Here is a 72,089-nt window from a genome sequence, read left to right on the forward strand (position 1 = left end):
AAGTTAGATGTAACTACAGAGGCAAAACGGTAACTTGGCCTAGTTATACTTACGAACAATTTTTTAAGGGTCGTAATACTGTGCATTGGTTATATCCAATAGACACAGAAATATATTTGTAGTGTGAAGAGAGCAGCTATCGGTCTTTAGTGGAATGCTCGACAGTTAACAGATGGTGAATAATTTAATTCAAGAGTTCAATTAATTATTCATAAACTGTTGGAGCTTTAAGCTACAGGTCCATGAGGTCCCCTCGGTAGCTCATTGAATTTTATGAGAATCAAGTTTTGGATTAATTTGAGTTTTTCAAATTAAATGAAGGAATTAATTATATATGATATAATTAAATTTATGTAATTATATAAGATATAATTACTATAATTATTTGATACATTATAATATAAAGAATTTATGAGAGGAATTAAATATTTGAATATGATTCAAATGTTAACTATTTGAATTATATTCATATACTTAAAATTTAATATAAATATGATTTATATTAAATACCATAAGAAAGAAAAAAGAAATTATAGGTTATATATTGTATATGATACAATTTTAAACTGGATATTATATGTTATATATGATATAACATATCATTGCATAATATATAATAAGTTGGTTATGATATATATTTTTTATAATTTTAATTGTGAATTAAAATTATTTATCAATGATTTTATTATTAAATAATTTTTTAATTATTTAATTTTAAAGTAATTAAGGGGAGGGAATTACAATCCCTCCCTATATTTTTCTCTCCACCACTCATGTAAGAAGTGATGGAGGTCTCTCTTTCTTATATCTACAAAAGAAAAAAAAAAAAAAAAGATAAAAGAAGGTTGCTCACTGTAAAAGTTTTTTTTTTTTAACCCCTGTGGAACGGGGGAGAACTCCTACGATCAGCTCAGTCACCTGCTTTCGGATCTCCAAAGTGGTAGCCACCGCTTCGGATCCTGCTCCTCTTCAATTTCTGGCCCTTTTTTTTTTTTTTTTTTTTTTTTTTTTGCTTCCCAGAGTTTCTCTCTCAAAATTCTTCCTTCTCCCTCGATCCCAAAACACTCTAGAGCCCACACCTCCTAGATTCTCACAACAGAATAGTGAAGACTCTCTTCGTGGTAGTGTTCAAGGGATTCGATTGAAGAACGTCTTCAAAGTAAGTTTTCCTAAACCTTTTTTGTTTAATTCTTTTTTTTTTTTTTTTGTGCATGCTTTATGATTTAATTTTTCCCAAATGCATGTGTTGTAAAACTTTTTTAAAAAACGATTGGGAATTGGGATGATCCACTTCAGTTGCGGTCCCCTTCACAGGGGTTCCTTTACCTTGGATGCGTCAATGGCTCCCTTATGCATCTAACCCTTCTCTTTTTAGGGTTTCTTCTCTTATGGTGCCTCATGTTCTTCAACACTTAGCCAATTTTCCTCCTTCTAAAAGCTTATTTGTTCATCAACCTCTTCTATGCATCCATAAGGGTACCTATGCTCCCATGTTGGTCACTACGTGCCCATCTTAGCATAGCTCACTCATCTCCCCTCATAAAATAGCTTCCTTCTTACCTTAGCCATCCAAGATTGTCCAAAACTCCCATAATAATGCTTTTATGCGTCCAAGTCTCTTATTTTTCCCTTATGCTATGGACTCAACTCCCATCCTCATAGCATAGCTTGGACACTTAGCCAAATTCATGGGTTCTTAACTTACTATGCTTCCAACATTTAGAAAATTTTCTTATTTAAAGCATAGTTGAGAGACTTAGCAAAACTTCTCCTCCCACGACTTACATTCCAAGCTGCTTTCTTCCTTTTAAGGAAACCTGTATGGGTGACGGTGTCACATGTTTAATATTCTCCATTATGAGTGTTAAAATGTTGGTTTGCAAAATTGGATGTTTTCGATTTGGCCTTAGATTACTTTTTATTTTGATCTTGTAAGGGCTCGTTGTATTTTTGTGCAATTTAATTCTTGCTTTGAGTCTGTAAGTCTAGCTCGATCGATTGAGCAATGGCTATTGAAGAGATCGAGAAGAAACGGAAGTGTTCGAGGTAAGTTCGGAGCTGAAATCAAGGAAGAATAGCAGCATTCTGCCACACAGCATTGCGATGTTGCTATCGCAGCGTTGCAACGTTGCAAGGCAGACACAACGCTTCAAGTCGTAGTGTTGCAACGCTTCAAGTCGTTGCGTTGCAACGCTTCAAAAATGGACGAAGGAAAGATGACATGCGTAAGACAAGTTCGACTGTTGTGTTTTTAAACTAAATTTCTTTTATGTATTTTATTTTTTATTAATTAATTATATTTATATAATTGTTATATTCATTTAATCAAATCATTTTATTTTTAGGGTGTCAAAATGGGTCCAATTTTTGTTGTTTAATTTAATTATGCATTGGATGTATGTTTTAAATGATTTATTTCCTAAATTCATATTACATATTGTATGTCATATAGATTCAAAAATATCCACCTTAGGATAAACATGTACATGCATCATAATTAAATATAAAGGGTTATATTTTATAGATACATGATTTAAATTAACATGCTCATTTATCATAATATTAGAGTTATGTTAGTGATATATGATTAACCTAAACATGTCCATGCATCATACTATATATTAAAATTATTCTAATAAATAGTGGAATGATGTATGTGAATGCTTGTTGTGTTTATAGATTTATTACTTCATTAGTTTATAAAAAGTCATATAATTAATGAAATAGATTAAATTCTATAATCTAGATTGCATGCAAACATAGGTCCAACAATTTTAAATGGTTTTAAATTGACTTATGTTATTTCTATCAGGAATAGGAATAAGTTAATCTTTTTTAATTTGTTTTAATAGGATTGAAATGAATTTCAATAAAAGATTAAATTTATAAAATAATTGCCCACTAGGGACCTTTGTCTAAGGAAGGTTCTATCTAGGAAGGGGTATTTAAGCTGACGGAAACGGAACATCTCTACTTGGGAACCGACTTGGAAGGTGAATTTAGCAAATATTTTATAAACATGCAATAAATGATTGATCTCATTAAAATAGTTTAATAAATGAAATTAAATATTGTCAACTATTTGATAGAAATGTTATATTGAGCAAATTTAAAGGACTTAGATAAATTCTTTAGTTGGGGTTTTAACTAAGTATAATAAAATCCTAATAAAATATTAGAATACTTTAGTTGGAGGAAGTTGGTATATATGATATATCAAAATTCAGCACTAACGTCCCTAAGATTTTACACTATGAGATTCATGGTCGACTTCATGTTGCCTGGGTGCGGCCTCCCTTCAGAAAGTGTTTGCATGGGTCAATAACAAGGTGAATGGGGAAAGTATTTATAGTAAGTGGGAGAGGGACACGTGTCAATGTGTCCCACGATCTCTTCCATTAGGTTGCACCATGAGATTCCTATGGTCTACCTACGTGTCATCCTAGTGCGACCATCCCTTTGGAGGGCCTCATCATAAGGGTCAGAACAATGCAAACTCTAGCAATGGATAGGATTTCTTAGGTTACTCTTCAGCAGTTGTCTTTCCCTTCAGTAGCCTATTGAAGCGTACCTCTAAGATCCGAAAATGGGAGGGTCAACCTCTCTGGAGGAATAAGTCATTTAATGAATCCTTGACTAAAACAATGGTAGCTACAAACTATAGGAATAAGAGTTATTTTGGTATTAGTGACTGTCTGAGATTGTCTCAATTGAAGGAGGAGTAGCTGATCACCCTTTTGCGGTTGTTTCTCTAAACCTCTGAAGTATCGTTGCAAAAACTGAAATCAATAGTTTGATTAGGGTTCTTTGATTAAATGTGTTTTTGCTAAATAGATTGGATAATTAAGTAATGGGTTATAACAAATATAACTAATAGGGTTAATTAATTTTTGTATGTTTCAGGATGAATTCCACAATCATATCTTTGCTTAAAAATGAGAAATTAACCGGTGAAAACTATGCGACGTGGAAATCTAACCTGAATGTCCTCCAGTCCTCGCTCAAAATGCATCTCAAGCGTTGAAGCATGCTTATAACTGTTGGACAAAGGCCAATGAGAAGGCCCAAGTCTACATCTTGGCAAGTCTGTCTGACATTCTTACTAACAAGTATGAGACCATGATGACTGCACGTCAGATCATAGAGTCCCTCTAGGATATGATTGGACAACCATCCGTTAAGATCCGGAATGAGGCCCTCAAGTACATTACAATATGCACATGAAAAAGAGTCAATTAGTGAGAGAACATATTCTTGATCTTATGGTCCATTTCAATGTCACTGAAAAGAACAGTGCAGTCATAGATGAGCAGAGTCAGGTGTCCTTTATTTCAGAATCTCTTCCAAAGAGTCTTCTTCAGTTCTGCAGCAATGCGGTAATGAACAAAATATAGTACAATCTGACTACCCTTTTGAACGAGTTACAGACTTTTATATCCCATATGAAAGGTAAGGGACTAGTAAAAAGAGAGGCAAATGTTGTCCATTCCAGAAAATTTCATAAGGGTTCATCCTTTTGAACTAAGTCTGTTCCTTCAACTTCTGGTACCAAGAGGATCTAGAAAAAGAAAGGAGAGACGGGGAAGACTCCCACGCTGACAAAGGTAAGGGCAAATGCTTCTACTGTAATATGGATTCTCACTTGAAATTCAATTTCCCCAAGTACCTTGTTGAGAAGAAGAAGAATAAGGAAGGTAAATATGATTTACTAGTCCTGGAAGCTTGTTTTGTGGGAAATGACCATGATATTGGATACTTGATTCATAATCCACTAATCACGTTCGCTCTTCTTTACAAGGAATTTGTTCCTTCCAGCAGCTAGACAAGGGTGAAATGACGCTCAAAGTTGGAATGGGAGAGGCCATTTCAGCTCGTATGGTGAGAGCTATTAAGTTGTCTTTTGAAAATAGATTTTTGTCTTTAGAAAACTTATACATTGTTCCTAAGATGAAGAGGAACCTTGTTTCAATTTATTTTTTAATTGTACAATCATACTCTGTCTCTTTTAATTCAAATGAAGCATTCATTATGAAAAATGGAGTGGTTATTTGTTCACCTAAACTAGAAGACAACTTATATTTGTTAAGACCAACTGAATCTAAAGCACTTTTAAGTCATGAGATGTTTAAAACTGCTAATAATCAAACTAAAAGGCGTAGATTTCTCCAAGTAACAATGATACGTACCTTTGGCATTTGAGATTAGGCCACATAAATCTCAATAGGATCGGAAGATTGGTAAATAATGGACTTCTAAGAAAGTTAGAAGATGATTCATTACCTCCATGGGAATTTTATCTCGAAAGAAAAATGACTAAAAGACCTTTTAGTGGAAAAGGTTATAGAGCCAATTAGAACTCATACATGCAGATTTTTGTGGTCCAATGAATGTAAAGGCTAGAGGAGGTTATGAATACTTCATCTCTTTATAATGATTATTCAAGATATGGTTATTTATACCTAATGGAACATAAGTTTGAAGCCTTTGAAAAGCTCAAAGAGTATAAGGATGAAGTTAAAAACCTATTAGGTAAAACAATTAAACACTACTACAAAAACAATGTTTTTTGATGTTTTTTAAATGTCAAGAATGACTTTTCTTGATGTTTTTAAAAACGTCAAGGAAGCTAATGTCAAGAATTTTGCTTTTCTTGACATTTTCAAAATGTCAAGAAAAGTGACACTTGACATTTAAAAAAGTCAAGAAACATAGACACTTGTTTGAAATATTAAGAATATTCGCATTCTTGAAAAGGAAAAAAGTCAAGAAATTTTGTGAACTTGACATTTAAAAAACGTTAAGAAACACAAACACTTGACATTTTTTAAATGTCAAGAATATGAGCATTCTTGACAAGTAAAAAACGTCAACAAATTTTGTGAACTCATTTAAAAAACATCAAGAAATTTGCTTGTGATTTTTTTAGAAAAATCTACAATGTTGACGTTTTACCTATAATTGCTCCTGTATTTTGATCCAACTACCATATTTGGTATATATATGGCGTACATTCATCAATCAAATAAACAATATACACACATTGACAACTTATATATGAACAAAAAACTACCGATATCTCTTTATAAAAACTTAACTTCTTTAACATTGTCAACATATACAATCTAAGCAAAAATGAACAACCACGATCACATGTAGCAACCTAAAAATTCAGCCGACTCTATCCGCACCTCCTTTAACTTGATTTATGAGTACGGTTTCCTTGTATCAATCTATATACATAAAAGCCAAATATTATAATGGATTCTATTTTCCTCTATGCTATTTGAAATATCGAAATAACGATAATATACTAAATCTGAGATGACAATGCTTCTTTTGGTCACAATATCCCTCATATACCTCATGACGTAGTATCTACATTCTGTGCTCCCAACTTATAGAGGACACATGCGTATTACTTTATACATAACCCACACTTAGTACTCTTTAACATTTTGGTCTTCTAGGGAGTGACCGCTACTTGTGGGAAAAGACATTTAAACCGAGTGAGCTAGAAGCCCAGTGAGTGACTAACCTTTGAAACGTAAAAGACATATATATCAATCATGCTTAATAAAGAGATTGTGAACTGAAAAGCATAGCTGAAAACTGAGGAATTAGTCAAGCAATGAATTATATAAAACTTCTCTACTAAAATTTAAACGTAACATAGGCATCATAGATATCAGCACTGGGAGGCCCTTAGGCCTCAACTTCCACATTAAATATCTTTATAAGAGAGAGACTCCCCTGGTCTGCTCTTGAGCCTAACCTTACTAAACCAAAGCTTGGTTGGGGGAAGGACCCTTCGACCCAACTTCCACTATAACCTTAATCGAGGTGTGTCACTTCTGACCATTTCTTATGTTTCACTATAGCTCATTGAATAACTTCATAACACTTGAAGCATAAAATATAATAACGTTCTGTGAATACTTCCTAGATCTTGCTTGAGAACGAGCATTCATCGCTCAAGTTCCCAATGTCTGTATCATGCCATGAGACCCATACTTCGTCCTCGGTCACTGACATATGGCTTAGGAGACCCGTACTTCGGCTTCCCAAATATGGCCTAAGAGACCCATACTTCGGCCTCTTCTTAAGAACTTTCTGCGTGCACGTAGGGTTACTAAGTATCTTCAACACCTTAGGTACTTCCTGGACACCTTCCATACTTTCAGTATCTGACTTAATAAAACATATTATGCTTTAACATCATTCATATTATGAATCTTTTAGAACATAGCTTTAAGCTGAGCATTTGTGGAAACTTAGCTATAGTCTTTACAACGCGTGCTTCAACATAGAATGCTTTATATGAAATAACGTTATCATACTACTTTGACATACGATCAAACAAGTACATACTTGAGGAAAATGCTAAGAAATCTCATGAGGCTTCATTGCATTGAAAACCATATAAACTTATCACTATTATCATTGGTATCACATAGGTTATCATTCTTCATAGTTCTTGCTAATGCGAAACCAACTCTTACTAAAACTTGAATTCATCTCTTGGGATGTGGATCCTCTGTCCATCACCTTCTCAATCATACTGACCCTACGTGTATGTAGCTAGGATCCTATCATCAACCGTCTCTAAGCTTGCTTACCACTTCGAGGTATTGAGCTAAACATACTTTACTAGGAGTCCTTCACATAAACCTCAGACTTAACTTGTCATATAGACCTAGCTTTCCCTAGTAGCATACGCTAACCATTCAGGTTTTGTCTAGGGCAACATACTTCATAAGCATTAGACATTAATTACTTAAGAACATCAAGCCTGGACTATAAGTATCCATACTCTATAAGCTATTAATCTATCAAGCATTCATAAACATCAATAGACTAAATAGCTAGGTTACGTTGAAGTTGGCTATCAATAAGTAACTTTCATTAAAGCATGACTTGTTAACTCATTCATAAACATCTGTAAACATTAGAGACACTCACAGTTTTGGGAACTCCTTTTTAGATTAATGAGCTTCTCCTACTAATGTCAAAATACTTCAGTTACTAGCCATGATTTCCCTTTTAGATTCGCTTTCAAAATTAAGCTCACAATTATTCTTTTCACTTTCAATTCCTCGTAACTTACCTTAGGGTGTCTTAGGGTGTCGAGTACTTAGTCAAATTTAAAAGGGCTTAAATTTCAGCTGGACCCTCCTTTCTGACGCCCATACCGAGCACTTAGTAGGGTTTTTAGGGTGCCAAGCCCACGTTTAGCAAGTAGTTGCCTGTTTGTCCAACAAATTCCATATTCAGTTTCTAAGGTCAATAACTCGACATCCAGAGCTCATTTTAAAAAAATTCCTTCTTCAAACATGCTCGGAAATTTGTCAATAGTGTTACCTCAAAATTTCAGCATAAAAATATTCGTGGATTGATTTGGAGCTTATAATCTTCCCCAATGACCCTAGATAGCAAGGCTGCCTGCTTACTCAACACTTTCTTGGTTTAGCTTCCAAAATATGTAACTCAAACCTCAAACCTTATCTTGCAAAATTTCCTTCTACAAACTTACTTATAAGGGTGATAACAATATTACCTTAAATTTTCAGCTTGAAATTTCATGTGGTTTGGTCTAGATCAATGTTTCTTTGTTGAGTGCTCGGAAATGCCCGAAAATGGACCTTCGACTCCTCCTTCCTTCTTCAGCCTTTTTTCCTATGAGAACTCCCTTCCAAAGGCTCGATTTCAGAAAATAGACTCGAAGAGCTTTCCAATGATACCAAGTTCGTCAGGTTTGCTCAAGTAGAACGTCCAAAATGAGCCCTTGAATTTCTGTTTCTTTTTATACTACTATCCAACCCTTTACCTAAAATCTCCTTAAGCCACCTCACCCACTAATGGAGATCAAGTGCCAAGATTAAGCCATTTGTCCAGGTAGCTAAAAGAAAAGTTTAAAAACTTAGCATTTTGTGCAACTCGATCCTCGCTGGGAAAACTCGATGGAGAGAAGTCCTTACTCGATGGAAAATTTCAAGACTCTCTATTAAACTCGATGGAAGGGCTCGCTACTCGATGGGGAAACTCGACGCTGGGAGCTCGCTTGATGCACACTCCTGACTCGATGCCCGAACTCGACACACGACCCTTCCTTGCTAACCCTCAATGCTCGTCCCCTTTCCTCGCTCACTTATACACGACACTCGGCAACATTTACTCGATGTCGGTCTTCCTTGATTACTTATACTCGACGCTAGACAGCATTTACTTGATGCTCGCCCTTCCTTGATTATTTATACTCAAAGCTCAGAGCATTTACTCGATGCTCACTTGGCGCTCACTCGATGCTCAAGCCTCCATCAGATTAACATGTATTGAGAGCTAAGTTTCCTTACTTAACCATTTTTCCTTCTTCCAACTCATCCTTTACCTCGGGATGCACAAATCCAATCTAACTTTGATATTTAACCCCACATTTTGCTACTTAACAATAAACATAATAAAAAAGGGAAAGTAAGGTGCGAGTTTTACAATCATCGTATGCATTTATAGCAAGTAGTGCCCAATGACCATTAGTTAATAAAATATAATCAGTATTTTTATTGCGATAAAAACAAAACGTGTTTTAACTCACCCAGGATTAAAAGGAGCAAGAACTAATTGGTTTGAACTAGACATATCTCTTGTTTCACTTCATAAAAAGATATATCTCTAATGATGGATTTTTATCTTTTGAACTAGACACTTGCATCGTTTTTGTAATTAAACTAACTCTACTCTTTTGTACACTTCGATCCTTATCATAAGACTTTGTGTGATAGCGACATCCATTAATTACGTAACTACTATACATAATCACAAAAAGATGAGGACCATGAGCAATCCACCTCAAGTTATCTGAAACTTCAGTATTTCCCATTTCAAGCTATGTTGCAACCGACCATCATAATTTCCATTCCAACTCAGGCATTAAAAATTATATGTAAAATAATAGGTTGAACACTTTACCTCTTCTCATCGCCAAGATATAAAAGTCTGATTATGCTCCTCTTGAATCCATTTCTGATTTTTGGACTTATTTCGATGTTGCAATTGCAAAGCCATCATATGTTTTCTTTGAAGTCAACATTGAAACATTGTATAGTTAGATTTATATCATAAAACTAAATGAAAAAATAAAACCAAAATCATTAAAAAAAAACTTACTCTAAATATGGTTGCACATCAATTATATTTTCCAAAACATACCGATGAGCTTGATATAAAACTTCTTGTTCAGGTTTCAAAGAAACTCCTTTGGACAAGAGTCTACCAATATTTGAATTGTTTAAACATTCTTGTGAATTATGAATGCCAACCCCAATAGGATCTACTCCAGACAAGAAATCAGAACAAAGATCAATGGCTTGTTTTACTATATAACTTTCAGTAATACAACCTTCTGGACGATATCTATTTCTCACGGAGTTTTTAATGACTTTCATGAATTGCTGCACATCCATCGTAGATATATAGATCCACAAAGTTTGACTTCCTTAACTATGTGTACTGTGAGATGCATCATAACTGTGAAAAATGAAGGAGGAAAATACTTATCCTATAAACATAATATAACCACAATATCTTCTTCCAACTTTTCTAATTATTGCACATCAAGACCTTGTTACATATCAAATGGAAAAATATACACAATTGGGTTATGGCATACCGAACATGTTGTGGTACCACTATTCTTATCGTAATAGGAATAATTGTTGTAAGAGCACATGACAATCGTGAGATTTTAAACTATTAAGCTTTAAATCCATCATCGACACAAGGTTTTTAACATTCGAAGAGTAACCTTTAGGAACCTTTATTCTGAAATATCTTTAAAACACAACGCTTTTCTTCCTTTGTAAGAGTATAATACATGGGAGGAATGACGATTTTTTTGTCACCACCAACAAGTGCAAGCTTTGGTCGAATTTTTAAATGAACTGAAACACGTCTAGCATTAAATCCATCCTTACTTTTCCCTAGAATATCAAGTAGCATACCTGATAAAACGAATTTTTTTTTGTGCCAATACGGATGATTTCATGCAAGAAATCTTCGATGTCCAAGGTATGCCATTTTTCCCCACATTTCAATCTTATAGAAGATGTATTGTCTCCAAAAATTAGACACGCCTCATACCCTTTCACACATCATCCACTTAGGTTACCATATGTAGGAAAAACGTTGATTGTCCACAACAAAACTGAACGTAAGTTGAATAGTTCTTCTCGATAAGCATCATAACATTCAACACAACTTTCCCATAAAAGTTTTAAATCTTCAATTAGTGGTGCTAAGTATGTGTCAATGTCGTCCCCTGGTTGTTTTGGACCCGAAATCAACATTGATAGCATCATGTACATTTTTTCATACACAACCATGGTGGAAGATTATAAATAACCATCACTACAAGCCAACAACTATATTTAGAACTCATTTCACCATGTGGATTTACTCCATCGGCTGATAATGTTAAACAAGGATTCCTAGGTTCAAAACTGAAGTTTAGCCATTTAGAGTCTACTAACTTCTAAGCCAGAGAGTTTGCTAGATATCGTAACTTACCATCTATAATTCTTTCATCAACGTGTCAAGTCCAGTTTTTAGCACAATCAATACTTCTAAAAAGCCTTTTGAATCATGGAATTTGTAGAAAGTACCATATAACTTTTGAAGGTAATTGTTTTTTCCCACATTTTATATCTTTCCTATTTCTCCACCTTGATTCACCACATTCAGTACATTCAATTGCATCTGCATATTCTTTTCAATACAAACAACAATCATTAGGGAATGCATGAATCTTCTCATATTCCGTTCCTCGTGCACCTAAAGTTTTCTTTGCTTCATACATTGAATTTGGGAGCTCATTGCTAGTGGGAAAAATTTCCTTTAAGGTTTCGAGTAGTTCTGAAAAACTAGTATCACTCCATCCATATCTAACTTTTAAATTTTACAAATTTACTAATGTAGACAACTTAGTATATTTTTTCCACCCTTCGTATAATGGTTTTTCAGCATCATTATGCAATTTCTCAAATCCATTCAAATCTCTTGAATATTCCTCGTGAGAAACTTCAACCATTTCTTTTAAACTTCCAACATCAGTCTCTTCATACATATAGGTGTCAAACTTTGAAGATTCTCCACAAAATCATGAGTTAGGAAGTTTTTCCCCATGCCAAAACCAAATTTTATAACCTTCATCAATCCCATTGACATATAAATGATCTCTAATATCATTGCTACTATGCTTTTCACAATTTCCACATTTCAAACAAGGACAACGAATATAGGATCTATTTGTATTAGAAAATCCAAATTTTATGACGTTTTCCACACCCAATTCATAATCTTTGGATAACCTACTCTTGTGCATCCATGATTAATCCATGATTGTAAATCTAGTAAGAAAAGATGATAAACAATGATCAACATCAAAAAAACTAGTTGTGGAAAACAAACGTTCCTAAACATACAACTTGTTATTTCTAGCTCTACAACATTCCAACCTCAAGAAAGCCCTAACGTTGGATTGTATTAGCATGCAGCGGAATCGATAAGGATCGATAAGCACTCTAATTCATTATTTTGGCAGAAACGAAAGCATGCTTTAGCAGAAATTAATGGGTTTTAAGTCATACCTTTTAAGAACCTTTGAAATCTGATTTCCAGTTGCAAAACTCTCCAAATCTTTGTGCAGACCACCACAAGATCTTCCCTACTATTCTCTTAGGGCTCTAGATTGAATTGTGGGTCTCAAAATAAGCTGGAATCAAAGGGAACTTGGAGAATGCTCACAGCAGCAACCCAAAGGAAGAACACCTTCTTCACACGAATTTTCAACTAAAATTCTATAGGTTGCCTTACCTCAAAATCACTCAAATCTCTTCGATATATTGCAGATCATCATGCAAAGAGAATGACTGTATGGGATACAACTCATGCTTGGAGTAATTAAAGCTTGAAGATGGTGGGTTATTAGTGAGCTACTTGAAGATGGAGTTGGAAAAACCCATTTTTCCATTTGTGTAATTTTCTATTTCCAAAATCCAAAATTTGATTTTAAAATCACATTTAATTTCTAAAATCAAAATTTATTAATTTTACAAATTAATTTCAAAATTAATTTTCTAATAAAATAAATAATTATTTAAACAATTTAAATAATTCTAATTAATTTAATATCCAATATTAAATTAATTTTACACAAATCCATCTTCATATATTTAAATCATATTTTAATATAAATTCTTCAATTTTGTTTTATTCTAATTTGAACATTTCAAATTAACGTATCACACAAACCATTTCCAAGCTAGTATGGGGACCTCGTGGACCTTCAGATCATGGGCTCCAACGATCCGAGATTAATTGGTTAAACTCATTAAACTGATCTAACCCTCATTTCTTAACTAATGGGTCACTCCACTAAAGCCCATAGTTGAACTCCCCTCACTGTAGATATATTATGTCCACTTGATATAACCATGATTAGCAAGTCAACGCTTCACAGGTTGTTCATAATAACGGTTGGGTCGAATCTCTGTTTTACCCCTGAAATTGCCTCTTGTTCCTTAAGTCCCACTGATTCCCTAATGAATAATTGTTTTGTGATCCAATAAAAAAACTGTGTCCCTCTTGGGCCAGTAAGAAGGTGGGGCCCCTTGTTCAAGACCCAGAATCAACACTTAAGAGAACAACCTCTCTACTATCCCTAAAAGTGGGTAGGAGTGAATTCCATCTTGCATCCTATGCCCCCAACTATCTATCCGGTCTTACCCCTGAAATGGGAGATTATTGAACCGGCGTTGTTGAGTCAACCCTCACCTATGAAAATCTAAGGATAATTCCAAATAAACAGAAGTTCATAATTAGCTCAGGATTAAGGTCAAGTTATCTAGGTCATAGCTTTGAAATAGTCAGTCTTAAACAGTAAACAACGTTATAAAGTAAGAGTGACGGATTCGTGGTTCGATCTTATACAAACCCTTTTGCACAAGGATACCCCCACTCCTCATGTACTAACACGAACGAATTTGGATCACTTCGTTTGTAGCACTTTAATACTTTTTATAACAACTACAGACCAGGCCTCATCGAATAGTGTTACCATAACAAGGTACCCATCCTTATTCATATACTATAGATCATTTTGACTATTTACTCGAACCTGATCCACCTTTATGTCTCCACTTAAAGTTCAATAACTCATCCAATAGTCAAGGGACTTTTAGGTTTATTGAATTTCTCATAAGCAATACATCTATTCAATAACACCTTATTGAATTTTCATAATAAGTTTCATTGTTTACAAACCATGAGTTTTAGGACATAAATCCCAACAAACTCCCACTTGGACTACAACTCCAGTGGTAACTTATATATCCAATATATAATACTGAGTTTCTAAGTTTTACAGAGAAATACAATAAACTAAGGCATCTCATACCCATGGTTTACTATTCGGTATCCCATACCCGATATTTCTCCTACTTACCCTAGTTAATCTGGTATTCCTAGTCTTACTAGGTGATTCTCAAACACTTTAGCCGAGAGAATCATTGTAAACATGTTAGTATACAATAGGCTTTTAATTAAACTATATGAGGATGCATCTTATTCTCAATAATGACCAGGAAGCACACTTTCCTCCCACTATATTGAGGTACTCTCAACTCTTTGAGTAAGACGCATCTGACCTATCTTAATAACTCTTGTTAACAGTCAGATCTAGAAATCTTTAAACTTTCTATACTTTGATCTAGCCATTTAAATATCTGAATATTTTCAAATGGCTTTTTAACATTTTGATTCTTAACAGACATTGCTATGAGATAAAACAAACATAATTGTCTGAAAATGAACATTTCATTTATCACAAAAATATATACAATTTGTCATTTACAAGATGTAGAAAAGTAGTAAGATCAAGTAGCAACTTCTCCCACTAGATTAGTTGAGAAAGTGGTCCCCAGGAACTAGTTAGTCTGTTTACCTTTCTCTGCTCTTTTCTCAGTAAGATACTGAGGGCAGTTTCTCCTCAGGTGCCCTTCTTTGTTGCAGTGGAAACATTTCCCTTTATCTGTAGCGTTCTCCTTGCCTTTCTTTCCAGCAAGTTTCTTCTTCCCTTTCCAATTGCCCTTCTTCACAGAAATACTCTTACACGAAGAAGAGGCAACATTAGGCTTGGAGGACGTTCCTCTCTTTTTAGCAGTAGTAACATTTACTTTTGATTCCAAACCTTTTGTTCTCAACATTGTCTGGTAAGCCTGTAGCTCATTCAGCAGAGTAGTCAAGATGTATTCAATTTTATTCATCAATGCATTTGTATAGAATTGCAGAAAACTCTTCGGAAGAGATTCTAGAATAAAACCAACTTGACTTCTCTTGTCCATGACAGTACCATTTACTTCTGCCACATTAAAGTGGACCATCATGTCCAGGACATGTTCACGAACATTGGTCCCCTCTTTCATGTTGTTGTTGTACATGTACTTGATGACATCATGCCTTAAGGTGAAGGATGGTTGTCCAAAGATCCCTAGCAGGGATTCCAAAAGCTCTTTGCTAATACTCATATCCTCATGTGTTTTTGCCAAAACATCAGATAAGCTGGCGAGGATATAAGCACGGTTTTTATCATTTTCCCTGACCCATCTGTCATACCCATCCCGAACATTTTGGTTTGTATTAGAACTAAGAATGGGAGGACAATCCTCTGTTAAGACAAACCGCAAATCGCCTATCACAAGTATCATGTTCAAATTTGATTTCCTGTCACATAATTATCCTCGATGAGTTTGTCCGAAGCCAACAATTGTATTCTTGAACTCGTCATTTTGAAATTATAAACAAATTCTTTTTTTTTTTTAAAGGAAAAACTAAAGGGAACCAACCTTTGGTTGAGAATCCCACATTGATAAATTTTGAAAATGGAGTCTCCTTTTTGTCCGCCAACCTTGGGCTATGGGTTTGGGCTCCAATGGTACCCATGTTTTAAGGGAGTGAGAAGATAAACCAATATGAGTTCGGTGAATGTCCTACACGCATGCTGGACGGCGAGGCGTTTATGTGTGATTATTTTTCAATAAAAATATTCTTTTTCCATTATTTTTTATTATTTATTTATTAAAAGATTTTGTTGGCCTTCCACAAGTATCAATCTTCTGCCCCGACATCTACGCGCACGTTCAAAGGCTAAATTCATTTCTCTCTCGTGGCAGTTCAGCGCTCAAGGCACATCTCTCAGCAGTTTTCTGCACAAAACATTCATTTCTCCATCGCTCTCCTCTGTTTTTCTTTTCCCATTTTTTGAGCATTTAGCCAGAAAGGTGTGTGTTCCAGGTCGGTAACGGTGCACTTTTGATCGAGTTTTTTTTAGTTTTTTTTATCCTGGGGACGACGTGGTAGTATTTCTGACCTGCTTGCACGCTTGGGCAAAGTTGCGAAACATCTTAAACAGAGCGAGCTCCACGACTTAGCTTATAACGAGCTTTTATTTTGTAGGTTTCGTTCTAGACCATTTGTTGGTATCCTGCTCATCGTCTGAGGGCGTTATCGTTTCTAACACTAACAGCTACTATAAATCTAACATAGTCACAAACATATAATCATAATCTTAAATCATGCTTAAGAGGTTTCAAAATAGTCTCAAAATTCATCGATCAATCAAACACCCAACATCACATAATATCATAGTTCCCATAGTATAAACATAGGTCTCCATAATTTTCCTCCAATAGTCCAACAAAGCATGTCATAACTTTTCAATCCAACATACAAAACGAAATCACATACTTAACACCAATTTGGATTCAAGGGCGAAACAGTAGCAGGTAGCTTACCTTCATATTAAGTCTAGGTAATTAGTAAACCAAATCCCTCTTTATCTTGAGTAAAACTCCTAAGTTTCCCTAAAAAATCAATTTTAATATCAATCCATAATTGTAACCCATTCTTATGTGTGATACTTAATTCCAAGGGCTAAAAACCCAAATTTCAACCATCTGAAAACTACAATCTTACCCACAAAATGTGCCGAAAACGCCCCAATTTCACCATCAAAGCTGCTGGACAATGTCGAATAATGCCTCGAAACTTCGATCTGAGCATCAACACATCATGGGTATAACTTAAATTAGCCCAAACTCAATGGGTGCGCAAAATACCATTCAAGAAAAACCAAATAAACCTTAAATCTCACCCAAGAACCCAAGATTCTAGCGAACGAAGGTGCTGAACCAATGGCAGTAGCGGGCTTCACCACGATCCGCAGGCGGACTTGCAGGGCTGGCGAACTGCGGCGGAGAATAGCGATCGGAGAAGGTTGAGCGGCTGGCGGGATCATGCGGTGCGGTTGGCTGGAAGAGTGGCTAGAAACGTGCGTCGGTGCTGGAGGCAACAGCAGCTTTATTGTAAAAAAAAAAGAAAAAAAAAACCTTTTTATATTAAAAATGCTAAAGATCCATTTATGCTCTAAATTTTAGAGAATTGTATCGCTTAAAAAGGTCAAATTAATATTTATATCAATTTAAATTCTGAATTTTACAAGTAAATCTCTATTTAGACCATCGATATTATTTTAAAATCCCCAATGCCATCATTTTCACAAACATACAACTTTTTCAAATGTATGAATTAATAGAATATTTTTTAGAAAAATTGTGACTCAAATGGATAGTAGCGGTTTTTCCTCTTCCTATCTTCCTCTATATATTTTATGAACTATTTAAGAATACTTAATGTCATAAATATTATTTGCTAATTTAATAACGTTTAGAAGAATAGTTTTATTGGTTGATTTTAAAAAGAAATGAGTAAAACTATCAAACCACCAATACGACGATGAAATTTTAGTGTTTAAATTAAATTATAGACAATTATTATTTCAAGATTTTAATTAATAGAACTATGAAATTTTGGAGGTATGATTTTTGAGGAAAATACTTTATTGGTCTTTTAAGTTTTGGGTCTAATTTTCATGTAGTTCCTAAGTATTTAATGAAAAATCGAGATTAAAAGTGACTATCTTGAAACATTTGAAACCAAATTGAAACAAAATTCAAATTTCAAGTATAAAATCGTAACATTTGGAACTTAGGAGCCATTTGGTCTGAGGTTTAATAGATATCTGGAATAGGATATGTGGAAATTAAAGATAACTATGTTTGATTGTCTATGGAAAATACTATCAAAATTTTATGAACAAAATTTATGTTTGTATTTAATTTATAAAAATAAGTAGGACAATTTTATATAATTGTAATATATTAATTAATTAAAAATAAATAAATACCATTCAATACGTTGATAAAAGTTAATTAATTATGAATCAATAATAATTTTAACTATAAATATTTGAAAATGGAGTAACTTATAAATAAAATCAACCAATTAATATATTAAATGAATGTCATATTAATTCTAATTTAATAATTAATCATTTGTATAATTAATTAAGTTCAACATTAGTACTTTTAATTTTAATTAAATAATATAAAAAATATATATTTTAATAAGCAATATATCATATAAAAGTGAAAATGAGATAAAAATATGATATGTTAATAAAGAATACTAAAAAAAGTTTTATATACTTATAATACAATATCGTATTAAAATTAATCTCAATAAATAATTGTTTGATTGTTAAAAATAATAATAATAAATTATTATTATTCAAAATAAATTTTTGTACTAACTAAATCTAACTAATCCTAGTTTATTAATTAAATATATTTAAGATATCGTTAGCTAATTAATTTATTGTTTAGGTAAAAAAAATAATTGCATTAGTAATTATATCTATTTAAAAAAATTAATTGTAAAAAAAATAAATAAATATTTTAATAGATTATTTTGATTTATTAAAATAAATATTTATACTAATTTGGTTAAATTAATACCAATTAATTCAATAATTAACTATATTCAAAATGAAGTGTGTATATATATATAATGAAAAACAGATGGAGAAAAGAAAAAAAAAACTCACAATTTTGAAAATGAATAAGAAACCCTTATCTATGGGAAATGAGGATATATGGGAATAAATGTTAACAACTGTGAAACAAACATAGGTTTTATATGTCTATGTCAATTCAGATATAGAAAACCCCTCAACCAAAGGACCCATTAGAGACTAAATTGAAACCAATGAAAAAGAGTCCGTTTGAATTGACTTATAAATTCATTTTTATTTAAACACTTTTGATCAAAACTATTTAAAATACACTTTAAAAGCTATTTTGAATGGTTGTCGAACACTCTAATTTTTCTAAAATAACTTATTTTTAAAATTAAATCCTTGAAAATAGATTCTAAATACACTTTAAATGAAAACTAAAAATAAAACTAAATAGTAAGTGTAAAGATTAACTAAATTCATAACATTTTGAAATCTAAGAATAAAATGAAACTAGACCTAAAATCTAGGAGGCGAAAAAGTTTTTCCCTTGATTTTTTTCTTCCTATTAGAAACTACTTACACCTCCAAGCACTTATTGAAGCAAATAGTTGTATATTATCTCACGATGTAAATTGTGTGTATTGAGAACTATATTTAATACATACTTTAGTTTCATGAAAATATATATATATTTACTGTGCTATGAAGTAGATGAAAATGTAACATCAATAAAATCAAAATATGTGTATAGAGAGAGTTAGCTTTTTTAGATCTCATTGTCACAGAGAAGATGATGTTTGCATATTTGATCTCATGGACCACAGGCAATGGCATAGATAGGAACACCCATGTGCCATTTCAATCTTGTGCACATGCACCTTTCAAAAAGCTTCCTCTGAGCTTCCAGATTTAAATCTCACACCACAAATTTCTTTTTTATTTTTTTTATTTTTTATGGCAACTATGTAAAAGTTATGTCAAAAATACTTTTTATTCCTGGTTGGTGAATGGATCTCACACGCGTTCATTGTTATTGTAGGCTTTTCACGTGTTTGAAATCTTCAAGCCTACTTTTCTCTAGTTTGGTCTCTTTTTTCGAGTCGACTTGCATGAAAACTTTTCACATTGGTATATTGTCAAACCTGCCACACCTTGGTGTCTAAGTTAATGTAGAGAGTGCGTAGTTCAGCTATCACACAAAAGTAAGTTCATGACTCTCTTTTGGAGATTACTTCCTCTTTTCCTTTTGGAATCATTGAATAGGACTATTTATAATGTTATTTATCTGACAACTGTTTGTAGTTATGTGTAACTCTAGTGATGTCAGGATAGCTTGTGGGGCTCGTGGTTGAAGGATGCCAGACCAAGCATGACTTGGTTATTTCTTGACTAATATGTATTCACTAACTCGACTGTTTGGCTCAATGTCAAGGGTATATAGATGCCTTAGTTTATTGTATTTTCTCTCTGTATCTCAACATTATGTACATTATATACTTATATATGTTTGTAACTCACTGGAGTATTAGTCCAAGTGGGAGATTGTTGGGAATGTCTTAAAACTCGCAGTTCGTAAATATTGGAAATATATTCTATTTATCATTAAAAGTATTATCGAGACGTATGTTTTCCCAACAATCAAAACCCGAATCTCTAACTTTTCTCTTTTGGGACGTATGTTTTCCCATGTTACCTCCCAATTTCTCTTGGGGTTGGGCCTATCCAAAGACTTTGGACTTTGTCTTTAGCAATCTCAGCATTCCTAACTATAAAAGTAACATTTTAGTGGATGAATTTTAATTTGTAACAATTTAATTTTTGTTTTGTTTTTAAACTTATACAATTTAGTCCTTCAATGTGCAAAAATTTAATTTTTATATTTTTAAATTCGTGACAATTATTATTTATATTATATAAAATCTTTTCAAAATTAAATATCGATTTTTATGATTTTTATTATGTAACAATTTATTCTTTATATGTTATAAACATATTTACTTTTGAATTAGTTATACTTTTTATGATTGAAATTAAATGGTTACCAATTTTAATATACAAGGACTAAAATTGTTGAGAAACGGATAAAGTTAGGTATTAAATAGTTAAAGACTATAATTCATCGATTAGATCGCTATTTTCTACGAAAATTTTGTGATTATTCAAAATTGTTATTATTGCATAATCATCCATTACTGGTAAATGATCATTTTTATTTTTTTTATTTATTATTTATTATTATTATTATTTGGTTATAATTCAGTTCGTACAATCATGAGTATAAAGTTCACATTCTTCTATTATTGATAAAACAGTTTGCTAAAAGTAATTTTTTTAAGAAAAATAAAAGTGAATTTTGGCTTAACATTGAGAGTAATTTTTATAGATAAGAAAAATGTCAAACTATTTATAGAATAACAAAAAAAAAATACGAATAAATACTGATAGACTTCTATCGGTGTCTATAAGTGATAGATTTTTATCAGTTTCTAGCATTGATAAACATTAATTAGGGTTAGCAACGGGACCGGGATGGAGATGGAGAAGGGTTCCCCGTCCCCATATCCGATGGAAAATTTTATCCCCATCCCCACCTCCATCCCCGTCATTTGAAGGTGGGGACGGGGGCGGGGATTCTCCATCTGGGAAACGGGTCCCCACGGGGACCCATGCCCCGTTTCCCTTTTTGTTTCTCCCTGAGAACTTTAAAAAAAATCATAAAATTCTCTTTGGTTTGGGTTTAGATACTTTAATGGGCTTAGATTGGGCTAAATGAAAAACTAGGTTAAATATAAAAAGTTGAAATACCTAATATATATATATATATTAAAAATCTAATCGGAATGAGGTCAGGGGCAGGAATAACCTATCCATCCCCGTCCCCAGTTTGACTCTATCCCCGATCAAATCGAAAATTTTCTGTCCCAAATGGGATAGGCCCCGCGAGAAATTTTGTCAATTCTAATATTGATAAACTTTTATGAGTCTCTATCCATCTCTATATCAAAATTTTAAATTATTTTTCTTATTTTTCTATTTTTAAAAATTTCTCAAACATTAATAGTAAAACGTAGGGTGGTCATAAAAATATAAACACATTTTAAAAAATAAAAAAAATGGAATAAATATGTTTTTTTAAAAAAAAAATTTAGAAGGATGGTTTTTCTTTTTCTTTTCATTTATCTTGAAATTATAACTTGTGGTCTCTTTCGATGTCAGAAACTAGCGGTTTCCCATTGGTACCTCTCTCGGAACAGAAGATGGTCTGGAAAAGATTTTGAAAATAACACTTATTTTCAAATTTTAAAATTTTGGTTTCCCAAAAAATATTATACAGTTATTTATTTATTTGCTTATTTGATCCAATTTTTAATATCTATATATATTTTTTTATTTCAAGTACATTTTTAATAGCTATCTACACTAGAGCTTTCTGTGGATATGGATAAACCCGCCACTTCTATAATATTAGAGAAATGAACCCGAAATAATTGAAAAATGAAAGAAAATAACAAAAATTAAGAAGCACGAAAAAAAGAAATTTCATTGTGAAAAAAAAAAAAAAAAACTAAAAATTTAGGCTTCATTTGGTAATCATTTTATTTTTTGTTTTTATTTTTGAAAATTAAATTTATATGATCCACATTTGATACAATCTGTATCTTTCTTAATTACATTAGTTGAATTCTTATCTAAATTTCAAAAACAAAAACAACTTTTTTTTCAAAAATTTGGCTTGATTTTTTAAACCATTGATGAAAAATAGATAATAAAAGAAGAAATTTGGAAGTGTAAGTAGTGTTCATAGATTTAATTTTACAAAACAAAAATTAAAAACAAAATGATTACCAAACAATGCATTATTTTACCACAAGTGAATTGACATATTAAACACAAAGTTGAATTCACTAGAATTAGCTGCATGAAAGTGGTCACCACTACCAGAGTATATCGTTGAGTGAGACAGTGCTAGGGAGTTGTTGAAAACATTAGGGAGAGAGAATTGCGTTAAGGTGAGTTGGTCCATCAACATTTTTAGTTGGTAAGCAAACATTAAATTAATAATTTTTATCAACTCAACTCAATTCATATTGGTGAGTTAAACACCCCTTTGAGCATATATCTTATCCATTATCTCTTTTATTACTTTTTAAATTTAGTATCATATATTTACTATTTAGGTTTAATTAAAAGTAGATTCATTAAAAATTTAACTACGTGCATTACACGTGCTCTCATAAACTAGTACAAATTAAAGTATTTTTCTTTTTTTTTCTTTTCCTCTTGTGGGATGGATAATAAAAATTATTTTTTTTTAAAAAAAAAAAGGGCACTTGCATGTATAGCTAAAAACAAATAAAAAAATTTGCAAGTGTATCTGCTTTTTTCTCTATTGCAGATTTAGAAGAAGAAAAAAAAAACAAACAAAACAAACAAAATAAAAGCAAAAAAAGAAAGTAAGGCCAACCCACCCAAATAAAAATTGTGGTCAAATTAGTCCTCCTAGCATACACATGAAGCAATTAGTATATCACTAGATATTTATTGGTATATTAAATAACAACTATATCGTACCAATCATATATTCTTTTGATATATAATAAAATATAAAATATATAAATTATGTTGAACTAAAAAAAGTATATCAATTGCACGATTGATATACTTAATATCTTATATATATATCAATTGTAACTAATATACTTTAAATTTGATATATCAGTCAAATAGATATACAAAATATTAACTAAATTAGTTGTATAATAGATATACCAAATATTAAGTATATCTCAAATTTAAACTTTTTGATACACCAATAATCTATTTTGTTGATAATACTTGTGTATCAATATTAGAAAATCAAGGTGATTATTTATGTCTTTTTTTTTAATCTATATAATTTATTTGGTTTATCGATGTGGTTATCAATTTTATAATTGATATACTTAATATTTGGTATATATCAATCGTACAAACAATATATTTTTAATCTCCTCTAAATTGATATGTCATTTATAAATATGATATGCCATTTAAATATTATTTCAAACCAAAAAATTGAACTTAGTCAAATTTTAAATTTCAAAAAATAAACAAACAAAAAATTCAAGTTAAAACGAAACACGCACAAATCCCTTATAAATCAAACAAAAATAAGTTCTAATCACATAGATATACACCACCATCGAAACAAAACTCTAAAACAAAGAAGATAATTAAAAATGAATAAATAAACGAAATTTATCCATTAATTGTACATGAAATTAAGTTTTAAGATTTAAGGAAAAAAAAATGAAAAACTGAGATCTCGTTTGGTAATCATTTGGTTTTTGTTTTTGTTTTTTAAATTAAGTCTATTTCATCAACATTTCTTACAAATCACATCTTTCTTAAATATAATGGTTGAATTTTTAGTCAAATTCCAAAAATAAAAACTAATTTTTGAAAACTACTATTCTAGTTCTCAAAATTTGACTTGATTTTTTAAATAACTGATGAAAAGTAAATATAAAAAAAAGAAGAAATTTGGATGTAAAAGTATTATCCATAGACTTAATTTTAAAAACAAAATTTTAAAACAAGATGATTATCAAACGATGCGTCAATATGTACACGTAGGCAGTTTAATTATGAAAACCAACAGCCTTGGTCATGTTTTGGTGACAGGCAGCTCATAAAAAATAATAAATAATAATAAAAAAATGGTGGTAGTTTTTGGGGAGTGCAAATTTCAATTGCATGGCATGCGATACAATTGTTACTAATTCCCATGCAATCATATCTGTAATCTTTGGACCACTTCACCAACACCCATTCAATTTCAAACTAAACCAACCTTTTAGATCTTTTTTCTTTTACTCCCAACGTTTTTCTCAATTTTATTACCTTGTTTTTTTTTTTTTTTTATTATTTAGATTTAAAATACTACTTTCATTCATCTACTTTCGATTTTGATTATTTATTTTCAAATATCTAATTTAGTCTATATATTTTAAAATGTAACTACTTTGATGTTTTATTTTTAAAAAAGCCAAATTTATCTCTTTTAAAAAAAATACAAGTACTAAATTATATATTTTTTAAAAGAAGTATTGGACAAAAATGAACCAAATTATTAAAAAGTATAGGAATCAAAATAATATTTAAACCTACTTAATTAATCTGGATTAAATTACAATTTTGTCTTTGTATTTTTTGATGTTTAATATATTCATAAACTTTTAACTTTGTATATAATATTAGACCCTTTAACTTAAAAACTATCTTATAGGTTTTTGAACTTTCAAAAAACTACAAAACATAGTTAAATTTGACAAATATTTTATTTTTTTATTTACTTAATTTTTTTTTTGAAGAGTTACTAAGTTGCTAGTCGATAAATAATAATTTGTTTCTTCATTCGGAGGATCTCATTCCAATTTGAAGTGTTATCTCCTTTATTTCTTTCTTTTGATCTTAAATTTAATTGAGAGCAAGTATCCAAAAATGAGTAGTACGAGATCGATGTTCTTCCGAAGTTAGTTGTTATATCATGATTTATACAGCCATTGTGTAGTCTGCATGTAGCTCGTGTAGAGTAAATAATTGTCTTTATAGGACAACACTTATCGGAGGAGCGTACCTCGACTATTTGTGTTTATCTTTCTACAACATTTTAACTTCTTTATACCTCATATATAAAAACTAAGGTCCCGTTTAGTAATCATTTCATTTTTTATTTTTGATTATTTTTAATTATATCTATTTTCTTCTAATTTCTTATAATGGTTTACATCTTTTTTAAGTAGGTTGATCGAATTATTAGTCAAATTCAAAAAAAAAAAAAAACAAGACTTTGAAAGTTATGACCACATTTAGTAATCATTTCATTTTTTTTTGTTTTGATTTTTGAAAATTAAGTCTATTTCCTCTACATTTCTTACAATGATTTTCATCATTGTTGAGTAGAATGGTTGAATTTTTAACTTAATTTCAGAAACAAAAACAAGTTTTTAAAAATTATTTTTTTAGTTTTCAAATTTTGGCTTGATTTTTTAAACCATTGGTAAAAAATAGATAACAAAGGAAGAAATTTGAAGGTGAAAGTAGTGTTTACAAACTTAATTTTCAAAACAACAATAAAAAACTAAATGATTACCAAACAAAATCTTTTTTTTTTTTAAGTTTTCAAATTTAGCTTGGTTTTTTAGTCAATTGATAAATGTAGATAAGAAAGAAAAAATTTGGAGATGGAAGTAGTGTTTATAGACAATTTTTAAAACCCAAAAACTAAAAACGAAGGCCTCGTTTATTAGCTATTTGGTTTTTTATTTTTTGTTTTCGAAAATTAAGTCTATAAACACTACTTCTACTTTTAAATTTTTATATTTATTATTTACTTTCTACTCATGATTTAAAAAATTTAGCCAAAATTTAAAAATTAAAAAAAAAACTTTTCAAAATTTATTTTTATTTTTAAAATATAACTTAGGGTTCAACGAATATACAAATCAACGTAAGAAATAAAAAAAAATAATAATAAACTAAATTTTTTTTTTTAAAAACGAAATAATCGAATGAAATCAAAACGGTGATACTATTCAATCGTTTTTCCACGATGTCATAATTATTTACATCGATTCAATAGTCGAATTGACTCCGTCAAATCTCACCTTTATTGTGACCAATTATTATTACAACGATAGAGCTTCTCTCTCTCTCTCTCTCAATAATTGACATTATTTTTTAATCTAATAACAAATTTTATATTCTGATCCTAATTAACATCGGTATTGTCAGTTAGACCTCTGTCTACTCCATTGACTTGACTCGATCCATTTTGGTTCCAATAACAAATAAGCGAATTTTCTTTTTTTTTTTAATACTAAAATTGTGAAGAAAAAAATATATGTAAATAGAATTTAAATAGTAAAAAAAGTGAAATATTTTAAGATAATTAAATTAGGGCAGGGGTGAACGTGGGGGGTATTTGTTTAATTTTGTAAAGAATAATTAGGGTATGGAATACGAATAATTAATTAACAATAAGATTATTATTTAAATAAAGGCAGTGGGGTGGGTGTCGCTATCTTTGTCTTAATAATGGTAGTTAATCAATTAATGTACTCACTCTTATGTGTTGCTCTAAATGACGTGGATCGTGACCACTCTATTCAACATAATTAATCATTCGATAAGTATGGGTTAATAATGTTTCTATGTGACAAATGTCTCACTCTCCATTATTCCACCGTGGATTTTATTTTTATTTTTATATGAGAGATAGCTCACCTATAGAGAATGATTTTGAAAAACAAATTAAATTTTTGTGTTTGAATTTTGACATTGTATTTAATAATTGGGAGGTGTAGTCATCCATCGAGAGATAATAATAGAATAAAAAAAACAATAAAAGAATTATATATATAGAAGGATTTAAACTTAGAGCATCCTACTAGTGTGTCGAATGACTATTTTGATAATTAGAATGGTTTTTTTTTTCTTAAGGGAACAAGTCATTAACCAAACTAGATTACTTATGAGACGAACATGAAACAAACAACTCTGGATAAGGAGAATAAAATAAGCATTCTCTTCCAATGTCCTCCTTGCGAAGGAATGAGCCAGGAAATTGTGACATTGTTTCATATGGAAAAAGGAAATAAAATCAACTCAATTGTAATGAATTAACAACCTTCAAATAGTTAGACTCCACTATGATTTTTGCGTCATATTGGTAGAAAGGATGCTAACCAAGCCACAGACAAACAAAGCTTTCAAAACATCGATCACGCTACATTTAGGGAAGACCTTGAAGCCTGCTAGACGAACATAACCCAAATGGTCAATCTTGATTTGAGGGACTTATCCCCTAGATCTATGATAAATTCACTTATGATCGTATTCCAAATAATATACGTTAAATCCTTAGTTTTTTCTTGTCTAAAATTTATGAGAAGAATTTTGTATTGCCAAAGTTTATTGAAAATTTTGTATTTGGTACTTAACTATTTCATGTATTTTATGGCAGTTAAATTTCATAATTCAATATCAAATCATCTAAATAATTTTTTTTTTTTTTTTGTCCTTCAAAATCACACTTCAGGACCATTGTTTCTTAGTTTTTTTGCACACGATTTTAACAAAATATATATATATATATATAACATTTAACTTTTAATATGTCTCATATTGTCTTCTTTCTTCGTTACAATCCCATGTAGCCAATTTTATGTTCTTTTGTTTATGATTTATTTTTCTAAATCGTAATTTTAAATTTATTTCATATGTATTTAGATTTGTTCAGTTAAGCAACACAAAAATATAAACAAATTTTTTTATCTATGAATTTAAATACAAAACCTTTTGCAATAGTTTTGAAAAAGAATAACTTTAAAAATTAGGATAACATTTTTGGGAAGAATAACTAAGTGTATAATATTATTTTAAAAAAATATTATAAATATAGCCAAGTCTGACTCTTACCAACGATAATATGGTCATAGACTATTTAAATTTGGTCATATTTATAATTATTTTATATTAAGTTATATTTCTTAATATTTTGGGTCTTAATCTATATTTGCAATTGTCCCTAAAAAAATCAAATAAAAATTTTAAAATATTAAGGAGCATATTTGAAGAGTGGTTTTAATAATTTAAGTAAAATATTATATTATAGTTTTATAACAAATTTATTTTGATATAACGCTTATTATACAAATAATATCTCAAACAAAGGCCATGGTTGGCGTGGAGGCACTATGCAGAACAACGTCATTCGGTATAACGTTTTTTTTTTCGTCCACGTGTGTCTAACTGCAGGTTGCATAGAGATTCTGTTTTGGGTTTTTTTTTTTTTTTTTTTTTTTTTTCACCCTCTTTTTCTGCTCTTCTAACAACTGCTATATTTTATTATAAAAATGTACTTTTTTATATACTAAAAATGTATTTCTCCCTCGCTTTTAACCGGATATTCCGTATTCGAAACGTATTTTTAGATGGATATTACCATACATAATAATAACTTCTCCATGGAATATTGTGGTAAAATAAAATAAATAAACAATATTAATACTAATAAAAAAAAAAAAAAAAGAGCATACTAACTTGTTTGAAGTTTGAACAACAGCAAATCCGAACATATTTTAGTGGATAGGCCATCAACACCTTTACAACTATTAAATTTGTAGTGGCATAAATTCAATCGATCTACTCAAATATCTCTCTTTTTGTCAAGACAAATATCCGGCATGTAACTCTTATAAATTCTAACAAAAAAAAAACTAATTATCTGTTTTATGTGTTGTGGATAAAAAAATGACTAAATGTATGATCTCACAAAGATGACCAAATAGGTTACTTTAAGAAAAATGAAATCATTTGTAATGGTTAAATTAAGTTAGTAATGGTCACAAAGATAAAATTAAGTTAATAATGACCGTAATAGCTAAATTAAGTTCTATTGGTCATATTAATTATTCAAGAGGTTAATTAGTCAAGTGACTATTATAGAGTCAATTTTCTATATAATCAAAAGGGCTCGAGATATTTAAGAGACACTAAGATATATCTCAAATTCTCTACTCTCACTCTCTCTCTAAATAATTATTAACTTGATTGTTGAAGTGTTGGTGGATAAACACCACAACAATGTGAATTTTCTTCTATTGTGCATGACGATGGTTCAATTCCTCTCGAGAATTACAAATTTATGGTGCCAAATTTGACCATTATATAATAATTAGAGCTACATAAAATCTCTCGTATTGAAAAGTATTTATAGTGTGGTAGGTCCTAATATCAACTCGTATTAGAAATTAGGAATATAATCAATTTATTAGAAAATTTAACTTTTTGAAAAATATTAGAAAAGAATAAAGGGTCCACCGGATGAATGATCCAAAAAATGTGAAATGACCCGATTTTTAAAAAAAATGTCGAATGACCTTTTGATAATATCAAATTCGAGTGAAATTATCAAAATATACTTAACGCAGAAAAGTATTCTTACTCTCGTTCGTCTCGCTCTCTCTTTTTTTTTTCCACTTATAAATCATTATGTCTCTCACTTGTCTCGCTCTTGCTTTCTCTTATTTTTTCACTCACAAATCACCACATCTCTCGCTCTAACTCGTCTTGCTCTCTCTTCGTTTCCTCACTCATAAAACCACTCCTCTCTCATCTCTTGCTCACCGAAATTGTCGCATCGTGTGGACTCGTTGTGCTAGAGAGGAAGAAGACAACATGCAAAGAAAGATTTCTCGCACCGGAGAAAAAAGGGAAAAACAAAAAAAGTAATACCATAACTTCGTGTGATCATGACATCAACAAAAAAAAATCATTTGACATCTTTTTTAAAAAATGGATCATTTGCCATTTTTAACCTTTAAAAGTGATCTTTCCAGTAATTAATCCCAAGATAAACCCGAGTTTGATGGCGGGTTAAGTTGTTATTTCCCAATTTTCCAATGGGGGTTCTTAAATTCTCAGATACACCGCCTCTCTCTCTTTCTCTTTCTCCAAAATCACTTTTGGTCCTTTCTCTTTCAGCCATTGCTTTTCAGCCTCTCCCTCACTCTCACACAGACCTCCATGGTTCTTCTATGGCCATGGTCGTCAACTTAACATCTCCCTAATTCCTCCTCCTCCAACAACCCGCCTCCCTTTCAAACTCCATCTCTGCCTCTCTGTAAATTATTCAATTTAATGGGCCCTTTCGACTCTGCCGCCTCTTCCGGCGCCAGCAGCAGCAGTAGCAGCGGCAGCTCCTCTTCCATCGTCACCAAACCCCAAGACATCGATGGCCACCTCGCCGGCGCTGGCTACAAGGTCCGCTCCTCCGACCTCCACCACGTCGCTCAACGCCTCGAGCGCCTGGAATCCGCCATGGTTAACTCTTCCTCCGAGATCTCTCAACTTGCCTCCGATGCCGTCCATTACAACCCTTCCGACATCGCCTCTTGGGTTGATTCAATTCTCTCCGAGTTGAACCCAACGGCTTCTTTACCCTCCGATCTACCCGATTTCCCCGATCTCTTTTCTGTTTCTAATCAGACGGCTGGAAATGTCTCATGGACAGATCCACGTGTTGCTGCGCAACACCAGAACCTTGCCCAGCATCAGCTAACCGTCGTGACCGCCATGGAGGAAGATTCCGGTATAAAACTCGTCCACATGCTGGTCACGTGTGCCGATTCAATCCACCGTGGCGATTTCCCATTGGCGGGTTCTCTGATTGTCGAAATGCAAAGTTTGCTCTCTGGCATCAACACCGAATGCGGCATCGGGAAAGTCGCAGGTTACTTTATTGACGCGCTGACCCGGCGCGTGTTCACACCGCATGATACCACCACTGCCACCACCGGCTATGAAGACGTGCTTCTTTATCACCATTATTACGAAGCTTGCCCTTACCTTAAATTCGCCCATTTTACCGCTAACCAAGCCATTTTGGAAGCCTTCGACGGTCACGATTGCGTCCACGTCATCGATTTCAATCTAATGCACGGTCTTCAATGGCCGGCATTAATCCAAGCCCTCGCTCTCCGTCCCGGCGGCCCTCCTCTTCTCCGTTTAACCGGCATTGGCCCACCCTCTCCCGATGGCCGTGACTCGCTCCGAGAAATTGGATTACGACTCGCTGAGTTGGCCCGGTCGGTGAACGTCCGGTTCGCTTTTCGCGGCGTGGCGGCGGCGAGGCTGGAAGATGTGAAACCGTGGATGCTTCAGGTGAGTCCGAAGGAGACGGTGGCTGTAAACTCGATTATGCAGCTCCACCGATTACTGGGAAACAACCCGTCTTCCTCCGCCATGGAAATGGTTCTCGGGTGGATCCGGAGTTTGAACCCGAAAATCATGACGGTGGTTGAACAAGAAGCGGACCATAACCAGACCGGATTCTTGGAGCGGTTCACGGAGGCACTGTTTTACTATTCCACCATGTTTGATTCGCTTGAAGCTTGCTGTAGGATGCCGGAGAAGGCTTTGGCAGAGATGTATCTACAGAGGGAAATTTGCAATGTGGTGAGCTGTGAAGGATCGGCTCGAGTCGAGCGCCACGAGCCACTCGTGAAGTGGAGATCTCGGCTCCGCCAAGCCGGTTTTAGAGCCCTCCATTTAGGATCCAACGCTTTCAAGCAAGCCAGTATGCTTCTAACGCTCTTCTCCGCCGAAGGATTCTCCATCGAGGAGAACGAAGGGTGTTTAACCCTGGGCTGGCATAGCCGCCCTCTTATCGCGGCTTCGGCTTGGCAAGCCGCGCCGCCACCAGATTCAAATGCAAATCATCCCTTTGGAGGAATAGTATGAAAATTACAATAATAATAATTATCACAAATAAGTACCATGTAAAATTCTTTTTTTATTATAAATTTTTTTCTTTTTTATTTTCATCGAACCCCAAAAGAAAAAAAAAAATGCTATTTCCATCCATCACATTGCATTAAATTTTAATATAAAGAGTCAATGATATCGACCTTCGATCTAATCTTCTCTTCTTAAGAGTGGTTTAGCTTTACCAATCACAAAATTAAAAATATTAATCCCAATTACTAATTTTGTTTATCCTATATTATCCCTCCTCCCATTTCCCAAATTCTTTTATCTCTATTTTTTTAATCGAAGGTTTGTATAATAAAAATGAAAGCATTCTTTCAGTAAATTTGTTTGTCCTTGTAGATCTACACTGATGAAATATTTAATAATGAATAATCGATCTAAAGTGATATGTTAAGGGTAGTGTTAGAGGTTAGAAGCAGTGAGAGAAGCGTACCTCAATCAGTGTATTATTTATATGTTCCTTTAATAGGGACAAGTTGGATGTTGTCCGTACGTTTCATTGTTTATAAACTTACCTACATTTCACCCACTTCATTTATTATCATAGTTTAAATTTCATATTCGTAATACATAAAACTTGTAAGGAGGGACTAAATAGAAAACAAAGAAAAAGGGGGAATATACTATTGGATGAGAATGGAATTATAAAAAAAGTATATATATATATATTTCAAAAGTGGAAATGACGTAAGAATAGAAATAAAGAAAAAGGAGATGACGGGGGTGGGGGGAAGAGGAAAAAAAGAAGAATTGAGGGAAGGACTAAAAAGCAAAAAGAAAAGAAAAGAGTAGTGGGAGTGGGGTTGTGTTGGGGAAAGAAGACCCAGGAAGGGTTGATTGGAAAAGGGTGGCATGTGGGATTGCCCGACAGTAAAGGAAAAACGGACTCAGCAACAACGCCAAAACGGGACCCCTTCCCGTGTAATTATGAGGACTGCCTGAATCAGAAGAAAAATTTTGAGATCAAAATGGCCGTTTACAGATTAATAGCTAGCCACATGCAGTTCTACTGAAAAAAATCAAAAATCAAAAATGAATGTGACTCTTCCTTGAATTACATTAAAAGTCCATCAAAATATATATATATATATATATTTTATTTCTAGGTTCCAGATTTATTTGGTTCTTAAATTTTGAGATTGGTTTTAACGTAGTCCATAGATTTCAAAATGTTGAAATTTTACTTGAGATTTGAAATTTGAGCTTTGTTTCAATTTGATCATTGATTTCAAGATTTACACTTTATTTTAAATTTGCACTATATACTCACATGTCATGATCTTTAGTAACGTTTAAAACAAAACTCAAATTTCAAGAATAAAATTGTAACATTTGAAACTACTCAAAATTTGAAGACTAGATGTGTATTGCTTTGAAATCTACAGACCAAATAGAAAATAAACTCAAAATCTAAGGACAAAAAATGTATTTTTACAAGAAAAGAAAAGAAAAAAAGGCTCATGATCTCTTACCATTGTAATCTCTCTTTTATATGTAATAGTATAAAGTTGTTAATTACATTGTTTCGTCAATATGAGCGTAGCTGGATTGCAATTGCAATTTGAGGCAGACAATAAATTTGCGGCAAACTAAGACATAATGTTATTGTGTGTTACCACCACTACGAAAAAAGGTGATGCTTAGGTCCCTGAAAAGAAATTTGGATAAACAACTTTGAAGGGTGAAATCTTAGAAACATGTTTTGACGTAAGAAACCCCCAAAACAAGTTTAATATCAACCCAAAGAAAGTAAAAATTGGATTAGATTGACGACTAAATATCTCAAAGCGAAGAAGACTATCCTTGTTCAAGATCTAAATCACTTCACAAGCAAGATCGATCAAGTCAAACTTGAATGATTCTAAAGATGCAACCTATACTACATAGAATCTCGAAGGCTCTTTATACTACATTTCCAAGTCTAGTTTACCTTTAACTACAACCAAGTTGGCTTTATATAACTTAAATTCAACTACTAAAACGTCTTAAAAGTGGGTAATATTCCATACATCAATATCATAAAAAAAATATACCAACAAAAATAACCTAAAATCATGAAAAAGAATAAAAAAAATCGAAAGTTTACATAATAAATAACATAAAACCAAGATTAAAGTCTTGTTCAGCTATAAAAATGAGAGCTTCATACAAATTGCCCACTTTTGAGGGTTCAAATGAAAAAATACCCACTTTTAGACAACAAAGTTTTTTGACCTTCTATTTGTATCATCACAAGATGAAATTATCGTAACAACCCTCCAAAGCACGCATGGTGACCCTCAACACTCATTCTTGCTGCTCACTCTCACTCATCTCAATACTCATTCTCTCCATATTGTTCTCAATGACTCGACACTTGCTATTACTCTTGCTCTCATTATTCGTTCTTGATTCTCGCTTTATTATAGAGAGAGTTAAATATGAGAAAACAAGAAAGAAAGAAATAAAAACATTACATATTTGTTCAAATTTAAAATATATTAAGCAAGAATCGAGAACGTATAACTAAAAGTAGGCTTTTTTCACATGGACCCCCGAGAATGAGTCATTCGCAGAAAAATCCCTTTAATAATAGTAATTCGTACTATCGATTTCGAAGTCAAAAGTTCGATTTCCCCACCCCACACTTTAATTGCAATATATTTCCAAAAAAAAAAAAAAAAGACATTGTTTCAGTCACTTTCACTAATTCTTTGTTAGAAAGTGACAGAAAAGAATATGGTTATAAAAATACTTTTAATTCCTCAGTCTTTATAGTAACAATTTAATACTTAAAACTTTCATTTAGAACGATTTAGTTTATATATAGTTTCAATTTATTACAATTTAGTTTTTGAATTTTAGTGAGTAACAATTGAGTCATTATACATTGAATATTGTAACAGTGTTGTGCCTATAGTGAAAAATCTTATCATAATCTAGTGTCAATTTTAGTTGCATCATATCTCAGTCTTTATAGTTTACAAACAAAGTTGGTCTATGATCAGTTTTGTCGATCTAATGTGTAGAAAATTCATTAAATTTTAATAATATTTGTCACGAACTAAATTACTATAAATTTTAAAGTAAAGCCATAAAGGCTATGTTGTTGCTCGTAAAAGTTCAAGGGTTAAATGTAGTTATCAACTAAAGTTAATGTACAAATTTGTTACTTTCATGAAAGTGTAGAGGCCACAAAGTAATTTAACAAAAGGTTATTAAATGAGTAATCACAATGTGTATGTTTAATCATTTGTTTAGAGTTGCCAAAACAAGACCCAAATAGAAAAGAGACATGAAAACACACATTTCAAAAAAATAAGTCATATCTCAACATTTGGACCGACTAGTCAAGATGATAAATATATATCAATCGGGAAATAACCGAGTTGGTCCACTACATCGGTGCGAGGATCTCTTATGAAGATAGGTCGAAAGACAAGACTAGGTCATGAAAAACGAGTCGAAAATCAAGTCCACACAAGACCTACAACCACAATAAATACAGATGAGAACGGTATATCAACAATTATGATTGAATATAAATTTGAAGTGTTTATCTAGAATACATCTAGGCGGTGAAAAACTAGAGGTAGATCGAGTAATTTGTGGAAGGGGTCACATGAGAGAGAGAGAGAGAGAGAGAGAGGGTTGTGTAAGTCTAAGCCACGTTCACAGCTAGGCTGTGCAAAACTGTGCCATCACCTCAGCTGGCCTGTCCATGGGCCTTCCCCCCTTCTTCCACTCACTGACTCAACTTGTGCTGTTGTGCATTACATTTTGGGCCCCTGCAAAGTGTTTGATCAAATGCCTAAAACAAGGCTGTTTTCTTTTTCTTTTTTGGTACCCAAAATTAACTCTTTTAACTTCAACTTCAACCTTCAACCAACCCCTCTTCTCTCCCTTTCATTGATTCTCTCAATCCTCACTCCTCCACCTTCCCACCCCCCTATTTCTTTTCTTGCATCGTGTAAGTCTTTGTGTCATTCTCTGCTACCATATCACTGCCACTCAATCTCATTGGTTTCTGTTTCATAAATAATAATTATTTGGGAAAATATCCATTTGTATTGTCAAGCGTATTAAAACTTGATCTTTTACTGTCACGTTCTGTTTGAAAAAAAAAAATTATGTGAAACTTAATGAAGACAAAATTTTCTACCATAACTGTATTTTTTTAAAATGGATATTTGAAGAAATCTACACACATTTGAGAACTAATGCACTGATTTTCAAAGATAAAGATATAAAGTAATTAATTATAAAAGTTTGAGAGTTCAATTAATTGAAAATATTGGTTGAACGGTATCAAAAAGAGGATATACGAAACTTTAGAGTTTAAATTGATATAATAATAATATAAATTATATAAAATGAGAAAGGGAAAGGGGGGATTTGATTGAATGGGTAAGGAAAGGAAACAAAACAAGGTTCCGTAAGTGAAGGAAATTAAGCCGATAAAAAGCGGGTCAAGCCGAAAGAAAACCGGACCCGGTAGAGCCGACGACGTGGCCTACCATTCCCTAATTTCACGTGATCCCGTTCTGCGTACTGACTAAGTCGGGAAATACCATGGCCCACACTCTCAAATATTTCCTGGGGACCACTTTTAACCTCTGCATCGACCGCCACATTCACCTCTCATTTATCTCCCACGTGTCGACAGCGATATTACCCTCTTTTCATTTTCCTTTTTTAAATAAATAAATAAATTTAAGTCCCTAAAATTATAAATACATTTTTTTAAAAAAATCTGGATGGGTCAATTTTCGGTGAGAGAGACCCGTCTTCTTAAGTCTCAAAAATTGAAAGGCCCATCATTAAGGACGGAATCCTCTGCGGACTACACTACGGAAAATAGCCTGTGGTCCTTCCTTTTGCAATCTTATCTTTCGCCTTTACATTTATTATAGCTAATATAATAATAATAATATGATGATGATTATTATTATTTTTTCTAATCAAAACAACCATGATTGAACTTTTCACCAGATCACACCTTTTGATATCATATTTTATTTGCCTCTAATCAATAATTAAGATTTTTTTAATTAACTTTAATCATTGTCTACTTTATTAAACAGTACATTTTAATTAATTCGCCACTTTCCTTTTTCCTTCTTCCCGAACTGTTTTCCGGCCTTTATTCTTAATTCTAAGTACCATATTAAAGCTTCTAATAATTACTGTTTTTTAAAAATATTTAATGTGATTTAAGAATGGGTTCAATTTAATTTTGAATGGAGTCAAGTTGTTAAGTTTTTCTTTCGTAATCATTGAACTAGGTTTAAATTAGCTCAACTAGGCAATCTAGCACATTAATTTATTTTAATTGAAAAGGCAATTGACTTGGTGATCTCTTACTATTTAGACTGTCATTTTTTAAAATTGGAATATTAAATAATTATTTCAATTGAATATAATTATATGGAAGTAGGTAAAAAAAAATGTATTGTAATACTCTACTACAGGGAATATTTTTAACATTTTTTTTTAAATAATCAAATTAATTTGAATCAAAATAAAGTTGGGGCAATTATCCAACTTTATTAATCAAAATAAATAATCAAAGATTTTGTAAGAGAAATTAAAAGCGAGAATGTTTTTCCTCTACCTATTTCTCTATTTCTCTAATTAATCAAACTATGATGCCAGAAGTAAAAAACCACAAATTTTTCAACCAAAGAAAAAAAAGAACAAAAGACACTTCCTTGTACATGCAAAATGTTATAGTCAATAAACGAAGATGTTTCTTCTCATAAAAATATGTTGGATAATATGATTTTAAATTTGCCTTCACCTATAAATTTGTAACTTTCTTATGTAATTTCGAAACAATTATGTAATTTTTCACCTTCATCAATATAATTACTCTTACCTTTGTTTCAAAAAAAAAAAAAAAAATGTCCATCAACTTAAACTTTAGAGTCATTTGTTATAGTGTAATTTACGTTCTCACACATTTCTATTAAACAATTTTCAAGATTTTTGGAGAAATTTCCTTTGAGTCGTCATTAGCTTTTAGACTTTTTCTAAGATCAATTTGTGGTATTTAGATCTTTCACTCTGTCTAAGATCAATTTGTGATTATTAGATCCTCCAAATTGTTCAAGATCAATTTGGACTCGTTGAATTTTCTTGATGGTCAAATTTATGTGGATTATAAATAGGTGGATATCTGTGGTGTGATTGGCAATCCATCCCAAAATTTCAAGACAAATGAGCAACGTGACTTGAGGGGAATGATATATAAGAAATGAATATACTAGCAAATTGATTACACTTCAACTAGATAAAATACACACATTATTTTCAATAATAATGTTTAAACTCAAAAGTAAGCCAGATAGTATGATAAAACTTATAAATTCAAATGAACAATAATTTATAAAAACCTCAAAAGCACTTGAAGAGATTTAAAAAGTAGTTGAGACACTTTTGATAAACATTATCTTGAAGATAATTATTCGCTTTATACGAGTTGGAAGCAAACTACAATGATCGTCGATACAACGACTAATTCTAGTAGAATTGCAACCTCAAGTTACTCAGATTTGACAGAACTCTTGGATAATTTTTTTCAACTCAACTCAAGATTTAAAAAAAAAAAGAAAAGTACTCTTCAAATTAGAATGAGATACAACAAATGAAGAAACAAGTTATTATTATAGGCTAACAACTTAGTAACTCTCCAAGTACAAAAATAAAATCAAATAAATACAAAATTGAAATATTTGTCAAATTTAACTCAATTGAGTTGTTACTTGACCAAAATTCAAACAACTCATTTAAATTGAAGAAACTACAAATTTAACTTCATATATGTTAAATTTGTACACGAAACATAATCTAATTTAATGGTTTCAATCCAATTTGAAATTTCTAACCATGAATTCAATTATACAATTAAATCTATTATTTTATGTTTCAATGTTCAAGAATGCTTTATTTTCTTTTTTCTAGAATGTTTCCCATGTTTTCATTACAATATAAATATAAAAAAAAGTGTGAGGTAAAATAGAAAGAGTTTCTTCATATAAGAGAGGTTGCTCTTCCTCTGTAAAAAAGAAAGTCTACAACTCCTATTTTATAAATGAAATTCTTGTATCATTGCATGTGGATTTTACTCTAATTTATTTAAAGGTTTTCCATGTAAAATCACTATGTGTTATTCTCTCATTTCTTCCACTTTATTATTATTCTTAATCTACTGTAGCTGCGACCACACTATATTGAGCCACAATCATGTTTTCAACATTTTCTATATGATTGTTGAATTTCTATATGTTTTCTATCATAAATATAGGATGTGGAGATTTGAACCTCATAACTTCAGTAGGAATATATACCCATTTTTGTGTTATGTACCTCGAATCCTATTTATAAATGTAAATTGTAAAGTAATACATAAAAGTACGTATGATGAAAATATATATTTACATGTAAAAAAAATTGACACATTTATTACTTAATGAGATTTTTTTTTTCAAATTCTAATAATTTATAATTAGTTTTGTATTCATGGATTAATGAAACATAATAGGATAAAAATAAGGTTAAATTAGAAGTAATTTAGCTCTTTGAGATTAGATGTGTTTATATTCATTTCTATTTAGTTTCTAAATTTTTTAAAAAATATATCTAATAAGTTCGAAATGACTCTTGAATTTCCATAAGTCTTTAGTCTTTCATTTTTATGTCCAATGAATCTATAAATCTTCAATTTTGTGTCTAATATGCCTTGTCCTTATTCATCTGAGTAAGTGCTCAAATCAACATCATTTCAATGACGGTGTTGGTCTGGGTATCTCACTCTGAGCCCTCCTCGTTCTTACGACCCACTCCGCTAATTCAAACGTGTTGCTGGAGATGGAATTGACCTGCAAGAGTACTCGTACTGATGTGGTGTCCAATCGAATATACTCTAATGCCAAAGTTAATACTAAGATGGAGTATTTAGATAGATTAAACACATAGAAAATTGCTTACCCCTAGAGGATGATAGTTATGGGGCTATTTATAAGATCCACCATTTGACTCTTATTTGGAAAATGTACAATGTTGACGATGTCAAAATAGGTGTGGCACCCGAGATTATAGAGTGCCAGTGGCGAGCTCAACTAAGTCATTTTTCCTTTGGTGAAACTCCATGAGATCAACTAGTTGACTCGAGAACCTAAGAATTTGATTTTTCCTTTTGAGACGTGCAGACCCCTATGTGGACTTCAAACCCTTTGCATTTCGGCAACGATCAACAAACATATTTACTATTTTTAAAAAAATTCGTGAAGGTTCCAACACAAAATTTAAAGCTTTGAATTTATTAAACATAAAATTTAATTTTAGATAAAAAAAAAGCCAAGAAAGTAAAAGTTCAAATGCTAAATACAAAAACTATAATTTAGAAAACATTTTTAAAATTTAAGAACCTTTGTTAATTTTAACTAAAAAAATGAAAACTTTAGAATCATAATTGAGGTCAAAATGGAAATTTTGGTATTCATCTCCGTCGTCTGTTGGGGAGTTAGAGAAGCCTGTTAAACTGTGGGTCAAAGCCATCAAAATTCGGCCTTGTAAGGAGGTCTTTTATTATATCAATAATTGTGTTATAAATAAAAAATATATATTTTAAAATTAATAATAAATTCGAGTTGGTTTGAATCATATTAGGTAAACCATAACCAATTCAACCCATAAAATTTTCATTTATTTGTACCTAACCCAATCTAAATGAGTTGATAACCTAACCCAAACTGTATAAGTTAGATTGAATTGATTAATTTTTTCGGATCATCGAATATTTTGAACACTCCTATTATCAACACCCATGAACAGAAGGGAAAAGTTTGTGGATCAATCAGTCCAAAACTTGGAAGAGCGGCAAATTTAAAAATAGGTATATTCTTGGTCAAAAATTTCATTGCTATTGCAAATCAGTTTCTTAATATATAAAGATATGGAGATGCATAATTATACATATTGTGAACAAATCGCTTTCTGATTTCTCTCTTTCCTTGTTTTATTTGTGTCAACAATAGAACATTACATTTTTCACTCTCTCTTTCAGCGCAGGCAGAGGCCGAACGCAGGACCCATTTGTGGTTCGAGTGCAGCATCTTTTGGCATTCTCCTGTGCGTCGGGTTCTACGTAGAATCGAGCTCTGTATGCTGCTAAATGAGCGTAGTACGCTGGAGGCACTGCGTTATGCCATAAAAGTCACTGTAAGTACTTGATTATGCAATGCCCTTTAATCTCTGTCTTTGAATTCAAGTAAAGTAATCAAGAGGGAAGGGAATAGTGTTTTTTCAGAACTAAGGATCCGACTAGAAATAGAAAAAGCCAGATGGGTTTTGAAGTAAATTGGGGTTTAATGTTGTTTTGGTGTGTTACATTCTAGCTTAATGATAGCAAAATCTACCAATTGGTAAGAAAATTGTGGCTTCAAAGTGGAAAAACTGGAACAAAATAGGTAAGGAATTACCTACTGAGACTGATCTTGTGCACCGGGCATACCTGTAGGAAAGCTATGGTTTAAAGCAATGTAGAAGGTAAAGAGCTACGTTGGGAAAATTTGTAAAGATGATTCTATGATTCTTACGTGTAACAGAGGTTATTAGTCAGCGATTGGATTTCATCTGCACTGAAATTGTTCTCATCCCAAAGAACGTGATAATGTGCAGGACGACTTGTTCCCTGAGAATTCGAAAAACTCCATGTAAATATAGCCTTGTATTTTCAGTGTTATGTTTTGTCTATTACAATTGTTCTCATACACCATACCTGGATTCCTGCGTGACTGCATAGATAAAAGTCGAACTCAGTCGGATGACATATCTTTGAATCCACGACAGTACCTACAGATTAAGACAAATGCTGAAAATTTTGAATTGAAAAGTTCAGAGAAGTCTCTTTCTCTTGGGTAAGATCACATGGGGTTCTGCTATATCTTGCTTGCAAATGTATTACCTGGTAAAATATTACCACTCTTGTCAGTGCTACTCCTATCATTGTGATTGGATGCAAAAAGTCTGGTATGGTGTCGCTTTTGGACAATGATAAAAGTTACTGGAGGTTGGTAACTGGGTTCTAGTGAAGCACAAGCCTATACATTTGCCAAAATTTAAGTTAAAAAACATCCACCTTGCTTTCTTAGAACAGCAAGCACAATGAATGATTGTAAGCTTTATAACAAACCTTGCGTATGGCATCAAGTTCATGCAGTAGAACCTGGTAGAACTGACCCTCACTGACCCCATCCCTATAAGCATCTAACGTTACACTTGATAAACAAAATGAAGTATCCAAGTGAAGTCTCAAGGGATATTTTTTTTAACCCCGCATTACCTGTAGAATATTATCCTCAATGGTTTTTGTCCAGTGGCCTTCTTAAATGAAAGCAAGAGCTCCCTGCAAAAGAATGAATTTCATCAACAGGCAGCTTGCATTAAGCTATTTCACGTCCATTCAATTGCAACCCTCGATTATGTACCTTATCATACCCCCGGCAACCGTGTCCCGGTGAGGATCTTTCCATGTTTTGAATAAATCTTGAATCAGTTCCTCCCGGTGTGGCTGAGCACATACCAATCCAGCATATTTTGTAACTTCTGGCCAATCTTGGGAAGCCACAACCTGTATGCCACATACCAGTGTGGCTCAATCTTGAAAACATATTTAGGAATTCAAGTAATGAATATTTTTGGAAAAGCTTACAGCTGCTATCGATGGAAGAGAATCCTCTCCGGTTTCTGGATGGGTGACATCAGCTCCAAAGATTATGGTTGGTATGTCACTGACTAGTGGAATTCGTGACCGCAAAGCATCTAAAAGAACAGTGTTTCTTCCACCCATCTTTATAGAACACAAAAATAACCCAATATTAGATCAAATTGGTGATTTTGTATAGTTGGATTGTGAGATAAACTAGTGAGTACGACCTTGACGTTGATTTTAAGTGACACGTTCGCCAAGTACTGTCTGCTCTTCTTGAAGACATGCTTTGTTAGACAACACTGGGATATCAATCCCAATTCTGTTTCACAGATCCTTTTAAGATCACCTGAATACAAAATTTACTGCTCTTAGATAAAAGTCAAGGTCATGTTACTTTAATTTGAAATGTAGGGAATTTTTTCAATTTTAGCTCTTTGAAATCGAAGTCATTCAGTTAATGTTGTTGGATGCTTCAGATGTTCCAGACCTACGCTTTTTTACACACATTGTACTCAGAGATCCTACAAGTTTATTTTCAATGACAATGGTCTTTCTAATACACGAGCAATGTTAACTTGAAGTCACTAATAGATTTGGGCCAAGTATTATATGATCTATTCTTTCATAGCTATTGGTGTCATGCAGGCACGTGCAACATGGAGAGACCGTTATTAGTCTTTGTAACAATTCCATATCAATATATGATATATCACAAGTGAAAACTGATACCATATAATGACCCGTTGTTGTCAGGAAGAATAGCTATCAGCAAATCTAACTCTTTCCCTTCATGTTTGTTATAAACTGCACCATATACAAATTTTAAGGCCTTCTTTACTTGATCTGGTCTTGCTGAGTATATAGGAATTGCAGGATCTGGGTTAAATTCCTGATAGAAAGATCAACAAAATTAGACTTCAAGCAGGATAATGAGAAGACTGGCAATCCTCTACTCATTGAACCATAGTCAAGGTACAGGGAACCGTTTACCATGCCAGAGATCTGGCACATCTGGACCAGCTGTTGACAGAAACCACGAGCAATGCTCTCTTGGACGTTGCGTGAGAAATTTATACAAGCCCAGTATCTTACAACACTTCCATCTATTACTTTCTGAAATGGAGCAAGTAAAATATCTTTCTATGGACTATGAAATACGGAAAAACACATCAAAATTATGAAGCGACCAACCTTATTCATCATATTCCACTGACCAACTTGAGGCTGATGTTCCTTTTCTTTTCCAGTGTCATGAAATTTTAGCTAGAGGAAAAGTATGAATATGAGAAACATGTTAAACGTGAAGCTGACTATGATGTGTTATAGATAAATTTACTTCTTGAGTACCCATGGAGATGGAAGGACTCGTGCTTCAACTGATGTAAGCTTGTCATCGATACTGATTCCAAATTCTTTTGCATATGGATCTGCCTCATATGCATTCTCACGAACAGTCTGAAAAGCAGCAAATAACTTTTGATGGACAACCATTAATTATTGATCACTTTCACCTTTTCTTTTTGGCAATTTACACAGTTAATGTCTTTTCATGGTCCAAGACAATGGTAATTAGCAAATTGAGAGGAAAAAAAGTTATGTATTGGACCTCTAAAATGTCCATTTCCTGATCACAGGGTCTTTGGCATGAAACCTTTAACAAGGAAGTTATTTGCTTTTCATTCAGTCCTTTTGTGTATCTCTGTCCTTTGAGTATCTTACATGCCTGGGAAAAAATGTCATGTAAATTTTCGGCAGACAGAAGATTCAAGTATAGTAGAAGGCAATGAAGGATATGGTTGGCAGAACTGACCTCCATGGGTAGATAATTCACCTTCTTCTGGTTCCCTACTTGAAGGCAAGGCAAATGTGTATACTGAATAGTATATCCATACATCTCTTGGAAGTAATCAACAACAGATTTCATGTTCATCTGCTCATCAAGAGGGAAACTGCAGCAAAACAACTCAATTGAAACAACTTCAAAGAGAAGGACAATCTGAAATGCAGAATAAGAAGGATGGGCCAAGATCTTATATACATTAGCTCTCTTGTAGGCTGTGATGTTAGTCCTGAAATTCGATATTTCCTTCGTACATTTCCTCTGTGTGTAACTTCAACTTTTACACCTCTAAGTACTTTTTTGACCTTCCAAAAAAGCATCAATACTTGTTCAGTGCAGGATCTTTCAAACTCTGATAATATAACCTAAATTTCATGCTCGAGAAGCTAAAAGTGTCCAGAAAGCTCATGGTACCCTAATACGATCAGCATCGGACAACGTTCTTGAGTAGACGTCTTTGTTTAAAAGTTGAGCGACAAAATCAATGACAGGGATTGCTTCAATGAATGCAGTGGATGACATGTCTTGACATGAGAAGCAATTCAAAAAAGAGAACCATAAGAGAAGTCAATTTAGTCTGAAAAAACACAGCCAATGAAGAAGCATAGGAAAAAAAAATTCTAAATGGAATGAAGTTCGTATGCCCACCAATATTTAGTGACAATCCCATTTGTGTTGGTCGGATGCTTTGATAGAAGCCACGCCATGCTTGCAAACCACCCCCAATATGCTGAGGCTTCTTAATACAAGGAGTATAAAAGGATCGCCCAACTGATATATATCTATAATACCAGATTCAAATTCACCACAGAATTGAAAACATAAATGCAGCCAGAACATGAATCCAACAAACAACGGCCAAAAAAGAGCCATTAGATACAAACCTTTGAGCATGGAGCTCACTCAAGACGATATCAATAATGGTCAAAGCTTCTTGAGGGTTATTAACTTGTTTGCCAGCGAGTAGTTCTCGTAACTGGTGCATGCTAGCCAAAGTTACGAACTTTATCTGCACTTTAAATTCTCGTTCCCTGATATGATCACTCCATATTAAACTAGAAGTTTTACTACAAAAAGAGCAAAACGAATATGTGAAGAAAAGAAGAGAAGTTGCCTGGGAGTGGCTGCCCCCTCTTCTTCATTAGCCAAAATGACAGTTAACTCTTTTGATATGAAAGGCAGCAATCCGGCTGTGTACAGGTTGCTTCCTCCATCATAAACTGGCAGTCGCATCCCCAGTTCTGTGCTTCTATATTGTTTGACCAACTCGGTCAGTATATTCTTCTTCATTCTACGAGAAGTAACTTCTGGGGTTATCTTAACCTGCAAGCTCAATGAAATACACTCAACTTTCTTATTTATATTGCTTCTTTGAAGAAATTTTCTGATTGATACTGTTAAGTTGTTTCCATCTTACATTATAATGGCTTATGTCTGATTCAGGTATTTTTGCTAGGAAGTGGTTGGCTTTAACCAAGCATTTAGTCCCCAGCTGGCCAACGTCTGGCCTTCTTGGAAATGTTAAGCTTTTGCAAGAAGAAGAAGAAGAGGGAAACTCCAGGTTTCGATCAAGCTCCTTTTGCTTCATACCTTCCATGGAAGTTCCTTTTGCTCTCCTTCTTCCTTTCCTTTTCCATAAATTAGTCTTCTCACCATCATTTGAGCCATGGAGGGATTTCAACGCCATTTGAGAAGATGGTATCACATGTTTCTCTTCTGGCTCTATTTGCATGTAGGGCATTTTTTTTTTCTTCTTCTGTTAACAGAGAGAGACGCGTCACTCAGCACAACACTAGACGAATTGAAAGGCAACAGAGAAAACTGGGAATAAGATTTGTCCTATGGTAAGAAGCAATTGCCATGTTCTCAAGGTGTGATGTTAAAAGGAAAGGCAGCAAGCATGCTTGCAGTCACAAGCTAAAGGAACAACTATCAGAGTGTGTGTGTGTGTGAGAGAGAGAGAGAGAGAGAGCGGGAGAGAGAGAGAGTAGGAAATGGCATCATATCTCGACAGTGTCCTGCTTATTCTCCAAAGCTTTATATATACAGTAGATTTGGAATCAGATAAGCTAAACAAAGTTCATCATCTTCCCCTCTTCGAAAGTGGAGCCTTTGCATCATATCATCCTGGTTAGTTGCCTAACTAGAACCATTTCATTCAGAATTACAGGGAAAACAGTAACTTATATTAAGGAGAACATACATATATTGGTTGAATTTTGCGTTTCTGTACTAAAAAAACAATGGGTTTTTCTTAATGTATTATTATTATTGGCCTTAATATTTTAGTACCAAAGTGAAATGACTGCTGTCGGATGTCAATTAGATCATGTGGGTCAAACATAATATTTGACCCCCTCTTACAAAAACCTCACATCTTTCATATAAGTAAAATTTTCTCCCACTAATGATCTGAAAAATTGAATGGTAGAGGTATAGTTTTGGGGAGAAAAAAAGGGGTTGATGAGGTGAGTGGTCCTAATGGAAAAGGTAGGAAGGAATGCTATTTATTCTCAGTGGCTTTGCAGGAAGAAAAGGACAAAATTGTAAGATGGGCAAAGAATACAAACTCTTTTCAGCGAACAAAAAGGAGCTTTAACTCATCCCAAAGCTCACCCACAGTGCCAAAAGCAGACAAATATTAAGACAACACATAACAAAGTAAGGGGGGGAAATCAGATGCACCAAATTAACAGCCCCCTTAATTAATTCCCTCAGCAGAATTTCAGTCTTATCTCATTGTTTCACTGTTCTTCATAAACCAGACACCATTAATGGCCCCCTGCTATAGCAGCCGCACATGTCAAATTTTTCCCACCCCCCACTCAGTGAATACTTGTAACTTCCTTCTCTCAATAGTTTCTCCCAGGTAACTGTAGCAGCTGCTGGAAGAAGTATCTCAAATTTTTCCCACCCCCCACTCAGTGAATACTTGTAACTTCCTTCTCTCAATAGTTTCTCCCAGGTAACTGAAGAAGAAGAAGAAGAAGAAGAAGAAGAAGAAGAAGAAGAAGAAGAGGTGATATAGCTTTAATTCATAAACACATTTTCTCATTAATGTATAGAAGAAGAGAGCAGTGGATTTGGTACTAAGATTGTGTGTGTTTGACATTTTGAATGTGTAGGGAAGGACAGTTCTGGTGTGGCCAAAGAAATGTCAAAGAGAAAATGAAAGAAGAAAAAAAAAGGAGATAATCCGATGTGTCTGTATTCGTATTTTACTTTTCCCACTTCATATTTATTCGAAAGCTACGGATCAGACCAAGATTCATTGACCAACACAATACGACACCCAAACTGTGTGAGAACCACAACTCACTGCTCAAGTACCACAATTCTGGATTTTGGGAACATTCATCTTTCAATTAAATGCCCCCCCTCCTATTTATCAAGTTTATTTTTATTATAAAAAAATATATTATTCAAGATGTGAATTGTCTCTTTGTTAATATGAAATCCTTTCGAATGTAAACGTAAACCCATACAAATTTTAGTTCATAAGAGACTATCATATTATTACTGTGAAATATGAAGTCTTTTAGCTAGAAGGGAAAAGTAAAATAATACCATCTTAAGGTTCAAAATAGACAACATCATATTATTACGACGATATGAAAAGTTCGGTACCATTTCATATAATCAAATAATGTGTAAATGAATGTTATTGATGTAGAATTTAAGTAGGACATACATAGAATAAAGTATTATTATTATTATTATTTTAAAGTACAATAATGTGGATGAGAGAGCAAATCTATTTTTTACTTCAAAATAAGGACTTATAGAAACTCATTTTCTTTCCTATTTTTAAAACAATAAATAATTAATTAGACAAGATATTTTCATTATTGGTATGAAAGGAAGTCAATGCACCAAAAAAAAAAGTAATATTTTAATATCGTAAAGTACATCTCACTCAAATTATAAATAAAACAAAAACATACAAAAACATAAAAACAAATAAACAAGATATTTATTTGTCATATGATAAATTTTAATTCAAAGAATAGAAATATTGATGTGGCCAAAACGTATTCAAATAATTTTGAAAGTAGTGATGAAGAGGAAGAAAGTAGTGGAGGGTACAGATTAGACATCACAGAGAATGTTATTGAGACATCTCTATGTCAAAAAGCATAAACTAAAGTGAGAAAGAAAAAGAAAGAAAAACAGAGGAAAAAGTGAAGGATTTTGAAAAGACAAGTATGGCCAAAATGCGTACAAATTCTCTTAACTTCACCAACTCTCTTTCTTTCTCTCTCTCTCTCGGCCCATCACGTGTGATACATAAAAGTTAAAATGACAAAGTGGAACAATCAATCCCTATTTTTCTTATATTCATATTCATATGAAACACAACGATAATTGACATGATCTTTTTTTCTAGACGTTGAAAGTTCAATCCTTCATTTTTGCAATTGTTATACATATATCAATTTCTATGAAAATTTCTCACCTCTAAACTTCATACAAATCTTGCACGTAAAGTATTGATATCGACCCGTGTTTTCAAAGACTATTAACATCAACAAACAAAATCTAATATAGAAAGAAATTCGAACCTACGACCTGTTAGAAAATATGTCGAAAGTTATACGGAAAATTAAAAGTTTAGCAAATTAAAAAGCATAGTGTGAGAAAGGCCAAAGAGAGAGAGAACAAACCTTGAGGACTATGCCAATGCGAGTACAGAAGTCATTAATTAACTCAGATTTCTCCTCCTTTCTCTGCTCTGTATTAATCACACACGGACAAAAAAGAGAAGAAGAAATAAGAGGAAGAAGATAGTTAATTTTTGGTTGGAGGTTGCAGAGAGAAATTAGAAAAGCAAAGGCTAAAGAGAGAACTTCTTTTTTTTTTTTTGGTTGGGGGTATTATTTACGGTCAACCTTTGATTTGATTTGAATTTTTGTGAGAAACCCAACAGTTGAAATTGAAAATGGTGCCAAAAGCAAAAGCAAAAGCAAAGGGGAAAAACAGAATAATGGAAATGGAAGTTGTGAAGAAAGAAGCCAAAGACTCAGTTTTTCAGTTCAGTTTGCACAAAACCAGACCACTACTCTGCTAAAGCTCCAAACTTTCAGCTATTTATTTATTACATTATAACTCTAACCCATCTCCTATTCTTTCCATTTCTCCATTTCTTTATACAAATCTCAGTCTTTCTCATTAGTTTATTCAATATAAGTTGAACTATCAATAAATGAGCATGATTCAATCGACATGGATAATATGCTTTTCATTTTTAACTCAAAGATTCGATTCCTCTCTATATTACTGAAAAAAAAAAGTTGAGCTAAGGATGTACTAATGTATTTGATGAGAAAGCTACAATGTGGTCGACAATATTCCAATGTTGAACTATGAGAAAGAAGTACACATGAAAATTTTTTACTTTACAATCAACAATCATCATAAAGTAGTTACATTGCAACAATCTCACTGAATAATTTATCATTTTAAATTTATATTCAATTGCTAACCAGAGTACATAGATTTTGAATTAAATGGTTATTTCTAATAGAGAAGATTTTTTTTTTTAGTTCAACATATGAGTTGAAAATAAAAATTTCTGATTAAAAGTGATGGCCTAAAATGTGCTTCAACTGTCTTTATGTTTGAGACCTAATATGAGGGGTTAGAGAAAAAGGAAAAGCAATGGGTTGTTAATGAGTAATATATATTATTGTCTGATAATAATCGTTAAATTCTACGATTTGTTCGTGTCTAATAATATACTTATGGGGTGTTTGAGCCGTCAACTTAAAATTGATGGAATGAATTATTATAAAAAAAAAAAAAAAAATCCTATATACTATGATATTATAGACAATTTTTCATTCTACTTCAACTTATTACGTGTCACATCAACATGAAAACACGGTTTTAAAAAAAAGTTAGGAGTGAGTGACATTAACGTGGGGTGGATAGATATTTAAAATAGTAAGAGAGGAAGATGGGAGGAAAAAAGGGGGTTGTAGTTGAAGTAGTGAGAATAGAAAAAGAATGTGGGGAATGGAGTTTTGTAGTGTTTGTTTATTGTATGGGAAACGGCACCGTCTACCTCAGAAGCAGAAACAGAGTCCTTGTTGGCAAATGGCAAATGGGGCACTGCCTTTAAGAAAAGGAAAAACCTTTTTCTTTATTATTATTATTTTTTAAGTTTAAAGAAAGAGGTTGTAAATTGGCTTTTTATTATAGCTGCAAAACAGGAAAAAGCTAGCGTGCAATAACTGCAACACACCCTTACCTTTTAATTAAACTATTCAAAAATCTCTCTCTCTCTCTTTTTTTACAATGAATTTTGCTAAGGAACTGAAACCAAAGCTCAATGATGTGTGCTGTGGTATTCGATTAAAGGAGATTCTTGTAATATCCTATTCCTATCTGTAATTTGGATGGTGGTCGTGGCGGCGCCGGCGCCGGAGCTCAATTAATGGGATCTTTTGAAACTAAACTAGGAATGGGTTGATTTGTGCCTAAGTTTAGTTATTTTTCTGGTGGGTTTGGAGGTTGTCCTTTGGATTTGGATTTAGAAGGAAATTTAGATTTAAAAGTAAGTGAGAAAAGGGAGTTTAATAAAGACATTGTGGCGGCGGGGAAGGGTGGGGATGGGGCGGCGCAACCCTCCACCGAACCGTCACATGCTTGGAATCTTTGAGCTCATTAACTATAATATCCACGGTTTATTCTCTCAAGTCTCCAACAATGTCTAATGTCCGGTCTTAATTTTTTCGGAATTTTGATGGAAATATCTATAGAATTTCAATTTAATGGATGTTTCTAAAAATATTATAAAAAACAAAAATTCAAAAGATAATTTAATTAAATAAATAAATATTTTTTGATTTTTTAAACAAATTGACATATCTATTATTTATATTATATTTACATTAATGATATTTAATTACTTTATTATTATGTTTTGTAGTGGAAATATCGATTCACTCCTCGTGTCGATATCGAATCCATGAAAATGTGTCGAATACATTGATGGAAAAATCGACATATAGATAGAAATATAATATAATGGTCTTATATCAATACATAATTAAGTTTAAAAGAAAATGTAGGTGAGGAGGGAAAAATAATAGGTCATTTTTTAGAAAATTCCTAATACTAGGGTAGTATTAACCGTTGGTTACTTGCCATACTCGAATTTTTTCTTTAATCTTTTTTGGGATGAAAAGATATCATTTAAGGGACGTTTGGGGCAAGTAGTAGAGTTGCAAATTCCTAAAGCTTACACGGTAAGCATGTAACACATAAAACTTATGTTTTTCAGTTGTAGGGCACAAAAACTCATTGAGCCAAATAAGGAGCGAGGAGAAAATTTTCCGATACTATTTGCATATGGAAATTTTTTCAACCATTTATCTGATGTATATAACCAACGTGCTCAAAAGGAAGATGAGACTAATTGGCATTAATGTGAAGTTTATTAATTATAAAAGCTAATCTATAGTGTGAACGAAGAGAAGATGATACTCTTTTAGTACTAGAAAATTTTCAGAATGGAGCTACTTTCCCAACTCTTACTTTTAATTCCTTCGATCAAACACTTGTTTAATCAATTGAGTTATATTTAGTTTATTCATTAATAGTTAAAGGGTAAATTAGAATAGATATTTATACTATTAAAAGGTGATTACTTACAATTTGCTAGTCATTTTGGTTGAGGTGCCTTGTAATGGTAGGCTGGCTACGAGTTAGAATCTTTACCTTTGTATATATTTTTTTTAATAAGAAGTTAAGAGCGGTACACCTCAGCGGAATGGTATATCAGAAAAGAGAAATCAAACCCTATTAGATATGGTTCGGTCTATGATAAGTTCTTCCTTACCTTACTCGTTTTGGGGTTATGCAGTAGAGATTGCAGCATACATCCTGAACTGCGTCCCATCCAAGAGTGTTGCTAGAACATCTTTGAAATTACGGAATGGTTGTAAAGCTAGTTTACATCATTTCAGAATCTGAGGTTACCCAACATATGTGCTTGAGGCAAATCTTAAGAAATTGGAACCTCGTTGAAAATTATGCTTATTGGTAGGCTACCCCAAAGGAACGAGAGGTGGTTACTTCTTCGATCCTAAAGAAAACAAAGTGTTTGTGTCGAAAATTGCTACTTTTCTTGAAGAAAACCATATAAGGGAGCACAAGCCCCGTAGTAAAATTATGTATTCAACTTTCCAAAGAACCTACTGAATCTCTGTTAGGTTTTTAAATGATATATATTTTCTATGTTAATTCCCCCAAAATTGTGTTGATTATTTGCTTTAATTGCTAATTTTGTAGGATTAAATGATCCCCGAAGCATTTTGGAGTCATTACAAGAAAATTGTCAAAAAGATAAAAATGACCAAGAAAATCAACAAATTAAAGAGAATCGAGTAAACACCCAGGTGAGCATCGAGTAAGGCTGTTGGATCATCAACCATCGAGTATTTAGCAGAATATTGTCAAATAGCATCCAATAAAGACTATCGAGTATTCAATCATCTTCCATCGAGTCATCGAGTTTCGTCTTATCCATTTTCCATTGAGTTAAAGCAATCGAGTAAAGAACATCTCGAGCGTCAAGGATCGAGTATTGGCCGCCAGGTGTCAAGGAGCGAGTATGAAATAGAAAAACTCGACGTGTTCGTTCTTCTTTTCGGATTTTGACGCGATCCATCCGTGCGCTTCGCGATGATTTCTTGCTGGTATAAATGAGTTCAGTTCTTCAGAAGATGGGGAGAGAGAGATCATTTTTTTAGAAAATCCATCATTTTCTTGAGAGAAAAACTTAGAAGAAAAAAAATCCATTTTTTTAGAGAGAGATTTCGATTTCCAAGAGCAATTTTTGTAATTTTTTATGAGATTGAGTCAATTTATACTCAGACTTGTATCAATATTCAACTATCAATGGAATGCTTAAAAAACTTCAACCTCCATGAGTAGGTAAATCTTTTTCTTGGGGTACTATGTAATTAGACATTTTCTTGAGATTTTTCTTGAATTTTCTTTCATGTAGTTACTTTCTTTTGAGCGTTCTTGCTGAGATTTAGAATAAAATTGATTAAGATTGAATTGACTAATCAAGATAATCAATTTTTGTATGCAAAAGTTACATGGTTCTATAACAAAATTATAATTGTAGTTGCAAGAATTAGTAGTCTTGATAGAAATTGTGGACTTCTTTTCCTCTTTTCTTTAAAGAATCTATTAATTCAGAATATTTATATAATCAATCTTGAATTTTTAGTCTTTTGATTTTAAGATTGGAATAGTTAAGAAAACCCATGAGTTCAATGCAATTTAGGGATTAGTTGTGAAATGTCTTTAGGAAGCAATTAAGACCTAGATTAGGGTTAATTGTGAAATTAGATAATTAGGGCATTTGAAATTTATTCTTATTGAACTATTGAATAACTTAATTGCATGATTTCTTATTAAGTCAATGATAGAATTGCCTAGTTATATAAAATCCCCAAGATTTCATTTCCATTGAATTTTATCTCACAATCTCTTTCTTATTTCTCTCATCAATAAATTTCCTATATCAATTCTTGTCTTTTGCTTAGTTAGTTTCCTTTAGTTATTAAAACAAACAAACCTCCCATTTAATCTTTTACATTTAGGAATTCGAATAGTCAAGTTTTAGGCCAATTATTTGCGGTTCTCTTGGGATCAACCTCTTACTTCCACTATTACTACGTGTTAGTTCCAGTTAATTTATTTTGGGTAAATAGAATTAGCGACACCTACTTTACACCGAACATCTTCAACAAGAGTTGTTGAAGAATCCAATACCTCTACAAGAGTTGTTGAACTTGGGTCATCTAGTGGGTCAAATCCACCTCAAGTGTTGAGGAAATCTTGACGCTATGGGGGGTTGTGAACCCACCTGTCCGTTACATGGGTTTAACTGAAATTCTAGTTATGGTAGCTGACGAAGATGTTGAGGATCCATTGTATTACAAAAAGGTAATGGAGGATGTTAATAAAGATAATTAGATCAAAGTGATGGATCTCGAAATGGAATCGATGTACTTCAATTCGGTTTTGGATCTTGTAGATCTACCTGATGGGGTTAAACCTATAGGTTGCAAATGGATCTACAAGAGAAAAGGGGGTGCTGATGGCGAGGTGCAAACCTTCAAAGCTAGACTGGTGGAAAAGGGTTGTACCAAGGTTGAGGGAGTCGACTATGAGGAAACTTTCTCACTTGTTGCCATGTTGAAGTCTATCCGAATAATCCTATCCATTGCCTCATATTATGACTATGAGATTTGACAAATGGATGTCAAGACTAGTTTTCAAAATGGCAATCTTGAAGAGACCATCTATATGGAGCATCCCGAGAGATTCATAACTCAAGGTCAAAAGAAAAAGGTTTGCAAGCTTAATTGGTCCATTTATGGACCGAAGCAAGCTTCTCGATCTTGGAACATAAGGTTTGATACTGCGATCAAATCTTATGACTTTGATCAAAATGTTGATGAACCTTTTGTATACAAAAAGATCATCAACTGTTCAGTAGCTTTCTTAATGTTATATGTAGACGATATCCTACTCATTAGGAATGACATAGGTCTACTGACTGAAGTTAAGAACTAGCTAGCAACCCAATTCCAAATTAAAAGATTTCGGGGAGGCTCAGTTTGTTCTAGGCATTTAGATCTTCAGAGATCGAAAGAGCAAAACGTTAGCTCTGTCTCAAGCATCGTATATTGACAAGGTGCTTGTCAAGTATTAGATGCAGAACTCCAAGAGAAGTTTGCTACCTTTCAGGCACAGAGTTACATTGTCTAAGGAATGGTGTCCTAAGACAACTCAACAAGTTGAGGAAATGAGATGGATCCCCTATGCATCGGCTGTTGGCAGCCTGATGTATGCGATGTTATGTACGAGACCTGACATTTGCTATGTATTGGGGATAGTCAATAGATATCAGTCTAATCCAGGATATGATCACTGAACTTTCGTTAAGAATATCCTCAAGTATCTATGGAGAACGAGAAACTACATGCTGGTGTATGGTTCTAAAGATTTGATCCTTACTGAATATACGGACTCTGATTTTTAAACTGATAAGGATTATAGGAAATCCACATCAGGATCAGTGTTCACTTTTAACGGAGGGACTGAAGAAGCACTAAGCAAAGATGTATTGCTGACTCCACTATGGAGGCCGAGTATGTAGTGGCTTGTGAAGCTGCTATTGAAGCTGTTTGGCTCAGGAAATTCTTGATAGATCTGAAAGTTGTTCTAGACATGTCAAAGCCTATCACACTTTATTGTGATAATACTAATGTTGTGGCTAATTCCCGAGAGCCTAGGAGTCACAAGCACGACAAATACATAGAGCGAAAGTATCATCTGATCCGAGAGATTGTGCATCAAGAGGATGTGATTGTCACGTAGATAACTTCCGAGCACAATGTTACTGATCCATTTATAAAGACCTTCACGACTAAGATGTTTGAGGGTCACCTGCAGAGTATGGGTCTATTGGGACAGACCACATTTAGACTAGGGCAAGTGGGAGATTTGTACTGGGCGGTTTGTGCCTTAATTTATTGTTTGTGTACTTTGTGTTATAGTTTGACTTTTACATTGTACATCCCAATAGCTTTAGGTCAAGTGGAAGATTGTTGGGGTTGATGCCCTAAATCTCGTAGGGTCCTATAGTTTGTAATTGTATTGTACAAATTATTTCTTTAATAACATCTATGATGTTTTATTTCAAAATTAGTTGTATTAACCACAAACCAATAAACTAACATTCAAGGTTATCTTGTAGCTTAAACATGTATGCAGAAACATATGGGTGGATAATGTTTAAATGATAACCTAAATAGTTTGTTGTACATGGATAAAACTGAATACCTTATCTTGGTGACACTACGTGCATGACCCGCTTTGTAGGTGTTACAATTGTTGTAAAGTGCTACAAATGATCTGATCCTGATCATTCATGTGGAGGCATGTGAGCGGTGATAGTTTATACAAAGGAGTTTGTATAAGACCGAACCATGAAATGTTTAGTCTCATTATATAACGTTGTTCATAATAGAGACTTACATTTCATCGAGATGACCATAGGTAACATGACCTGAATCCTGGGTGAGTTGTGAACTCCTGCTTATGAGGGCAGTCGTTTGATTTGTACGGTCGAGAGTAACCATATCGCCGACTCAATAAGCCTACCATTTTGGGGATTCGTCTGATTGAGAAGTTGGGAACACAGCTACACAAGAAGGAATTCACTCCTTCCCCGAGTCAGGGCAAGTAGATGGATTGCTCCCTTAAAGGATGATTTTGGGACTTAAACAATATGACACCACACCCTCTCCTGGCCTGAGAGGTGTTTAGTCATAGTTGGACTATGATCTATTGTTCATTAAAGGGATTAGTGGTATTAAGGAGTTAGATGTAACTACAGGGGCAAAATAGTAATTTTGGCCTAGCTGTACTTACGAGTATGAAGGATTATCGTACTGTTGAATGGTTATATCCAATAGATATAAAAATATATCTATAGTACGAAGAGTGCAACTGTTGGTTTCTAGTGGAATGGCCGGTAGTTAACGAATGGTAAATAATTTAATTAAAGAGTTTGATTAATTATTCACGAATGTTGGAGCTTCAAGCTATAGGTCCATGAGGTCTCCTCGATAGCTCAATAGATTTAATGAGGACTACGTTTTGGATTAATTTGAATTGTTCAAATTAATTGAAGAAATTAATTATATGTGATTAAGTTTATTTAATTATATATGATATAATTAATATAATATATTCGATACATTATAATATAAAGTATTTATGAGAAGAATTGGGTTAGAGAGAATGTTACAAAAAATACAAAATGAATTGGGTTAAAGAGTTTATATAATGCACTTCTCTAAATCTTAATTGGAGAACGAAAAGAATCAAATAATTAAATATATAAAATAAAAATTCTAATTAAGTTTGGGATTCAAGGTATCAAGACATTTCAACCAAAAAAAATATTATGAAAGATTTCTTAAAACCCACACAGACAAATCCACAAAAAGAGCTTTTTTTTTAACATTATTTGAAATTTCTATTTAAAAATCTTTAATTTAGTAATCTTTTAAACAATGTGTCAGTATTCTTGAAATATATTTTCATAAATTAGTATGGTGTAGCCAAATTGCCTCCTCCTTCTCACCCTTTTTCTTTTTAATCCTCAAGTAGTCAGAAAGAGATCGTATGGCAATATAATCAAACGATTACCATAATAAGCCAAGAAGCTTAATAAATGGGTAATTATGTTGCTTTATCGATTAATATACATTTTAAAAAATTAAGTGGAGAAACTATTAACAATAACAAAATTTAAGATGGGTGATTCATCCAATGTAGTTTTACTTATTTTGCTTTTAAAAGCAGCTTTTTAAATGTTATTATAATTTGAGAAGCACTCTCAAACTTCAATTTTGCACCAACTTATTGAAATAAATTACATCCGAACTACTACTTAAATAAGGTTGTATATAATTGTATAATTATATGCAGTAGCTTCAATTTTTAAATATAAAATTACAATATGGCAAACATATGTCCCTTTATCAAATATATTTTGATTTCTTTTCAAATAAATATTAAATTATAATAAAGAGAAATGAAATTCATAAATTACAACGAAGACGCAAATAAAAGACAACTAAAGGAAATAAGAAAAAAAAACAAAGGACCATAACCAACTAACCACATAAAATAACAAAAAAAAAAAAAAAAAAAAACCCAGAGATGTGTCATGGAGTCTACTTGATAGAAACTTCAAGTCATTTAGAACAACAATGAAACACTTTTGATTGCACGACTTGACAAACTATCTAAAGAAAATGCAAAGTAGCTTCGTGAATACAAAAATTGTGGTCATATCAAATATGGTAGATAACAGCACTAAGGGTGTACATAGATTGAGTTGGGTTGGGTTGAGACTATTTTTTGGACCAATCCGAAAATTCGGGTTGGTTTATTGGCAACCAAAATGACTCAAATAAACTTTCAAACCCAACTCAATCCAACTCTTAAAATTCGGGTTGGGTTGTCGGTTTATAATTTTTTTTATTTTAATGAAAAATATGTAAATTTACATATAACACATGACTAATAAATAAAATCTCATAAAATTAAGATGTTAAATAACAAATATCTATGATATTTATGGTAAACTTTAAACAAAGACAAATATCATAACAATTTTAAAAGAAAAATTAATCAACATAAAGAAATTAAACTTTAAACAAAGAGAAATATATATATTAAATTCGGGTTGGGCAACCGCCAATCCACAACCCAACACAACTCAATCAAATCCAAAAACAAAACTGATCCAACTTAACAATTACATTTTGGATTGAATAGTCTAAATTGTTCAGGTTGTCAGATTATTTGAACACATCTGAACACAACATCAATGACTCTCAAATATGATTGAGAATTATCTTATTCCAAACTATCTAAATATAGTTCCTAGTGAATTCCTCTGAAGTAGAGGAGATTGATTAGCAACTAGTAATGACATCACAAGAATAAAAATGAATGACTCAGAAGAATGAGAATTATTGCTAATGATAAGAGACATATAAGACATGGCTGTTTTCCCTTTTTTTTTTTTTTTTGCATCGATTTGCTCATCATTCATTCACTTCTCTTCCAATTTTGAAAAACTTTCACTACTTTTTGTTTCTCGTAATCTTTTCACTGACATTCCATTTGCAATGGGGTCATGGTTTTTTCTTTCTTTTCTTTTGTATTTTTCTTATTTTTTTTAAGTAAATAATTTTAATTTGATTGGCCATTGAGACAATGTAGAGCCCCTTATAATAATATTGACGGATTTATCTTGTTCAAGAACTCGAAGCTTTCTCAACATTACAAAATGGTATATTAATAATTTAAAGGTTCAATATAGACATCAAAATTGGCTTTTAGTGTGGTGTCAAAGACACCCTACCTCTCCCTTAAATAACAAAGTTTGCACTTTTAAAATCTCATTTGAATAGGATTTATTTGATAAGAAAAATAATGTAATTAGTATTATTAGAATTATTTGATAAGATGAATTAAATTTTTATAGAGCGATGTTATAATTCAACAATTTACAAAAGATAATCATAATGTATTGAATCAATATATAGCTTGGTTTCATTTATACAATTTTTTTAATAGCTTACTTGTAAATTATTTTTACAGAATTTTAAGTAGAAGGCAATTTTGGTGACTGTTTTTTAGGATAAAAAAAAAAAAAAAACTTGAACAACAATTCTCAAAATTTAAAAACAAAAAATAGTAAACAACAATGTCATCAAACTACTCATAAGATTCCCATAAAATTGAAATGATTGATTGATGCTTGATGGGATCCAATTTCTCCAATTTCTCCAATTTGACTAGCTATTTGGATGTTTGTGCCTTCTATTCTTATGGTAGTTGTTAGCAATTGTGTTTTTTTTTTTAAAAAAAAAAAAATTGTGACATAAAGTAAAAAGCGTTTGCTAAATTTCAATTTTAAATTAAAAAAAAAAAAGTTTGATAAATTAATATATACTATATTAGTGTGGATTTAGTTATTTGGAATAAAGTAGATCTATCATTTTCATATTGATATTTAATTTAAAATATATTACAGTACAGTTATTTATAATTTTATAAAATTATAACTAAATTATTTAGTAAAAAGACGTAACAGATTTTTAGAAAAGCTAAATCTAAATTAATGTCACAGTTTTTCTATGTTAAAATAAATTCAAAATTATTATGATAGATTAAAAATACCAAACAACTTAGGCTTTAAGATTCTCCATAGTTACTTTTTACACCATCCCAAACGGGTCTCGGTCCAGTTAGGCTACAATTAATTATTAGGAAAAAGATATCTTCTAATTTTTATTTAATTTTTAGATTTTAAAATATTACATTTTTACTTCGAGATTTTGAGTTTAATCTATATTTGATCTATAAGTTTCAAAATTTATATTTTTATCCTTTAATTTCAAATTTAATAATAATTTGGTCCTTAAATTTTAATATTTTTATCTCTGAATTTTCAATAATGTTCACTTTGACCTTTGATGCTAACTTTTAGTAAATTAAGTTAAAATTAATTATGAAGTAAAAATATATAATTAAATTTAATAGAGATGAAAAATTAGTAAAATTAATTAATTATAACCTTTTAAAATTAATTAATAGACATTAATAATAAATAATAAAGATGGAAAGTGTATTGAGCGAAAAGAAGTGCAAGTTTTTGAAACTTAAATCAAATAAAACAAAATTTAAAATTCAAGATTTAAATAACATTTTTAAAACTTAAAAATTGAAAATAGATCTAAACCTAAAAATAAAAAATATTTTTCTCCTAGTATTAGAAAATCGTTGGAAAATTATGATACATAGCAGAATTTTAGAATGTCGATTGGAAAAATAGCAAAATTCAAGTTTCTTCAACAAAATAGGAAACATGCTCCCATGCATGTGATCCATATTTCTTTTATAATCCTTCAATTGTCTCAGCGGTCCTGTAAAATATAGTGTAACTATATGTCATATAGTCAAATAACTATATTTCACAGACTTTATTAATACAGGGTAACTATATTTCACATACTCATATAACTATATTTTCATGGTGATATTTAAAATTTCAAAACGTGATATTTGTATTTATTTTAGGGTAGTTCGGATTTTGAGCATTTATCTTCTTTTTTTATTTGAAAGTAAGTTTATCTTATTTTGATAGATCTTTTATTATTTAGATTATCATTTTTTTTAAAAAAAATTGATATTATTTGCTTGATTTTTCGATTTTAGGAGGTAATCTTTTTTCCCTCTCCCCTATAGCTGCCGATCCCTCCTGTTTGACCTATTTGTTGGCGACCACATAATATGAACGATGGTCGGTGAGTCTTAGATGGCGAAGACCCACGCAAATGGATGCTAGTGTGTGTCTTCTCTAGTGACCCATTTACTTCCCAACAAGTTTGGACCCACGAATTTGTGCCTCAGATTGGCGGCGTTTTCACACAACCAGTCTTTGAGAACCTTTTGCGATGAAACAAAAAACAAAACCATGAGGATTTATGTCATATTGTTGTAGAGATAGTTAAAGAGTCTTTGTTTCTATCAAGTGATATTAGAGTCATACCCCTAACTTAGCCATGTTGGTAGCATCCTCAAGTGCTGAACAAAGATGTATAGTAGAGTCTTGGAATTAATCATGGTGTGATCTGTGATTGAACTCTAATGGATAGGTGGTGTGCTCGGGTGAAGAGGAGCTAGCCTAGATAAGAGTACACTATTTAAGGGGAGGTTCGGTGGTAAAGTCTTTTGGGGGTGAAACCAAAAGCAAAGTCATTAAGGTTTATGCCCAAAGTAGACAATATCGTACTATTATGGAGATAATTAGAGGGTCCTTATCCCTATCAGCACATGTTAATGAATGAAAGAAAGATTTTTTTTTTTTTGTTTTTCTTTTTTTAATTGTCAAATGATTTATAGATTTTTAGAGTAAATTAATGCATGTGGTTGGACAGGGTATTTTACATCTAATTCAATTAGGGTTATTGAATGGTGTGTTAGTGATCAATAGGTATAGACGAGTCATCGTGTATTTGGTTTTGTTGCTTCTTTACATTTTAGAGAAAAAAATGTGGATTTACCCGATTTTTAAATACAATATAATTGTTTTTTTTTTGTTTTTTGTTTTTTTTTTTTAATGTTTGAGTCTAAGATAAGCATATTTTTTTTGTTCTTTCATAATTATTAATTAATAATTAAAGAGAAATTATCAGAAATAGCACGTTTAAGTTTTCATCTTACCGAACTAGCATGCTTTTTGAAAAATCGTAAGAATAGTTTTTCTCGGTCCAATCAATTTTTTCTAATTGTTTTGGATCTTCTCGATACATCTTACCTACTACACAATGCGGTTTGCTAAATTTTTATGTATCTTCCCAAATCTTATATTTTTAAGAAAATTGGGTTATCTTTACTAAATATTATATTAAATTATTACCTAATTTTTCAAATCTTTAGCATAATTTCTATTTTCACAATTACATGAATTTTTAAATTTTCAAATGGGTCTTCCAATTATCAAAATGAATTTTTCAAATTGATTCAACATTTTGGGAAAGATCAAATTTTGCGAAAATTAGATAAGATTTGGGATGTACATATATATATAATATAAATTCGGTGTTAATCTTGCCTGAGATTCTACCAAGAAAACTCAAATATATCATGTTTTGATGCTTAGAATTTCATCGAGAAAGTCCAAATATATATAATCTCGGTGTTATTTTGCTCGGGATTAACACCGAGACCCACGTATTTTTTTCAAATTATATGCAATCTCCCAAAATTTTATACCAATTCTTGTTTCTTCTCGAGTTTTCTCTTTGCAATATTTTCCAAATCTTATATAAAATTTTGCAAATCTTACCTCCAATTTATATTTTTACACGAATTTCTAAATTTATTTCCTGATTATCTAAATAATTTAGTAATTATCTTTTCAAAATTCTCCAATTTGTGTAATATTTTGTAGTATAATTTATTAATTTTGGAAAGATTTAGGAAAATTACATAACATCTCCATTCTTTTTAGCTAAATCTCGGTGTGTAATCTGGAGAGATGTAGCATGTCAAAAAATAATCGATAAATTAGAAAAAAATAAAAATGTTGATCTTGTCCGAGATGGACCGAAAAAACTATTTGAACGAATTTTTAAAAGGCGTACTAATTTTGTAAAACGAATACTTAAAGGGGCTATTTCTGACCATTTATCATAATTAAAAATCAATTTTGCAAATTTTTAATTTACAAACTTTTTTGTTCTTTTTACCGATGAAACTTATTAGTAGAAAGTAGGCAATGGATTGGAAGACCCAACATCGGCCCACTTCGTATTAGCAACGGCCCGTTATAATAGAATGGGCTTTCGCTTTGGATCCACTTATGGAAGCCTTACTGTGTTATTTGTCTTATTCGGCCATCGCCTTGAAATTTGTCATTATTCGGTTTTTGCACTAGGTTTCCTTTGCATATCAATAAATTTTGTCTTTCAATATCACTATATGTGTGTATATATATAAGAAAGTAATTTATATTGTGCCTCATGGGCAATTTACATAATGAGAATTTTTAACGTTAACATAATTTTTTTTTTTTTTTTTTGAAAAGTGATAATATAATTTAAAAACCTAAGAAACATACCACGTCAAATAGTAATTTATTTGGTTTGAACCTCATTTCATAATCGTTTGTTTTATTTATTTATTTATTTAAATTGACAATTTTTTTTTTTATCATATTGTACATCATTCTTAAGTAAACTTGAATAATTTGATTTTTCAAAACATACCTAAATCGTAGAAAACAAAACAAAAAAACCCACTAAGTATAAATAATATTTATAAACTTAGTTTTTAAAAATAAAAAACTAATTAAATATCAACCGTTATTATATACTATATTTAATAACCTTTTAGGTTAAAATGAATACAAAATAGCTGTTAAGCATCACAGTGAACTTAGCTTAGTTGTTATTAGTATGCATTTTTTTTCTAAATTAGAAATTTGATCCTACTAATAGTTGTACTAAAAAATAGAAAATAAGCTAATTAATTACCACGTTCTAATTTATTAAAAATATTTAATACTACAAAATAAAGTTAGCGAGATTCGGGATCATCCTTAAATTAGTTGTCCGAAGCCTTTTTAGTTCTCTTTCTCAGAAATGGAAGGATATATAATACATAACTCCTAACACTGGCAAAAAATAAAAAATAAAAATAAAAAATAAAAAATAAAAATTATAATCATATACTAATTAATTTATAATAAGAATTAAAGTTTCAGAATTTCAGAGTAATTTCACTTCTATTACTTTCTTCATTCTCCTCCGATCTCCGCCCACAAGATCCTCTTCCATTTTCACCGCCCTCAATTCTCCAGCTACTGCTCCCCGATTTCTCCTCCTCGAAACTCTCTGACCGCTCCGCCGTGTCCCTCACCTCCGATTCTGGCGAGCTTTGGGTTGCCTGTGGCGGCGCCCCCTTGTACAACTGTACCTGATGATGATGCTGCAGATGCGGCGCTGGCGCCGTTCTTGTGTAAAATTCTTGCGGCAGTGAAGGCGGCGTGTAGAAGTGGGACGGCGGATGGGACGTGGGCGGTGGGCCGTACAGAGCGGGCGGCGCCGCTGCAGCTGCCGCAGCGTACTCTGGTGGGACCCATAGTCCGCCTAAACCGAGTACTACGAGCTGAGCCGCTGGCGGTCCAGTTGCTTGTTGGGTTGGACCGGGTCGTCTCGTGTGCAGCCTGTATTTCTGTGAGGATACGAGAACTATTATTATTATTATTATTATTTTTGAAAATACGAGAATTAGATATTTAGTGATTATGAAATGTTCAATCTTTTTCTTGGGTAATTTTATTTTGGTGAAAATAATATTTTGATGGTTTTTTTTTTCCTGAAGAAAATTGAAGACATAAACAGATTAACTGGAGCTAATGGAACAACAATCTGTCTTAGAAAACTGGCTAATCCAAACTGGAAAATCATTTAAATTTAGTTTATATATATATATATATTTATTTATATAAATATTAAAATTAGTCTTTACCATTAATTCATCATTTATTTCAAAATAAAGGTGCAATTAATGATTACCTGGAGATGGCTTTTTACTTCATCGTTCGTCAAACCCTCTACTTTCATCAACTCCCTTATCTGCTTTGGCGTGGCAACTGTTTTCAATTAAAAAAAAAAAAACATAAAATAAATTAAATTTAAGGCCAAATTACAATTGCAGGAGTGATTTGAACATAGTTCCAATTCAACTTCGAATTATTATTCCAAAATATTTAATTAAGTTCAACCCCATTTTAGAAATCATTCATTATCCCCATTTTTAAAAAATTAATTAGATTAAAGTGTAGGGCTCAATTTATTTTGAGTGAATAACAGTTTTCTATTGACTAGAAGAGGAAAATAAGTAGTTTTAGAAAAATATATAAACACATTGGTAAACCAATATAACAGTGGATAGTAAAAATTTATGTTGCCAAAAAAAAAAAAAAAAAAAAAAAAATCTTATCGTGGCGGGTTCACAATAAACAGTTATGTAGATTCTATAATGCATAATAGCTATTACATTAAAATATTATCTTTAATTTAATTTTTGTGGAAATGAATTAAATAATAATAACAATATGAATATATTTTCGAATTTTATTGTGAAGATGTTAATAAATAATTAAAAAAAATCAACAATAACATTTGAGACTAAATTTAAAATTTATCGAAAGATTGAAATTCAAACTTTAAAAGAAAATTTGAACAAAGTGCATAGTAAGGAAAAAAAATGTTATTTTAACCCCCCCAAAACAAAATCAAACAATTAAAATGATTAGGACAAATAAAAATGAACCAAAAGCTAAGTTTTATGTGATAAATGAGAATTGGATATTTACCTTGAGAACCACCGAGCATCTGAAGAGCATTGACAAATCTCCGGTGCAAGTCCGGCGACCAGCACCGTCTAGCCTTCCGGTGAGTCTGAGTGGTGGTCGGCGCTGATCCCACCTCCGCCGCTCCATTTTCAGACCTTTGCTCCACCGCCATTACGACTCCACCATTATCAATACTATTATTGCTTCTACTCTTAATATTATCGCTACAATTATTATTCTTTTTCTCACCTTTCTCCAATAACTCCATTTTCGCCGCCGCCCCTTTCTCGCCGGAGCTCCGATCTTTGTTGAATGGAACAAAAGCTCCATTATTATTGATTATTTGGTTACATGTTTCTGAATTATTATTATTATTACAATCAGTAGATTCATTGTTGTAATTCGGCGTAGATTGGTGTTTTCTTACGTCGCCGGCTTGACTCCAAAGCTGAACTGACGTCATCCAATTTGCCTTGTCGGACGTAATTGTCGGTGGCTTTTCATCCTCCGCCGGCGTTGAGTTCTTCAGTGGCATGAATTCTTCTAAAACTGGCTTTGCCGGCGCCGCCTCTATCGTCTTGCACGCTTGTAGCTGTCTCCTCGATGTCTCTACGGCTGAACACAAAAACAAAAACATATTAATTATTAAGATTAAATTACCTTTTGATATTTTTAAAACGTTTAATTTATAGCTGTCTACTCTAATTTCATGTTAAATCAACAATGGATTAAAACTTTTGATTCAATTTAATATTATAACATCGAGTAAATGAAAATACATCATTTTAACAACAATTTCTCTCTTTTATTTAAGTTTGTTTCCTTCCCTGGTTTTCAAGAATCATAAAAGAAAAAAAAAAAAAGAAAACTATTGATTTTTGAAAATATGGGTAGGAAACGATAAGATAAGGAGATTCGATTCACAAACTATTTGATTACTATCACATTTCACATGTAAGTTAGAGCTATGTTCGTTTTGTCTAAAACAAATAAATTTATCGGTGAAAATAAAAATAATAAGTATTTATACGATGAATAAGAAAAAATTCAACATTTAAATCTCATTTAATTTCGCATTTGAGTTTATGAGATTATTTCTTTTTTTCATTCCTTCTTGATAACTATGTTGCCTGTTATGTTATGTTGATGTGTCCGAATTTTGTAGCTACTTTGTTTCCTTCGATTCTAAATCGAGAAGCTAGATTTCTAATTTTGCATTGGTGATGTAATTAATAGTGAACTTTTTTTTATGTGTGTATATGAAATTGTTTTCAGAAAAATAAGAAAACTTAGTAACATGCGAACTATAAGCTGGCGAATTCAAACATAGTTCACAATAGATAAGATTCTTATTGCTTTTTTGTATTCTTAATATTCTTTAGCAAGGTTAATTAACTAAGGAAAAAGGTAGAATATTGAGACATGTAATGGTTGAAGAAATAGAATTAAGAGCTTATCTCTGAAGGGATTAATTAGTAGGAATCTCTTAATTACTTACAACCATATAAAAGAAAATAGAAAATTTAATTAAACCCTAAAACAAAGAAAACACAAAATCAACAGATGTAAATGGGAGATTAATTAAGTTATAGAGTAGTAGTAGCGTACCGTTGGTTAAAAGCTGCATGCAAAGTGGAAGCTCCCGTTTGAATACATCAATTTTGAGGCGTTCTTCTTCAAGACGAGAAACAAACTCCCGAAGCTTATCATATGAATATTCATCACAATTATTATTATCTCCAAATGAATATTTAAGCAACATTGAATAGCTTTCAACTTTACATTCCAAGCTCAGTTCTGTAGATGCCATAAAATTAACCTTATAATTAATTAAGGTTTAATTTCCAATAACCTCAAATTAATTAAACTCCTTCTAATTTCTTGATCATGCCTTGCCAAGATAGGAACTGGAGGAAAAAAAACAAAACAAAAGTGGGTGTTTGGCGTTTGGCCTAGAGACTTTGGTTAAGATAAAGTGGATGAATGTTGCTTAATGAGAGAAAATGGAAGGATATTGGGTTCTTTTTATGGGTGAGTTTTGAAGGGAATAAAGTATGTACATTTTTTAGATTAATAAATTAATAAATTATAAATATGTGTGAGAGAGAATTTTAGATTATGTTGTGGAAACGAATCTGGGAATTTGTTTTTGTGTGTTTTTTTTTTAGAGACTTTGGTTTTTTCTAAAGCAGAAAAATAAAATAATAAAAATTACTAAGGCAGATAACATAAAAAAGATGATTCTTCTTTCTATATTCTGCTTTTTTCTTTTTCTTTTTCTTTTTCTTTCTTTCAATTTTAGCCATTCTCTCTCTCTCTCTCTCACACACACACACACTTGAATGAAGGCTTTTTATTCTTTCTTGTTTTTTTTCTTTCTTTTTGCTTTATACTATATCAAATTATCTGATAAATTCTATACTGAGTTAATCTATTTAATAATTACTTATATTTATACAATAAATGGATGTATAAAAGAAAGATCTCTTTTGATTTAGCATGTATATTAGTATGAACATATAGGATGTATCAATTTTTGTGCATCTTACTTTCATCACATACAAAAAAATTAAAATATTTTAAAAAAGAAGTAAGAAGAATTTGTTATGTTGTAAACTATGATTTTGATAAATTGGTGGTATGCACAAAGATATGTGTAATATAAAATGGGTCATTAATATTTGTTGAGGGTTACGTTGTCCAAAGTAAGACCGAAGTCGATAGCTGGATCCAAGCCCAAGGGTGCCCTGAGCCCTACATGGGTTCCTTGCATCGTAAAAGGAAAAGTCAAACCCTCGAGTCCTTGTATAGCAAACAAAGCTTCTTTTGTTTCACTAAAAGAGAAATAGACAAGTTGAGTTTGGCCTTTGACACTCTGCAATTTCCAGGATTACACCAGTTATGACGTCATTGATATTACTCATACCCCAAAGAATATCACAGAGTTGGCCTTATAAATAGCCTTATACCACTGAACTCAAAGAATAAACAATTCTCTTCGTGCGTAGTTGAGTTGAACATTTTGTATATTAACTTAGGCATCAAAATGCACTCGACTCATCACAGCAACGACGTAAGTCCTCTAATAGGTCCACTCCAACAATATTTAACAATCTCACTTCCAATCTCCAATGAATTGGGTGGCTAAGGTTATACACTTAGTATTGTTTTATGTATTTTGATTTAACGTTTTGTTTTATGTGTTATTAATTGTTTGAAAATGAGTTATTTATTATTATTTTCGAATAATATATATATGTAGTTTATGAATGGAAAAGTCAAAAATGGAAGAGGGAATAAAATTGTGCGACCACCACACGAACATATACGGCCAAGTAGTCCTTTTTATATTATATATATATATATTTTATAGTTAGTCAGATCTACAATGTTTATTGACTAATCTATAATACATAACTTTCAAAAATGAACTTTAAAGTAGCATATACGGTAGAGAGAGAGAGAGAATATTTAGTCTATAACGAAATATTCATAAAATTTAATAATTTAAGGTCTGAAAGGAAGGAATATGTTATAAAATCCAACTTTGTTACATTGAAAAAGATTTTTTATATATATAAAAAAATGGGAATACCAAATACAACCCATAAAAGCCAAAAAAGAGGAAAAACACTAACTTTTTTTTTTAAAAAAAAATTTCTCGAAATGACATTGGCTTGAAAATAGTAGTTAATTTAATTGGAATTAATTAAAGGTTGGGAATCTTCTGGCTACATACTTTAATTAAGTGGACTATAAGGTAAGAAGATTCTCACTAAAATTTAGACGAACCTTTTATCTTTTTGGGGTTCTGAACCATATTTCCATGGCTGTTTGGATCTGGGTGGAACAAACAAACCATATTTCACATTTACACATTTCTTTTTCTTTAAATTATATATTTTAAAATCTTAATTTAAATAATCATAATTTTAAGAAGAATATGGAGATTTTAAATATTTTTAAAGGGGTTTTATTTATTTATTTTTGTTAGTTTTAAGAAAAATGATGGAGCTTGTGGTAGAAGCTCCAAGCAAGGACTTTTGGGGATTCTCTTAATTACTCTCTCTTTTGTTTTGTATTCCAAAAAGGAAAAGGAGGAAAAAAGAAAGAAGATGAGGTAAAGAGATTCTCCTCGTGACACGTGTCATAATATTCGGTTTGAAATTGTTCTTCTGAATATCCCTTTTGTCTGGCGCGTACACAAAGGAATATTCCCTTTTTTTTTTTTTTTTTCCAAAAGATTAAAAATTTGTCGAATTCCACGCGGGTACCCCTGCCCGTAATTTTCACTATTTCCCTCCAAATTCTATCTTTATATTTTCAATGTTCCGATGGCTACCCCTACGATAACGACTAACCTAATTTCAAATATTTTAACTTTGTAAAATTATTTTAGAGTTAAATTACTGAAAATATTTTTCAATATAATAAAATTAGAATATATATATATATATATATATATATATATATATATATATATAACTGGTTACGGACCAAAGTTTAAGAATTATTAAACGGCACTATCTCTTGAACTAAATGATTACGGAATTAAATTATTAAAGAGTCAAAAATATTTTTTTTATCCTATTATATTTTCTTAATATATTTGGAAAATAAATATTCAACTTCAACATATTGCAACTTGTTAAGATATATTAATTTAGAAGGTCAATTTTTGATGGTGTGTTGTGAGTCAATATACAATTTTCAAACTTCAAAGAGCAAACATTTTCACTACTGAAACTTCCAGATAAAAAATAAAAATTAAATTCAAATCATAATGATCCAAAGAGAAGTTTTTAGATAAAATTTATGATCTTGAGAATTTTTAGAATCTTCTAAACTATATGTATTAAATCCCAATAAAAATGTACAAAAATAATAATATAGAAATAAAGTAGAAATTCAATATAAATCATAATGCATATATAAGCTGGTCAGTATATGTTAGTAACAATATATTTCATAAACAATAATTAATCTATAATTTAGTTGAGTGATTCTTTTTGGTTTTTTGGTTTTTTTTCTACAATATGTAATTCAATTACCGGTCCTTATGATGTTAGAATCAATATCTAAATTAATTAACAAGGTACGTTTATAACTATCATATATACATATATACCAAAATAAATGTTAAATTAGAAAATATTTTTTATAAAATATTTATTTGCAATTAGTTTTAATAAAATACATGTTGAAAAAAAAATAAAAGAGTAATTATTTTATATGGACAAACTACTGAAAATATCTACAAATATAAAAAAATGTCATTTTTTATTCGTACCTATCACCGATAGACAGTGACATTTTATTATATTTGTAAATAAATTATCTTTATTTTTTTATATCTAAAAACAACCCAATATTAAAATAAAGTTTGCTGTTTAAATTCTAAAAATAGGCAAAATAGATCATTTATTCTTAAGATTTGAATCCAATTTTTATTTATAGTCCTTGTAGCTTCTAACAATAATATGTTTACCCAATCTGAAATTGATTCTTATTTAATATATAGTCATTATACTCACATTGATTAATTAGAAAAAATTCAAAATTTAGAGAAAAATAAAAAATAAAACTCAAATCTGGAAGATCAAACAACAATCCAAAGAATTGGAGGTGTTAGTTTTAAAAATTGTAAAATTCAATAGAAACTAAGTTCAAAATTCAAGGAATCAAAAGAGTATTTTATTTTATTTATTTAATTTTTTTCAAAAAATATAAGTAATGAAAATAAAATTCTAGAACTTTTAGGGGAAAAAAAAAAATAAAAGAAAAAGAAGGCAATGATGATGCATGGGTACAAATATAAACCTATTGCATGGCCACTAAAAGAGAGTTATATCCA

The 72,089-nt window shown here is 31.9% G+C and overlaps 3 protein-coding genes, 2 long non-coding RNA genes and 1 pseudogene across 15 annotated transcripts; 2 read left to right on the forward strand and 4 right to left on the reverse strand.

Moving 5' to 3' along the window:
- Window positions 1-6,055: 6,055 nt before the first annotated feature.
- On the reverse strand, window positions 6,056-17,473 carry LOC120071430 (uncharacterized). 9 transcript variants are annotated; one of them, XR_016527464.1, is made up of 5 exons: window positions 17,201-17,473; window positions 17,023-17,101; window positions 16,842-16,900; window positions 9,964-10,069; window positions 6,056-6,230 (listed from the first exon to the last, which is right to left on the reverse strand). It is a non-coding gene; the product is annotated as an uncharacterized LOC120071430 (long non-coding RNA). The 9 variants fall into 9 exon arrangements; XR_016527459.1 differs by having other exon boundaries at window positions 16,842-16,910; window positions 17,201-17,464; XR_016527463.1 differs by lacking the exon at window positions 16,842-16,900 and having other exon boundaries at window positions 17,201-17,469.
- Window positions 11,486-12,388, reverse strand: LOC150037773 (uncharacterized; annotated as a pseudogene).
- Window positions 17,474-30,304: 12,831 nt separating the features above from the next.
- On the forward strand, window positions 30,305-32,369 carry LOC120071832 (protein SLENDER RICE1-LIKE 1-like). Its single transcript, XM_039024225.2, has one exon. The coding sequence runs from the start codon at window positions 30,590-30,592 to the stop codon at window positions 32,189-32,191; it is 1,602 nt and encodes a 533-aa protein (XP_038880153.1). The 5' UTR covers window positions 30,305-30,589; the 3' UTR covers window positions 32,192-32,369.
- Window positions 32,370-41,085: 8,716 nt separating this feature from the next.
- On the reverse strand, window positions 41,086-49,706 carry LOC120072223 (protein argonaute PNH1-like). 2 transcript variants are annotated; one of them, XM_090310528.1, is made up of 23 exons: window positions 49,419-49,706; window positions 46,172-46,510; window positions 45,869-46,077; window positions 45,639-45,785; window positions 45,403-45,536; window positions 45,169-45,278; window positions 44,953-45,059; window positions 44,725-44,863; window positions 44,521-44,637; window positions 44,262-44,369; window positions 44,106-44,177; window positions 43,905-44,027; window positions 43,644-43,803; window positions 43,139-43,260; window positions 42,915-43,052; window positions 42,691-42,833; window positions 42,546-42,608; window positions 42,396-42,459; window positions 42,168-42,303; window positions 41,982-42,055; window positions 41,800-41,894; window positions 41,683-41,714; window positions 41,086-41,398 (listed from the first exon to the last, which is right to left on the reverse strand). In XM_090310528.1, exons 2-23 carry the CDS (start codon window positions 46,493-46,495, stop codon window positions 41,229-41,231), a joined length of 2,787 nt encoding a protein of 928 aa, XP_090166654.1. In that variant the 5' UTR covers window positions 46,496-46,510; window positions 49,419-49,706; the 3' UTR covers window positions 41,086-41,228. The 2 variants fall into 2 exon arrangements, with proteins under 2 accessions (XP_090166654.1, XP_038880566.2); XM_039024638.2 differs by lacking the exon at window positions 49,419-49,706 and having other exon boundaries at window positions 46,172-46,612.
- LOC120072224 (uncharacterized) lies at window positions 41,286-48,226 on the forward strand. Of its 2 annotated transcripts, none has more exons than XR_016527475.1 (4): window positions 41,286-41,422; window positions 46,198-47,623; window positions 47,710-47,773; window positions 47,880-48,226. It is a non-coding gene; the product is annotated as an uncharacterized LOC120072224 (long non-coding RNA). The 2 variants fall into 2 exon arrangements; XR_016527476.1 differs by having other exon boundaries at window positions 47,720-47,773.
- A 14,773-nt stretch (window positions 49,707-64,479) lies between the features above and the next one.
- Window positions 64,480-68,260, reverse strand: LOC120070836 (myb family transcription factor EFM-like). The gene is made up of 4 exons (XM_090310586.1): window positions 67,844-68,260; window positions 66,257-66,850; window positions 65,454-65,530; window positions 64,480-65,109 (listed from the first exon to the last, which is right to left on the reverse strand). The coding sequence occupies exons 1-4, from the start codon at window positions 68,043-68,045 to the stop codon at window positions 64,636-64,638; spliced, it is 1,347 nt and encodes a 448-aa protein (XP_090166712.1). The 5' UTR covers window positions 68,046-68,260; the 3' UTR covers window positions 64,480-64,635.
- Window positions 68,261-72,089: the final 3,829 nt, after the last annotated feature.

Source organism: Benincasa hispida, chromosome 2, assembly GCF_027475165.1.
Source record: "Benincasa hispida cultivar pf3 chromosome 2, pf3_genome.v1.1, whole genome shotgun sequence".
Lineage (NCBI taxonomy): Eukaryota > Viridiplantae > Streptophyta > Magnoliopsida > Cucurbitales > Cucurbitaceae > Benincasa > Benincasa hispida.

Bases quoted from the DNA above. Each gene is read 5' to 3' on its own strand.
- LOC120072223 (XM_090310528.1), bottom strand. From the start codon at position 46,495: ATGCCCTACATGCAAATAGAGCCAGAAGAGAAACATGTGATACCATCT. The intron at 45,279-45,402 runs GTGGGCATACGA...TCTCATGTCAAG, and splicing joins GGGATTGTCACTAAATATTG to ACATGTCATCCACTGCATTC. The intron at 41,895-41,981 runs GTATGGTGTATG...TCGAATTCTCAG, and splicing joins GCAGTCACGCAGGAATCCAG to GGAACAAGTCGTCCTGCACA.
- LOC120070836 (XM_090310586.1), bottom strand. From the start codon at position 68,045: ATGGCATCTACAGAACTGAGCTTGGAATGTAAAGTTGAAAGCTATTCA. The intron at 66,851-67,843 runs GTACGCTACTAC...TTTTGTGTTCAG, and splicing joins CATGCAGCTTTTAACCAACG to CCGTAGAGACATCGAGGAGA. The intron at 65,110-65,453 runs GTAATCATTAAT...GTATCCTCACAG, and splicing joins AAGTAAAAAGCCATCTCCAG to AAATACAGGCTGCACACGAG.
- LOC120071832 (XM_039024225.2), top strand. From the start codon at position 30,590: ATGGGCCCTTTCGACTCTGCCGCCTCTTCCGGCGCCAGCAGCAGCAGT.